This window comes from Chenopodium album, chromosome 10 (genome assembly GCF_948465745.1).
Source record: "Chenopodium album chromosome 10, dcCheAlbu1.1, whole genome shotgun sequence".
Lineage (NCBI taxonomy): Eukaryota > Viridiplantae > Streptophyta > Magnoliopsida > Caryophyllales > Amaranthaceae > Chenopodium > Chenopodium album.
In genome coordinates, this window is record NC_137843.1 from 47379673 (window position 1) to 47441849 (window position 62177).

The 62177-nt window shown below is 37.1% G+C and overlaps 3 protein-coding genes across 6 annotated transcripts; all 3 read left to right on the plus strand.

The window, feature by feature from the left end:
- Window positions 1–16245: 16245 nt before the first annotated feature.
- Window positions 16246–28769, plus strand: LOC145564000 (protein STRICTOSIDINE SYNTHASE-LIKE 7-like). The gene is made up of 5 exons (XM_081624367.1): window positions 16246–16728; window positions 26938–26994; window positions 27039–27289; window positions 27579–27711; window positions 28486–28769. The coding sequence occupies exons 1-5, from the start codon at window positions 16291–16293 to the stop codon at window positions 28753–28755; spliced, it is 1149 nt and encodes a 382-aa protein (XP_081480493.1). The 5' UTR covers window positions 16246–16290; the 3' UTR covers window positions 28756–28769.
- Window positions 28770–31002: 2233 nt separating this feature from the next.
- LOC145562480 (uncharacterized) lies at window positions 31003–42840 on the plus strand. 4 transcript variants are annotated; one of them, XM_081622777.1, is made up of 8 exons: window positions 31003–33580; window positions 33646–33716; window positions 33809–33859; window positions 40665–40913; window positions 41049–41172; window positions 41257–41556; window positions 41651–41767; window positions 42261–42840. In XM_081622777.1, exons 6-8 carry the CDS (start codon window positions 41464–41466, stop codon window positions 42438–42440), a joined length of 390 nt encoding a protein of 129 aa, XP_081478903.1. In that variant the 5' UTR covers window positions 31003–33580; window positions 33646–33716; window positions 33809–33859; window positions 40665–40913; window positions 41049–41172; window positions 41257–41463; the 3' UTR covers window positions 42441–42840. The 4 variants fall into 4 exon arrangements, with proteins under 4 accessions (XP_081478903.1, XP_081478904.1, XP_081478902.1 ...); XM_081622778.1 differs by having other exon boundaries at window positions 31003–33447; XM_081622776.1 differs by having other exon boundaries at window positions 31003–33716.
- Window positions 42841–52063: 9223 nt separating this feature from the next.
- LOC145565286 (uncharacterized) lies at window positions 52064–53433 on the plus strand. Its single transcript, XM_081625338.1, has 2 exons — window positions 52064–52417; window positions 52555–53433. The coding sequence occupies exons 1-2, from the start codon at window positions 52064–52066 to the stop codon at window positions 53431–53433; spliced, it is 1233 nt and encodes a 410-aa protein (XP_081481464.1).
- The last annotated feature ends 8744 nt before the right edge of the window (window positions 53434–62177 follow it).

Sequence of the window (62177 nt, forward strand, 5' to 3'; positions counted from 1 at the left end):
TGAGTTTCTTTTCCTATGTCACTGATTATGAGATCAGTTGGATGGGAACTTTTATACTTGAATGTCCTGGGTTGAAATTCCCTTGCTGGAACTCCAATTTGAGGAGCTTCTTGTTCTGTTCCTTCTGCTTCTTCTGCTTCTGATGGTTCCTCATTCACCTGTTCATCTGGTTGAGGAACTTCTTCATTCTCTTGAGGATTTTCTTCTGGAGCAGGCTGCTTTTCCTTGGTTTGCTTCTGCATCTCTTCTTCATCCCTTTCTCTTATCAATCCTATTTGAAAGTCATTATCTTCTTCTTGTTCCTACACACTCACAAACTGGTTAACTTCATCAAAGATTATGTGAATGCTTTCCTCAACACACATTGAACTTTTATTGTAAACTCTATAAGCTTTGCTATCAGAGGCATATCCAAGAAATATGGCCTCTTCACTTCTTTCATCAAATTTCCCTAGGTTTTTCTTACCATTGTTATGTACAAAGCACTTACAACCAAAGGCTCTAAGATGAGATATGTTTGGCTTCCTTCCCCTGAATAGTTCATAGGGAGCCTTGTTGATGATGCTTCTGATTGTTACCCTGTTAAGGATGTAACATGTTGTGTTCACGGCTTTAGCCCAGAAGTTCCTTGGCAATCCACTTGCAATCAGCATCGTTCTAGACATTTCTTCAAGGGTTCGATTCTTCCTTTCTACAACTCCATTCTGTTGGGGAGTCCTTGGAGCTGAGAAGTTATGATTCATGCCATTTTCCCTGCAAAACTCATCGAATCTTGAGTTCTTAAATTTAGTTTCGTGATCTGATCTGAGATGGACTATGGAGTGACCACTAATTTTATGTATTTTCTTGGCAAAAGCAACAAACTCGTTAAAAGTTTCATCTTTACTAGCAAGAAAAATAACCCAAGTGAATCTGGAATAATCATCAACAATAACCAAAACATATTTCTTGCCACTCCTGCTTTGAATTCTCATGGGGCCACATAAATCTATATGGATTAATTCCAGAGGCTTTGTGGTGCTTACCATTTTCTTCAATTTAAAAGATGAGCGAACATACTTGCCTTTCACACATGCATCACAAACTTTGTTCTGTAGGAACTTAATTATAGGAAGTCCCACAACCAATTTCCTTGACCTTAGTTTGTCCAGTAATGAAAATCTAGCATGTCCGAAACATTTATGCCATAGCAGGGGATCATCTTCAACAATACTCAGACATGTAAGGTTGTTCCTTGGGATTAAGTTGAGGTCAACAGTATATGTATTCCCTCTTCTTGTTCCTTCTAGAACAACCTTTTCTGAATTGTTGTTGATGATGTTGCAAGAGTCAGAAGTAAAACTTACAGAATTTCCTTTATCACAAAACTGTGATATACTGAGTAAATTGTGCATTAAGCCCTCGACTAGGAACACATTATCAATGGAATGAGATTTTGATCTTCCAATTTTTCCTTTTCCAATAATCTCGCCCTTCTTATTATCCCTAAAGGTTACCGTTCCTCCAAGAAAGTCTTCTAGTGAGAGGAATTTTGATTTATCACCTGTCATATGCTTTGAACACCCGTTGTCGAGATACCACGAGTTGTTCCCCCTCACTAGGACCTGCATGAAAACTAAGCATTAGGATCAGGAACCTAGGATTCCTTGGGTTCCTTAGACGTGGATGCAATATCAATTTTCTTGACCCACATTTGTTTCACATTTCTTTTATCAGCTTCTTCTCTTATTCTACATTGACCATAGAGGTGTCCAGACTTACCACAAAAGGTGCATACTTTCATGCTAGGAAGCTCGACATATTTCTTTTGCTTACCCTTTTTCTTGGTCATATAACCAAGTCCTTCAGTTCGTTTTCCTTGAACTTCAGTTATCCACTTAGGTATGACTTTTGGGTCTATACTTCTATCCTTCCTAGCTTCAGTTCCGTTTCAAGTTGATCCTTTTGAGTTTTTAAAGTCGAAAGTTCTTTTTTTAGATTTTCAAAATCAACAATGAATTTAAGCAACTGATCGCTTGAGGAACTGCTAGAACTGATATCAGAAATTCATGAGCTTATACTGAGTTAACTCAACATTCAGAAGAATACTTTCATTCTTGATTCTATCAGCTATCTCTGTTATGTGCTTATATTTAAAGTCAAGCTCTCTTAATTTGCTTTGAGACTTGGCATAGGTTGTTTCCAACCAAGCACCATGTTCTTTGCAAACCTTAAGAGCTTTTTCACATTTATTTAGTTTCACACAAGTATCTCTAAAGAATTCTTCTTCTTCTAGACATATATCTATTAGGACATCTTTAGAGAGAGTTTTAAGCTGTTTAGGATCAAGAAATACCTCTTTCTGGAGTTCCTCAAGGTAGGCTTTTCCATCATCTGATTTAGCATCAGACAAAGATTAGCCGTCTCCTCATCTGGTTGATCATCCTCTTCTTCTTCACTGTCTAAATCTCCCCAGGCTGCTATCATAGCTTTCTTCATCTCTGACTTGTTGTAGTTTGCTTTGCTGAACTTTTCTTTTCCTTGCTCCTTAGGCTTTCCTTTTCCTTTATAATTTTCCCAGAGGGGACAGTCTCTGATAAAGTGATCTGGGGATCCACACTTGTGGCAGCTGTAGTCAGGTTTTAGATTTGAGGTCTTTTTCCCGAAGTTCCTTGAGGTGCGACCTTTTTTGAACATCTTCTTGAATTTTCGCACAATTAGGGCAGCCTCATCCTTGTCCACTTCTGAGTCTTCCTCCTCTTCAAATTTAAGAGCCAGCCCCTTGTTCCTCATGGATTCATTGTTGACTCAAAGGTGTAGCTCGTGAGTCATGAGAGAACCTGCTAGTTGTTCGATATTGAACTTGGTGAAGTCCTTAGTTTCCTGAAGGGCTGTCACTTTAGCTCTCCATTTCTCATCCTGTGGAAGACTTCTAAGAACCCTCCTAACCTGCTCATCTGTAGGAATCTGTCTACCAATGGAAACCAGCTCATTTATGATGTTAGTAAAACGAGTTAGCATTTCTTGGATAGTTTCCTTTGGTTGCATCTCAAATCTTTCATACTTAGACATAAGCAGATCGATTTTTCAGTGTTTAACCTCATTAGTTCCTTTATGAGTAATCTGTAGGAAATCCTAGATTTCCTTAGCGTTCTTGCACCCCATAACACGATTGTGTTCATGAGGTCCAAGTCCATAGTGGAGCAATTTCACAGCCATAGCGTTGATTTCCATTTTATCAAAATCTTCTTTCTCAAATTCAGACATAGGCTTAGGGATTAACTCATTTTGAGCGTTTGTTTTGGTAACTTCAAAATCACCAACTTTGATGGCCCTCCAAACTTGGTAGTTCTCTGCCTTGATAAAGATCTCCATTCGGTTCTTCCAGTAAGTATAGAACTTACCATTGAACATAGGAGGCCTCTGAGTTGAGTATCCTACCTCGAGCTTTTCATGCATATTCATCTTTTTCAAGACCTTTCTTCTTCAAGGTTTCCTGATTCTTCGAGAAGTTAGGCTCTGATACCAATTGTTGTTTCAATGAATATTACAAGAAGGGGGCATTGAATTGTAGTATGACACAATAGTCAAACATTTTACGGAATTAAAACTAAGTAAGCTAGAGGAACAGAAAGATAAGCAAAAGGAACTGAAAGTGCAAGAGAGATTTTTACGTGGAAAACTCCTTGGCCCTAATCAAGGAGAAAAACCACGACAACTTGGGATTTTAGGAAAAGAATCTTCACTAGAATAGGGAAAATGGTCCTATTACAAACTAAAGACTCTAACTTCAAGTTCCTCAACGAACTCAAAACCTCGAGGAACAAGTCACTGAACTTGTCACTCTTCTCTTCTTTTTCTCTTCTCTATCTCTCTTCTCTTTGTCTTCTCTTTCTCACTTCCCTTTCTCACTTCTCTTTCTCACAAACAGAAGTTCACTCAAACTTCCCCATTCCCCAAAATACAACTCGAAAGAAATAACTCTAGTATAAGAACATAAGAACACTCTATTTCACTAATGTGGAATTGGACTCTTAACTCAATTAAAGAAAGCAAAAGCTAAAACTTATTTGAGCAAGGGTGAGTTTTTCCAACTGAGAAAAATCTATTTATAGAGCAATAAACGCCACTTCTCCAACCTACTAAGAAGATCATGTTCCTAAATTCAAGGGACATGAACTCCTCAACGTGCTTGACCATGATATGAAAGGAGATCATGGGGAGTAGGCCACAAGTTTAGGAAGACTTAAACTCAGATTTTATTTTTGGAAAAGATATTTCGAAAATCAAAATAAAAATAAAATTCTTTTTAGTTAACAAAAAGATAAACGTTTAAAACCAACTACTTTCCTAAAAACATGCTTGCACTATTTTATCTTCTAAGACTAATTCCACATAGCTAATTTCGAATAAAACTTTACTCTTATACTTACATAAATCCTAAAATATAGAAATATTATATTTAGTCTTCATGTTCTCTGATGAAGCTTCTACTCCGAGGCTTCCGTTCCTCAAGGGGAACTTCTCTTCTCTGGTGAAGCTTCTGCTTTGAAGCTTCTGTTCCCTGAGGGGAACCTTCTCTTCTCAAGTATTCATTTCTGAAGCACCAGTTCCTGCAAAGGAACTCCTTTTTTTAGATAGCTTTGTTTCTGGCTCTTTTGTTCCTCATGGTATCTTCATAAGACACTTAGTTCTCCTGGTCTTTACAACTGATCACACAAGCTCTTATTAGTTTGTAAGTAAGTGAGGTTGTGTCATCATCAAAATCATTAAGTCTAACATTACTCTTCTATCCATTTTAGGAATTGGTACCACATTTGCGACCCATTTGGAGTATTTGGATACCTTGATAAAACCTGCAGTTATTTGTTTTTGAACTTCTTCTTTTATCTTAAGAGCTACGTCGGGTTTCATTCGCCATAACTTTTGTTTTGCGGGTTTCATTCCTGGAATTAGTGGTATTGTGTATTGAGCTATTTCTCTATTTATTCCTGGCATATCTTCATATGACCAAGCAAAAACATCAATGAATTCCTTTAGTAGATTAATTAAATCGGTTCTTTCTTCTTTATTAAGAGTTAAACCAATTTTAACCTCTCTTTTAACAGTGGGATCCTTTGAGATGTCAACCGTCTCGGTGTCTTCAATTATTGGTGTTTTGTTTTCAAGTGTTTCCACTGCTTTAATTATTTCTTTGTCATTTTCATTGTTAGTTAAGCAATGCTCATCATCTTGAGTAAGAGAATGACACGAGGAGTAAGCAAATGAAGACATGTTATTAAACTCGGAAACCATTACATCAAATAAAGAAATGTCTGTTGGGACTTGACTACTAACTATCCTAGGAGTAGATTTTGAACTAGAAGGGAGAGAAGGGGATGATACTATAGGAGGTTTAGAAGACTCGACTACAGAAGGCTTGAACTCAGACTCGGACTCGGACTCAGATTCAAACGATTCAGACTCATCGAACATTGGTCCTTGTCCAGTTGTTATAGAGATCTTTCTTCCACTTGGTGTAATCACCTTCATAGTCTTTCGCCATCCTCGAACTAATCCCTCTTTCGGAGTAATGAGCTTTGTGGGATCAAAGTTTTCACTTTGCAAGACTGTTTGGATAAGCTAGAGTTATCGTCGATACACTTAGGCTGATTCTTCTCGTAGCCAAAGAGGAGTCCCATGACATTAAAGTCAAAGCATGGGGGTGCTTTCTTCTTTTCAATAAGAGTTGGGATCTCATCTAAGAAGTTGCAATCCAATAATATTTCAAACCCTGGTTGTCTCACCACATTTTTGACAAAGGGTTCAGGGTAATGGTCCATTGGGATTGCTTTCTTTTGGGTACGAGCACTCCTCCGTGCATTAATCTTTTCCCGGGCTTGCTTATAGTCTTTCGGAGTAGGTTTGAAACCAAGTCCGAAAGTATATAATTTAGGAAAGCCAGGCAATTCTATTTGTGTTGGTACTCCATTCTTCTTTCCTAAAGTCATTCCAGGAAAGTGCCCTTGTTTTCTAAGAATGCCATTGACTATCATATTTGAATGGAGGTCATAGCGAAGAGGGGTCTTCTCATCTTCTTCGATGAAAGAGACCACTTCAGCATTGAAGCCCCATAAATCTTCATCATTCTCGTCATGCTCCACATTTATGAGAGGCTTATCAATTGCCTTGATCCTCATAGGAGAAACGTCAATCGTGACAGGTTGTCCTCTAACTATTGCTTAACTTGTTGATGAAGGGATAAAGGAACGGCCTTAAGGTCGTGAAGCCAAGGGCGTTCCAACAATAGATTGAATGAGGCTTTGATGTCTACCACTTGACAAGTAGTAGCATGCTCAATAAACCCTGTTGTGACATTCATAGTAATAGTTCCAAGAGCTTGGTGACGAGTATTGTCATAAGCTCTTATGCCTTGTGTTGATGGGGACAAATCTTCATCCCTTATTCCTAGCATCCTCGCAGTTCTAAGTGGGAAAACATTAATTGCCGACCCATTATCCACAAGGGTCATTGGAACATTCATTCGTTTGCACACCACTGTGAGGTTCAAAGCTTTATTATGTTTATCACCTTTATGAGGTAAATCCTTGTCAGAAAAGGTGATTAGGTTGATGAGGCTAAGGAGATCACTTGTGAGAAAGTTAGCCAACCCCTCAGGAGTGGTTTTTGAGTCTATTCCTACCTTAGCTAGAGCATCCATTACTACAGGCCTATGTTCATGGGATGTAGCTAATAGTTTCCATACATTCATCTCGACCTTAGTCTTTTTTAGTTATTTGACAACATTGTTGTCTTCTACGATTGGTATGGGAACTTGTTGAGTGGTAGGAATAGGTTGCGTTGTGATGGGAGGTTGTATCCTCCCCGATCTTGTGAGGACATCGATAGGGGAATCCTCTTCATCCTAAATATCATCAAATGGATAAATCGAGGAGAGTGGAGTGTCTTCTATATCTTTGAGGTAGACATCATCATCATCACTGTCCCACACTCCATTAACCAATTCTGAAAATATCTCTTTGTCCGGCCGAATTTGAGCCAATTTCTTACTGTCAATTAATCTTTGGACTAGGTCCTTGAATTTAAAACAGTGTTCTATGGTATGTCCTCCTGATTGATGATAGGGACAATAAAATCTATCTGTCCTTTTCAGCGATTCAAATGGTCTTGGCTTGAGAGGTTTGATCTTCCAATTCTCAAAGAGCATTTGAAACATGTTTGCATAAGAAGTCTCGATAGGTGTGTATACCTTGTCACTCCTTTTTGGTGTTTCAACTACTTTGAGAGAAAATGGTTTTCTCTCAAAAGTTTTCGTGGGCATCATTTTTTCAGTGGCTCGCTTACTTTGTACCAACTTTATATGGTCGAGGGCCTCGCGACATATGTCTATTGCTTCCCTCATCATGTTTATAAGAAGCCATACCACCATTTTAGTGGCCGGTTGTTCTCCTGTGGGAAAATCACTCATGGCATCGAAAAAGGTTTCCTCCTCTTCTTTGAGAGCATGAGTTTCTTCAATCAATTTAATGAGGAGTGATGGGTCAGCGTGGCCTTCCTAATCAGAAATTGCCAAGGAGTCCGAAAGTGGAGCACGATTCATGCTTGGCTTCTTGATTGAAGGGGGCAATGAGAGTTTATTGCTATCAATTAAGTCTTGAATAGCTTCTTTCAGCTTCTAACAGTTCTCAGTAAGATGGCCCCTACCTTGATGATACTTGCAATTATGGTTGGGGTTCCAACTAGCCGTCCTCTTTTCGACTGGTGGATCACCAAACGGTCCAATAGGAGTTATGAGACCTTTAGCATGAAGGCGATCGAATGCGGTGTCATAACTCATGCCAATATGTGTGAAGTTTCTTCTAAATGGCTTCTTTTGTCCTTGATTGTTCATAGCCAAGACCTCGTTTAAGTTAATAGTGCTAACACTGTTTGAGTGAGTGGTTTTGGAAGAAGAAGGATTATCATTCTTCTTTCCTTTCCAGCCACTATTGGAGTTTCTAGCAGCTTTTTGTTTTGCAAGGTCGTCTTCAATATCAATTCCTATGTCATAGACGGCCTTGAAAGTATTCAAGTTACTTTGGTATTTTAGATGCTTTGAATACTTTTCTTTGAGGTTCTTGATGAACAACCTCACAAATTCTTTTTCAGTGGGAACTTCAACCATTTTAGCGGAAGTTTTCCTCCACTTATTGAAAAAGGAAGTGAACCCTTCATTCTCTTTTTGTTTCAACATTTCAAGTTCCCTATGGTCAGTTTCAACTTGAATGTTGCATTTGTATGAAAGCGTTTGTTAAAGAATCCAAAGAGGAGATTTTCTCCTTGTCAAGGGAGAAAAACCATTGTTGACAAACGGTTTCTAAAGATAAAGAGAACAACAAATGGAAAGCTTTCTTATCAATCCCCTTAATGTTCATTATTCTTTCAAAAGCTCTTAAATAAAAATAAGGGTTGTCAGTTGGATTGAACTTAGGGATGTCGTTGGCATTGAACTTCTGCGGAAGAAGTTCCTTGTCCAAAGATACCCCTTGTGAGCTAATCCCTTGGAACTTGTAGTCAGGAGATTTTGCTCAAGCGTTCTTCCATTCGCTCAAGCTGTTGTTGTTTCGCAGGGTCATTGACTTAAAGAGCGAGAGTTTTGAACATCTCGGTCAAGCTAGACATGTTCTGTCTTAGCTCATTAACTTGTTCCTGGGTTGCCATTTTCTTCTTAGCCTTTCTTCTTTGTCGAAACGGTTTATCAAAAAGTAAGACTTAGGTGAAAGTTTTGTCTTTGATTAGTCGCCCTTCCTTTCTTGACCAAGCGCTGTAAATATTAAACGATTTTGACTTAATGACTTGACTCAAATTGACTTTGAGTTTTTAAGTTTAAAAAGCAAAAGCAAAAATAGGGTGCGTATTTTTGGGAATCATGTATGGGTTCAAACAATAAGGTTATGTTGGGAGGATTAATATCCGACTTACCCCCATAAAAAATATGACGGAAAACATGTGCACACAAGACTCTCTAGACATGGTCATGGTGAACATATATACAAAGTGTGTGCTTAAAAAAAGTGAGTGGAAGTGGCATGCTTTGACACTTGTGTAAGACCATGGGACTATGTGCCTAGACTCAATTAATGGACTAAATAAAGCTTTAGTTATTAATAAACTGATTAATTAGACTCGGCGTGAGGACTTAGGCAGAAAAGCTGGACCATCGCTGAAGCAACGGAACTATCGCGAAACGCTAGGGGCCATCACGGCGCGATGTGGTTATCGCATCGCGATGGACACTTTCGTGTCGTGCCACAAATCAAACCTTCGTGTCATTACTGAAACATCAGTCTGGGCATGTATCCAGTGTTCTACCTTAAAAGGGCAAGCTTATAGTCGTAATAAGTCAAATTTAGTCAATTTATTAGGCTTTAATTAACCATATTAATTAAGAAAAGTCCTATATAGTCATTAATTAGTTTATTTAGACTTATACACAAGTCAAACAAACGGTTAGTGTAAACACATACAGGTTATGCATAAGCAAGAATGCACAAATAGTCAAGTAAGCACAATATGATGCAATGAGTTTGCAACCTAACCGTGGCTCTAGCTCTCTAAAGTTCAAGGATAAGGGTTAGTCAAAGAGGGTCCATGGTTATGAGTCCGGATTCATCGCGTGGAAGCCTTACCTTTGGAAGGGTTGGCGCGTATGGATGGGACCCCACAAGTTAAACTTGTTTCCATGGGGTGAATTCACAAACTCGGATGTACCCTTCGTTGCAATGAGCGTTCGATTAGGTAGATGGAGCGTGAATTCCCAAAGGGTTATGGCCATATGTAGAACACATATGGGTTTAGAAAAGAGGGAAAAACTCAATCAGGAAGTAAAATCAAGCAAACATTACTAGAACCGGTCAAAGCAAGAACGCAGATTTCTGGCTCGGTATTGGAAGAACTTGGTGCGAGACAACAGGGACCATCGCGAGACGATAGCCCTGTCGCGCCGTGATATTGCTATCGCGTCGCGACAGAGCCATCGCACTGCGATGGGAACTATTTTCTCAACGCTAGTTCCTACATACCTCAGCAGCTCTCTTTGGTTCTTAGAATTTTTCTAGTTTTCGCAGCGTTTTTTCGATTCTAGTTGTGAAAGATATTTCCTAAATTTCCTACGTGTAAAAAGCCTATTTTTTTAACGCATTACGGATGGTCTATCCAATGCGGACCTTTTTATGCTTATGCCAATAATGTCAATCAAAATTGCGCACATGAATACTTAGAACTTTTCGAGTCTCATCCACTCATTCTAAATTATTGCCAAAATAAATTTTAGGAATTAAAATAAAAATCCTCCCCAGTGGAGTCGCCAAAAAACTGTAGGGAATATTTCAATCATCCCACACTTGAACTCCACTGTGATCATACACTTAAGCATGGTGGCGTCCAAAGGGAAGGAAGCTAGAGCAAAAGAGTCACCAACAAGTTTTAGGAAATTGTAAACCCTTCACAGGGTGAAGGTTATACCCCTTCACGATCCATTAGATCGCTAACTCCATAGTGGTTCTAAACCATGACTGGATATTCGGCGATGAAGGTACAAATTCAACCTAAAAGAGATTGAACCTGCCCTAAATAGGCCTCTACTTTATTCTTCTCATATTCATGTGCGCTTTCTGACTAACATACAATCAATATATTAATCCTAAACTTGTTTAATCTATGTTGGTTAAATATTAATGCACAAACAAATCTATTATTGGCGATCACTTGAATTAAAATCACATTAGCCTAAATAAAATTACTAATTCTCTTATTAAGCGTGATTTCAAGTACAAATTTCCTTTAATCCTACAAGAGAGGGCATGATCAAGCAATAACAATAATATCAAGCAACATACAAATTATTAATACAACAAATCATCATCACCATAAAAAATCTCAGTAAAACATAATAATATTACTAGTAAGATTCTAGGCATGATACTAACAAGATTAATAACAAATCCTAGAATGTTACTAAACAATAAAGATCAAAGCTTTAACCCTAACATGATACTAGCATGATAGAAGAAATAGGAAGCAACCTAATCATGATACTAGAAAACAATAAATAATGTCCTAACATGATACTGGGAATTAAAATAATCTAAACATGCTTTCTACAAAATAAAGCAATAAAATTACTTATTTTTTTGCCTCGTATCTCTATCTATCAAAACAATACACACGTTGGTAACTTCAAGCAAAATATTAAATCAAACAATTAATTTAAATAATTGAAATAGGGATTTGGGACCAAACCCTTAGAAATTATCAACCTTTCACGTATAGGGCAAAGGCAACTTCGAGCTTGGTTATGTGTGTCTAAGACTCGTGAATGCAGTATTTTATTTTAAAAAGGCTAGGCTTAGGAATCAAGAGAGAGAAGGAAAGAATAAGCTTCTAGCTTTTAGAGAGAAAGAATTAGATGATTGTTGATGATCGAAAACAAGGAAATACGACCCTATTTATAGGAAAAACATCCGGAACGCTTCGAAAAGAGTCATAATGTGACTCAAAGTAAAACAGATCCTATCGCGACGTGATAGAGCTATTGCGATGCGATAGGCCTATCACGACGCGATAGACCCTATCGCGATAGGCTCTCTACATCGCGATGACTAGATCGGGATAAAAATTCCATACGGAGTCCTTTTCCCTATACAATTAGGTAATTAGACTCCGTAACTATCTTAATTAAAATCAAATTTATCTTTTCAAATCACTTGTTTTATTCCAAATTAAATTCCTTATAATATTAAAAAATATAATTATTAATCCTAACTCTATTAGAATTTAAAATAATCTTCTAGATTAATCTAGAAAATTAAAGTAATTCCTAATAACATTCGGAATGATAATTAATGGGTCCTCCACTTGATCATTGGCCATATAAAACCATTTTAGGCCCAATTTAGTATTTTGACCATAACTACCTCACTATTCATTGGAATTGGGCTCATAATATATCGTTGGAAAGCTATTTTCAAGCCCTATCCAACTACACTATTATTGGACCCGTATTATGGACCAAACTAAATTGGACAAGATATTTTCCATAAATAAGGTACAAAAAGAAATATGTTCAAAACAGAAAGAAGTATCTTTATTAAAAACAGACGCATCAAGAGACTCTTTCACATTTCACCTCGTTCGATAATCAAATGACGTGAAAGGCACTCATCAATGGGTTTAGTTTTGGGGAGACACAATCAGGTGTCTACAACTATAGATGCTTGTTTTTTGAGTTAAATGTGCATAATGTTTAGTATTCACTAGATGAGCAACGTATATCTATTTAATGCTATGATTTCGAGATGCAATACAATATCAGAATTCAACTTAGTAATAAAGCCCGAAAATACTTATTTATGGGTTTCCAAGTTATTTAAAACCACAATCACTTTCATCTCTGAATTTAAAAAGTTACAACATCGAATCATCTTTAATGGAAGAGAGAACGACAGATTCGTTGCAATAAAGAGGAAAAATGAATGTGCATAAATTTTTAAGTAAATGTGCATAACATTTGTACTAAATGTGCATTTTGCACAAATAAAATGTAAACCACTAGAATTAATTGTACGATTAAGATTCCTTCTCAATCTTCTCATTATAAGATCCTTCTCATTGGATCTCATTTTGCTTCTTTTTTTTTTCATTTTATACAGGTTCCTTTTTTTTTCATTTTATATATGAATTTACTTTGGTTCTTCTTTTTTTTTTTCATTTTATACAGGTTCTTTTTTATACCATCTTTGCATCCTTATTCTTTTGTTTTAAATCTCTGATTGCCATTTTCATTTTTTTTCTCTCCTCAAGAAATTCCCCAACAACCCTAATTTTCAAGAACTTGGAAAATTTAAGTTTTTGTGGTAATTTGGATGATATTGGTTAGAGAAAAGGAAAATGAAAATGAAATGGAGGAAAATGAATACTCCCTCCGTGTTTTAATAAGTGTTACAATTTGACTTTTTTTACTATTCATATAATGATTTTGACTTGATTAATTTACTATTATATAAAAGACAAATATTATTATATAATACATTGTTGGATTCGTAATAATGTATACTTTCATAAAATCAATTTTCTTAAAATTTAACTAATATATAATTAGATAAATTAATGGTCAAAGTCGTGTCTCGGCATGTATTTTTGATCAAACTGTAACACTTATTAAAACACACAGGGAGTATGAAGATGAAATGGAGGAAAGAGAAAAGAAGTGTGGTAATTAACTATGGTACGCATTTTTTAGAATTTTTGCCCCATTTTTTTAAATTTGTAATTGTAATTGTTTGATTGCGTTGATCATGATGAATTTATTATTGTTTGATTATTTAAATATTTTATGAATTTGTGATAATATCATAATAGCGGATTTTGTAATGAATATCAATTAATAATAGTCATTTTCTCTCTCCTCTTTTTTTTTTTTTTTTTTTTTACTCTTTTGGTTTTTTTTTTTTTTTTTTTTTTAAACGCCCACAAAGGGTGACAAATTGCATTGCTAAGAAATAGCTACATCGAGGATGCGAGTTCGGATAGCATTACACCACACTCTATACCCAGCTTACCATGGTTGAAAATGAGCAGCCACATATGCTACTCTATTCCCCCCTCTCTTAACAAAGGACCAAGACACATTATTAAAACTAGAACAAAGGCTAAGACTTTGTCGGACTCTAGATAATTCAAAATGGATTTGTACTATAAAATAAATGAACATGTAGTATATATATATATACTTAACAAATAATAATAAAAAAACAAATACATAAATTTGAATTTTCATGTTCATTCTTGTATACAATTGTATTTTTGTATAATCAAGTTTATTTTTAATATACTATATGTTTATTTTTATACGTGTTCATTTTTTATTACTAAATGTTCAATTTATTTTGTTTATGTGTTCATATTTAACTAAATTTTTACAAGGTTCTAAAGGGCGTGGTCCAGCTATACTATGATTGTATGAGTCATTTTCATTTTTAATATGGTACATGTTCATTTTTTTTTGATGTGTTTTCTTTTTATTACTAAATGCTCATATTTGTTAGTGTGTATATTTTTTTTTTTTTATTAATGTTCATATATTTGTTTATATATTTTTTTTTTTTTGGAAATTTTGTAAAAACCCAATTCTAAATACACCACTTTCCTAAATAACCACTTTTTTTTTCTTTTCTTTTTTTTACGAAATTAAAAAAAAAAAAATGTAAACACACAAAACTAGTAAAAATCACCACCCCCTCCCTTATCCCGACTAGTTTTTCGGCAAATTTTTCGATTTTGGGTTTTATAATCAAAATTAAATTAAAAGAAACCCAACCCACCCCTGCCACCTCCCGTAGGCGACAGCCCTACCACCTCTAGCACCCCTCCCTTCTCCGTCTCCTTTATCGGCGCCCCCTCCCTTTCTCATCTCTTTTTCCGGCCCCCTTTCCTTCCCCTCCTTGGTTTAGGGTATATAGTTTCGGGGTGGGGGGGTTATGTGATGCCGCGGCAACGACAACTCGTCTCCACCTTAAACACCACACACGATAACGCCAACAACCAATCACTACCCAAAACCCCTCTACGATTTCCTTGCAAACGAGAACAATCTCATTATTGGGGTCGAGATTCGATCTAATGTTAAGCAGCTTCTGATTGATTACAAATTGTCGTGAAGAACACCCTCAATCTGGGTCATCTAGTAGTGGAGAAGGTAACAAGTCTTAGAAAAGGAATGTGTTTGAAAGAACTTGCGAAGACTTTAATGGAGGGGGAGGGGGTTTTGCGGCAGTGATGGGGGACCGGCTGGGATTTTGCGAGCAGGGTAGGGCCTTGGTGAGGTTCGCGAGCAGGGATAGGGGCTTGGTTGGGTTTGTCGGCAAGGGTAGTGGTTGGTTGGGGTGGGAGTGGGAGTGGGAGTGGTCTAGAAGGTGGTTGGTTTTTTTTTTTATTTCTAAAAAAAAATTGTTTAATTTACTATAATATTTTTTTACAATTTTATTATTTCTGACCAATATGGTGATGACACGTGGACCTTAAGTCGGATAATTGGCCAGAATAAGCAATGAGGTGGTGAATCCTGCTGGTTTTGTGTTTTGAAGGTTTTTTTTTTTTTTTTTAATTTCGTAAAAAAAACAGTGTAGTTATTTAGAAAAATGACATATTTGGAGGTGGTTTTTTTTTTTTACAAAATTTCCTATATTTTTTTTATTAAATGTTTATTTTATTTTATATGATATGATGAAACCCTATTTGGCTCATATGCATCTCATTTTATAGGATTCAACCAAACACTAAGGCGTGGAAATAGGGATGACAACTTGGCAAGATTGGGAGTGGGTTGAATTTGGAGCGAATTATGCTAAATTCGACTCCGACCCTACTCTGAATCCGATCCGACTTTATTATACATCCTTAGACTCCGACTCGACTCTGAATTTCTTTGTTTTTTTCAATTTCTTAAAAAATATTTATAATGAATTGACAATTTTACAAATTCCACTAAAAATAACAATAATAATAATAAAAATCCAAATAAAACAAAGCAAACATTAGACTTTACTTGTTAAATTGTCTACATTATTACAAAAATATCATAAAACTCATAGTAAATTACTAGTACAATAGCGACAACCAACTAAACTCGAAGTCGGTTATTTTCTCGGATTTTTTTGTAGGATCTAACCCCGATCCTTGAATCGGATTAGTTTAACGAAGTCCAACACGGAGCAAATTTTTTCCTTGGATGAGGGCAGAGTAGGGTTGGAACTTGACTGGATTGCCAAGCCTACGTTGAGATATTTTGAGTATATCCAAGTAGAGAAAGGGCGAAATGTCGGGCTCTATCGGAATTACCTCACTAAATAGGAAGTGGATTGTTTGCTATCATGCTTGGAGCAAAAACACTTGGATTAACACAGCACTAGGAGGGTCCTTTGGAGGGTAGGTACTGCTTAACTTGATTTGGCCGGGCCGAGCATATATGGGGCTATGGGCTTAGCCCTTTTGTGAAATGGCTTCTCAAGTACATTGTTTCATATTCAGCAAATTTCTCACAATAACAATCGGGTATTGTTTAATACTAACAAAGTCATGTCCTCCTCGGAATGGGCTTGTCCTTGTCCTTTGTGTAGTAGGTGTCTACGTTCCACTTGGCCCATGCCCTTTGTGTTGCTCATAACCGCCTTTTCAAGTAGTCGAGATAAGCATAAACTCTTAAATCAAAATAACTGACACTGAGTTTTTATCTGTCTTTTACTCTAAATTCATCACAGTCGACCAAAAAAAAATATGGAAGAAGAGACGACGTCGTTCAACAACTCAACCCAACCATCTCCTCGAAACTCCACCATGTTAGGCTCATACTACACCTTCATCCTCATATTCTTATCCCCGGTATTCATCGCAATTTTTATGTATCACTTAGACCCACTCGAACCGGCTGAGTTACCTCTACACGAGCTAAGTAAGCCGGAGATGGTGGCGGCCCGAGTCAATAACAACCTGCTAGAAGGTGCTGAGTTCATCGGTGTTGGAAAATTGGTTGGACCCGAGGATATCGCTTTTGATCCGATTTCAAAGATTATATACACAGGTTGTTCTAATGGGTGGATTAAGCGAGTCAGGGTGAATGATTCGGTGGTTGATGATTGGGTTTTTATTGGTGGTCGACCTCTGGGACTTGCTGTTGGGTTGAATAACGAGCTTATTGTTGCGGATCCTTTTCAGGTACGTTACTCTTAAACTCATGAGTTATGATAGAGTTCTTATTTGAAATGATTAGATATTTTCTAATCCCTCCGTTTTTAAAACTTTCACTCTTTTGGGTTGATTTTGCGGTTATTAAGAAAATTAAATAAAAGAAAATAAAAACATATTGAAAACATAAATTTACATGAGGTTTGTAAAAAAAGTAGAGAGATAAAGTATTAAAAATACATGAAAAAACAAAATTATATATGAAAAAACTACTTTTGCACAAATATTATTGTAAATTGGTGGGTATTTTAATACAAATGAGTCGATCATTTTGGGACTTAAATTAGACTAAAAGGATTAAAGCTTTGGACACAAGAGAGTACTTTTATTGCAAATAATTTGAAATATGATAATATTTAATTTGATTTCTCTGAAAATGAGCTGAAAAATGTTTTAAAAATTATTCTCCTCCTCTCCTTGATGTTTGCACCGTTTTTATTTTTACGGTATCTAAAAATCATAACTTAATATCTTTACTAGTGTATTACGGTGTAGTATATAAAGATGTTTATTTTGGAACTAGAACTACTTTGGGAATATATATATATATATATATATATATGAAGTAAATGTTATGAATATTGTATTTTACAAGTATTACTTAAAAAGTAAGAGTTGAATTAAAAGTTAAATAATGAATTTGGACACTTTGAACTGAATTGAAGTGAACTAAGTTGAGCTGAAATAAATATTTTATGAGAGAGAAAAATTAGGAGCTGAACTGAACTTGACTGATTGAAGCTGAAGCTGAACTCAACTCAAGTGAAATTAAGTAAATGTAAACAGACCCTAAATACACGGAATTTCCTAAATAATGTACGTAGTATATAATTCCACTAGATTAGTATGTCTAACATCTATTATGAAATTTTCAAAACCTCATATGAAATATCTACCAAAATCTAATATCCATTTCCTTCGAGCTTAAATGGTATCTTCTCAAAATAAAAAATAAAATAAAATAATAATAATAATATTTTTAAAGTAGCATAAATATTACTCTGTATTGCGTACGGTCGTACGAAGTAGCTAGTTCTCTGCATTACAAATACAACCTCTCGTTTTTTACACGTGCTTTGAAAAATGAAAACATAAACATCACTAAATTTACAAAATTTATTGTTTTCTAATGGATTTTTTGACTTTTACCATTAAAAAAATTAAAAAATTGTTTTTTACTATCAAAATTGTTAAAAGTTTTATTTTACCACAAAAAAAAAATTAAAAATTATTTTTTATCATCTGTCGTCAAAATTCTAACGAAAAACTCGTGCCAAACACATGATGTTTAGTGGTTTTAGAGGCCTTTTGGATTCAAATTGAGGTCAGAATTGACAAAAAATGATTGAAAATACTTCCTTTAATGTGTTTAAAAATACCTCGATCTGCGTAAAACACGTAAAACGAGGCATTTTCGATAACTATTTATCAATTCTGACCTCAAATTGGACCCAAAGAACCAAAATACCCCCCCTAAACCTTTGAAAACATGTTTTGCGCACGAAAATCGAAGAATTTTTTTTAAAATTCCGTTAGATTTAACGGTTTTCTTGACGGTATGTGGTAAAAAATAATTTTTAGAAATTTTTTTAGTGGTAAATTTTTTTATTTTTTATTTTTTATTTTTTTATGGTAAAATGTAAAAGTCAAAAAATCGTTTTCTAATCATAATGATATGTCATGTCCTTTTAGATGATTAACGTTGTAGGCTTGTGCAACTATGTGTCTTGTGTCAACTTTTCATTAGTTATAAATATTTATGACTTGTGAAGTTATAAGTATGCACATGTGTATATATTCTATATATAGTTTCTATAACCAGTGGTGGATGCAAGATTTTCGAGCCTGTAAGTCACATTGAATTATTGATTCAACACCACCGATGCGTATTTCATTGCTTAAGAACCTCCGTAACATGATAAGGTGATTCCTACCCAACAACGTTTTTCAATTCTCCTAATGATAGGCCCGTCCACAAGTGACGGGAAAGTACCAGACCCTAAATTAAGTCCAAATTCATCAAATCTTCCGCTTGATTAGCCATCAAATAAACACTAATTGGGGAAAATTATAAACCCTACTCTAACTCCCTAATAGTACCCAAAATTCAATAAAAAATCTCAATTAATTTCAACAATATAGCATATGTCAAATCTCCTACCAATTCAGGTGAAAACCAAAATTCGATACAAACCTGAACTTTTTTCCATCAGTCAAGAATGATCCAAAAAGACCAAATTAAGAAAACCCCAGATTGATAAAGACACATCTAAACAAAAACCCAAAAAAAAAAAAGGAAAAAAAAACCACTATATTGAGTTTTAAAACAACAAAACTCAAGAAAAAATTTCGACAACCAATTGTAAGTTCCACTACGTAATTCAACAAATTAAAAATGAAATTCATGGAATCATAAAATAACAGATAGAATGAAACATAAAAAGTGATAAATTGATTTCAACGGAGCTTGGTATGAGGATTAAATTTTTTTGCATTAGTTTGAAGTTGGGGTTAATGTGAAGTGAGAAAATCCTCACTGGCTAGCCAATATAATTCAGCATGATAATTAATAAAAGAGTTAATATAATTGAGCATGATAATTAATAAAAGAGCCAATATAATTAATAAAAGAGCCAATATAATTGAGCATGATAATTAATAAAAGAGCCAGTATAATTGAGCATGATAATTAATAAAAGAGTCAAAAGAAAATCATATATTCTAGCAAAACATAAGAGAGAGAAAGAGAGAGAAAGAGAGAGTAAGGAGGAGAGAGAAAGAGAGAGTAAGGAGAAAAGGTGGAGAGAGAAAAGAGAATCAAAAAGGAGGGGAGGGGAGAGGAGAGTCAGTCACACACTCAGACATTTTCCTTCCTTTCTTTATTTTTCTTTTGTATTTTTTTAAAAAAATTAAACTTAATTTTTTTCCCTCACTGGTGAGTCACATGACTCAGGAGACACCAATGTGGGTCCGCCACTGTCTGTTACGAAGTATAATGGATACTTTCATAATTTTGATTTTATTATATTTGCAAGTTAGTTGTACCACTACTATTTATAGTAACCATGCATGATTGATAAACTCAATCAAGCATCTCTAAACCTAATAACAAAATAACCTAAGTTATAGAATCTTTAACATATCATATATCACAAACTAACTAACATGTGCAAATGAGAGTTTGGTTAATAGTGTGTTATAACAGATGGAAAAAAGAACAAATATTGAATGTAAAATTAACAAGAAAAATACACAAACTTACGTGGTTCACCAACAATGCACTGATTACGTCCACGGGCAGGCGAGAGTAATAGCTGTATTGATCTTGGGGAAAACAGAATGCAGAGTTAGAACAGATTTGAGACCAATCACAAAAAAATAGATTGATTGTCTCTCAGATATCTAATGTTATCTATGTCATGATTCACAAATGAGAAATACAGTACAAAAGACTCTCAGATTTCTTAATAATCACTCAACTAATGATTATGACGGCTAGGCAATAACCTAAGGATATGTATAATAACCCCTAGGTTAGGAAAGAAAGGTCTTACTTAAGGACATAAGGCTACGAACAAACTGCTCAAAATCGGCCAAAAATATACTCCGTATATATAATTTAATAATTTAAGGTAAAAAAATAAGAAGGTTTCAAAAAATAAAAATAAAAATATGATGTCAGCAATTGATTTAGGCGGGAAATTTTTTCACCACAACTTGACATCTGTACAATTTAAATAGGGGATGATGTCAGCGGTTGTTACTTTAGTTATATTTATAGATAGATGGATGAAGAATGAGGATGATGAAAACATCGACAATCCGTGATGTATATTAGCTATAGAAGTATATTTAGCAAATTTATCTGATAGAATCATGTTACTACACTTCTAGAGTCCTAGCTATGATCCTATATTCCTATATCCCAATGACATGGACACCATTAGTTATTGTATACCTTTCCTTTTTATACTCATTAAGTGTTTACAGTTGTACATCCAATTCTCGTGTTCTTATATGACTCTTCCTTGCCTTTATAATGAAAGCTTTTGACTACATAAGGCTTCTAGTACTAAATACTAATACAAATCCTTCACCTAAGAAAAGTAAACTTCTCGACAGAATGAGTAATTCAACACATAATTTTCAATAGTAAGTCAACAGTCAAAGAAAAAGACGCCGCATAATAAAGGGGAAAAGGTGAGATAATGAAGAGCACTTGCTAAACTACGATACAAAGTAGGATTTTGAAAAAGTGATCCGACATCTGCACTAAGTTTGGACTTAGTGTCAACTGGAATAGCTGCAGGTTTGCAAGAGCCCATACCTGCACGCTCTAAAATCTTCTATTCAATATATATATATATATATATATATATATATATATATATATATATATATATATATAATAAAGTTTTATAATACTCGTAACCTAGTACAATAAAGATACAGAATATATACAAATATTATCCTAATATGCTACAAATATTATCATGACTATAATATGTATCGGAAAGATATAGTGATGAAGTGGGAAAAATTTGTGCAATTAGCTAAGTATGGTTGGTAAAAAAGGGTACTTAGTAATATATTACGGATTATTACCTCCCTTATGCCCTTATCCATTATCTTGCATACGTCAATGCTAACTCCATTATCTTACAAGACTTACATTATTACATACGTCAATACTAAAGACAAACGATTTACTTTGATTTTACATAGAACATATTTTGTTGTTAAAACTCTTAGAAGTGTATTCCAATATATTACATGTGTCATATCTCCATTAGTTTAAATTTTAAAAGTAAAAAAAAATAGTGTGATTTACACAATTAGAGACTAAGGGTTTCTTTATATTTCCTGAACTGAGCTTAACAGAATTGAATTGAACTAATTGGAGCTGAACTAAATATAACTGATTTGAGCTAAATTGAAGTGAACTGAACTAAACCGAGTTGAAATAAATATTTTATGAGAGAAGGAAATTAGGAGCTGAACTGAAGTGATTGGAGCTAAGCTGAACTGAAATTAAGTTGAAGTGAACAGGCCCTAAGTTATTTCTCAACAAATGTAATCCATTAATTTAAATTTAAAAAGTATAAAAAAAATAGTGTGATTTACACGTCTAGAGACTAAGTTATTTATCAACAAATGTGAGTAGAGGTGTTAAAAACCGGCCCGATTAATCTGGCCCGAAATCAATTCAATAAAATTAAATTTAAAATTCAAATTAGATAATTATATGATACAGTCATTTAGCATGACTTAAATCCGATTTAACCAAATCAAATTCAACTTAAACACTTAAATTTAAAGAGGAAGTAGAAGTACTATTGTTTACGCATTAATTCGAACTACATCATTTAAGGCAAGTAAGATGGGTTGTCATACCAAATTAGAACCAACTATGTGGCAACCTCTTTTGAATTAATGAGATAAGCACTTTGACATTTTGATTTGGCTAGCAAAAGTACATGAAGATTTGAATAATTGGTCTGTATACAATCCAATAATTTAGAATACACGATTTGATATTAATTTCTGATCGGTCTCCGGTCATAAAATTTCGGTTATTGGATACATATTTGGATATTAGTTTTTGAATATCTAGATGTTCGATATCCGAACAATATTCAAAATAAATTGGATATTTGAAGTGGATTGCTAAATACCGCTAACGTTTTTTTATCAAACCGTCAACAAAAGTGATTAAGGGACAAAATTATCCTTACTCATCTCCACTTTGCTTTCTCTCTCCTAAGTGCATCAAGTCTCAAATCAACCGTCAACCACCACAAAGCAACCACTATTGCCACCACCACTCACGCCACCACAGCCACCACGACCACCACCCACGCCAACACGACCATGACCACCACCACCCACCATCACTGCCTACAACAACCCACCATCACTGCCCACAACCACCAATTATATAAGAGGTACCAGAATTTGTGTTGCTGAAAACTCGAAAGAACCAGCAACATACAATTAAAAATCAACGGGAAAACGACCGACCACTTTCCCTCACCGGCGGGAAGGTGGTGATTTTCTTTTAAATCCGCCAACCATCACAACCGGCGCGCAAAACCGATCACCTGGGATGGTAATCGTTTCCTAGCTTTGGTTGACCATACCGGCGTCCAAAACCGGTTACCATCTCGGGTGACCGGTGTTGCATGTCGATTGACAATGGTTGACCGGCGTCCAAAATCAGTTACCATGACGTTCAATTGGTTTTTCATGCTATGGTGAGTGCCAAAAAAAAATGGAGCTAGTTGATGGCGATTTGGTTTTTCCGACCACCGTGATGTAAGTTCATCACCTCCAATCCTCACCGCCGTTGTCTTTCCACCTCGTACGTTCGGTCGCCGCTTCTCTTCACCTCCGATGTACAGCCGCTGTTTGTAGTTGATGGTGGTTGGGAAGTGGTGGTCGTTTTGGCCCTTATGGGTGATGAGAGAGAAAAAAAATAAAAGAGAAAGAGGAAGATAAGGCGAGGGATATAGTAAGGGTATTGATGTCCATTCACCTTAAATATTGGCGGTTTTGATAAAAATTGTTGGCGGTAATTAACACCCCCTTTTTGAAAAAATATATCTGATCCAATTATTTAAAATATTGAGAGTTATTTACATCATCTTAAAAAAAATTTAAATCAAAATTAAAATAAATCAAAATTAAAATTAATTCTATAGTATTTCGGAAATTGCACGATTATTAGTGTATCCGATTTGTAATTCGCAACTTTTCGAATTAAGAGCTTATATTTTAACCCTCAAAGTATAACCTCTTAATTCTATTTGTCCATTTTAGTTGACACACTAGCTTTAGTTATTGTTGTAATTTCAATTTATCAATGTTTTGTGTTAATGCCAAATTGCCAGTTGTTTTTCCCTTGAATTGGCTATTAGCCAATAGCCATTGTAATTGAGAACAGTTGTGTAAGTTGTAGTGTAAAGGCTAACCAAAATCTAATACTTGTTATTAGAGATAAAGATAGCCTAGTTTGTTATTAGTCTAATTATAAACATTGCCTACCCTGTCCAAAAAAAAAAAAAAAAAATGACACACCATTTTTAGCACAAAGTTCTAGAAGAATTATACCCGTAAATAGGTCAATATAGGGTTGTTGATATAATTAAGAATCAAGGTTGAACAACTAGCTGAAGGCCCTTTTTCCATTTCTATAAGAAGCGTTCCATTTTATACCAAGCAAGTGAGATCCCAATTTCACTGTAAATTAAATTTTGTGAGAAGTTGGGAAAATTAAATTTCATGAGAAGGAAATATAAGTACAATTTTGTGAGAAAGTGGAAAATTATATTTCAGTAGAAGTTTTTGTAAAAAGTATATAAAGGATGTGAGCAAATAAATAATGAAAAAAGTTAAAATTAAAGTGGGAACCCATTTTATAGAGATATAAATTATTTAAAAGGAATAGTTAATATAAGTACAATTTACATGCTAAGACATTACAGATTAATGATTTATATATTTCATAGTCTCGAATAAGATACATTTTAATTTTTTAAAAATTTATAAAAATAACCCCAAATAATTTTGCCTGGCTGTTTGAATTAAATAATCTCAATCATCGATTAAATTTAAATAATTTAAACTTTGGGGGTTGTTTGCTTTAATGGCTCCTAACCGGTAACTTAACCTGGTATAACAGATAGGAGACACGTGTCTCTACGTAATTGGTTGAAAATAAATTTAATAAACTGAAAAAAAATAGCCAACCCCTCACGACCACCTTCCCCACCCCCTCCGACATCAGCCCTCTCACCCTCCAGCAACCCTCCTCCTCACCCCAACAAACCACCGGAATCTTCCCCATCACCACGACCCACCCACCAAAACCGCCCCCTCCCCGGAATCCACCCCGATTCTCACTGCCACCCCTTAAACCCACCCTCTTCCTTTCCCCTTAACCCCAAAAACCACTCGTCTCCTTTACCCAGGTGTCGAACCATTGTTTTTGAGGTTGTGCGACATTAGGGAAGGGGTGAGGGGTGGTTTTCGGGGTTAGGGGAAAAGGAAGGGGTGGTTTAAGGGGATAGGGTGGGAATCGTGGGTGGATTTTAGGGTGGGGGAGCGGTTTTGATGGGTGGGCCGTGATGACGGGGGAGATTCCGATAGTTTGCATTGGGGGGTGAAGACGGGGTTGTCGGCAGGGTGGGGAGGGTGGTCGTGGGGGATAGCTGTTTTTTTTTTTTTTATTAATTTCAATCAACCACGTGGTAACACATGTTCCTTAAACAAGAAAAAAATTACCACTTTTATAGGTTACTGGTCACTTAAAAGCGAATAACCCTAAAATTTAAATTATTAAATAGGAAAAATTGCCCAGAAATATCCGACCTTTGTCACATCCGTCCTAAAGAATCCCAGCTTTCGATTATTTTTTAATAATCCGACTTTTATACCCATTCTTCTCAATATGGTCCCAACCAGTCATGTAACTTGTACTCCTTCTGTCCTAGTTTACTTGCAATATTTTGACTGGACACACTTATCAATGCACAAGATTGACCGTCAAAATATTTTATTATATACTTACAAGCTATAAAAAGTTTATATTAGGAAATTATACATTAAAATAGACCCAATAACATCTTTACATGGTTACATTGGCTTCCATATAATAGCTAAAAAAGAAGGTCAAAGCGCACGTGTGAAGAGTGCAAAAAAGTGAAAACGTTGCGTATAATTTAAGATGGAGGGATTATAACAATTTACCAGACATGAGGCGGCCTGTGATTGGTAAAAAAAAAAAAATTCAAAAAAGAGTTTTTAATTTTTTTAAAGAAAAAATAAAAAATAATATTTAAACAACCACCCACTAGCTGCTCAGGCCACCGTGCCCGCCTCCTGAGTCCCCGGCCCTGCGGTTTCGACCACCAAGAACCCCATTCCCAGCACTGGTGCCGCGCCTGACCACCCTCCCCTGAACCACCAATCCCGTCCCTTCCCCAAGAACCTAGACAATGTTTCGAAACACCAGCAGCCATAAAACTATCCTCCAACTCTCGAAAATCCCTTTTTCCGTCCTAATCCTAGCCCCCCCCTTCCCTTCTCCCTTTTCCGGCCACATTCCCTTCCCCACGCCTCGATTTCGGCCACCCCTTCCCTTCCCCTCCCCATTTCCAGTCACCCCTCCCTTTTCCTCCTCGATTTCAACAACCACTGACCTAAGCACCAGCCTGCAACACCACCGAAATTGTAGCGCTACTGCTGCTGCTCCTCCTTCAATTTGCAAACGCACCACCCATATACCTATTGCTGCTAGTTTCGATGGGTTCTTGGGTAGAGAAGGTGGTTTCGGTTGGTGGCTGGGTAGGAAAGGTGATTTGGTGGTAGGTCTGCCGGAGAACATAGCGTGGTTTTTTTTTTTTTTTTTTTTCAATGATTTTTTGGATTAGTTTTTCTTGTTTGTTTTATTTTTTTTTTTTATTTTTTACCAATCACGTAGTGATACGTGTGCAACACAATTTCAAGTCACAAACCTGCTTATTAGCCGGTTTCAAGTCACTTTGGATCATTGGGAGCGGATTGAGTATAAGGTCGGATTATTAGAAATAATCAAAAGGTGAGATTATTTTAGGCAGATGAAGTAAATGTCGGATTATTTCGGACAATATTTCCTATTTAATAATAATCAGTAGTTGGGATTATAGTGAGTGAACGGGCAAAATTTGAGATTATTTTTACCAAATTTTTTCTGTAATTTTTTACATTATCTACAAATTTTACTTTGACTAATTAACTTTTGGTTGGAAAATAGTGATAGAGAGAAAAGTAGTGGGATTGATGCGATGGTTGTGAGAGTAAAGTATGAGGCAAAAGTCCAAAATTATAATAGGACAAAATTAAAGGAACAGACTAAAAAGAAAATTGGAGTACAAAATAAGAGACCTACAGAGTAGATAAGAAAAATTGAAAGATCCAACCGTGTATATTATTTTATAGTTTAGTGATACTTTGTGATCAAAAGTTGGTAAAATATGACTAAAAAAATGCAATGGAACAACAAATAAAGACCACGAAAGTAGGCATTCACAATACGAGTACCTTCTATGCCCTCAAATAAATTCTTCATGTCTTCCAACAATTTTCTCCCTATATAAGATTACGACAATTAATTATAATGTGCTTAATGTTGTGTGGTAGGGACTATTGAATGTGAGTGCAGAAGGCAAGGTGGAGCTCTTAACAGATGGAGTTGATGTTGATTATAAGATTAGGGACTATAAGATTACGACAAAGTAGAGGGCAGAAAATTAAAATTTACTGATGGAGTTGATGTTGCTAAAGATGGGATGATTTATTTTACAGAAGCTTCCTATAAATATGGCCTGCCCGATTTTATATTCGACGTTTTCGAAGGCAAGCCTCATGGAAGCTTGTTGAGCTTTGATCCCATCACCAAAGAAACAAAAGTTCTAGTTCGAGATCTTTACTTTGCTAATGGAGTTCAAATCTCTGCTGATCAGAAGTCGGTCATCTTTTGTGAGACTGTCATGTAAGTCTTGTGGTTCATTAAAAGTTTATTTGTTCGTCTCACTAAAATTGTCCCATTTATTTGAAAGATTTTCGAAGGCAAGCCTCATGTTCAATTTAATAGTATGATATTAATTGTCACATGTGTAACTTTAACATGTAACGTGAAACTAAGGTAAAATATATGGAGTTATAGATTTACTGACTTGATAAATGTAGATTGTAGATATCTTGTGTGTGAGGAAAATTGTACATAAAAATTGTGTTTGAAGTTCGAGTCGCTTAATTGCACATTGCATTTGTAATTACAGGAAAAGATGTAAGAAGTACATCCGGGAAGTGGAAAAGCAAGGAACATTGGAACATTTTGCTGATAATTTGCCTGGTATGCCTGACAATATTCGATATGATGACAAAGGCCACTACTGGGTTGCATTTTCTACGGTATTGATCTTTCTCCTTACGATATAAGACGTGTTAGTTGTTTACAATTGAATTTATGTATTGAAAAACATGATAAAAGGCACGCGTCAATTAAATTTACCCCCTCCGTGTTTTAATAAGTGTTGCACTTATCAAATTCGACCGTGTTTTAATAAGTGTTACACTTCCTTTTTTTTAGCAAAAAGTTGTATTAAAATATTATATCTATCTCCTCTCATGATCCCCACCCAGACCCAATACTACTTTTTTTATTATATCTTTCCTCACATTCATTACGTTTCAATAAACTATTAAACCCACTATCTTTCTTTTATAATTTTTTAATACTCCAACTACTCCAACTATCCCACTTACCTCTTATTTTATTTAAGACAATTAAATTGCCTAAAACTATGTGCCGGTCAAATTGTAACACTTAAAAAAACACGGAGGGAGTATTCAAATGAGCAAAGCAGTTGGAAGAGAGCTCACCTTGTGACCTCAAAGTCACAAATTCAAGCCCCATCAACTACATTTGCTTGGGAATATAATAGGGGGATTCCTTGACCTTAATCCTTAGCCTCCCCCTCTACTTTCAAGTTTAACCTGCGAAGTTGGGCCGACTTAACCTGTGAGAGGTATCAGTTCAGTAAGATCCTTCGTCTTACATTAAAAAAAAAAAAGATTTATTCAAATAAGGAGTACTTATTGTTTTTATTTTCTTTGTTTTCCCATTTTATATACTTTATTTTGTACTATATATACTAAATTTTGTTTGTTAAAATGTTGTAACAGTCACCAAAGCCATATTGGGATATAGCGTTGAGGTACCCTTTTATTAGAAAAGGATTGGCAATTATAACAAGATATATTGGTCGACCACACATGGAGAAAAATGGAGGATTGGGTGTAGTTGATTTGGAAGGAAATCTTGTGGCTCACTATTATGATCCAAAATTAACAATGATCACAGGTGGAAATAAAATTGGAAACTATTTGTATGTTGGTTCACTTCATGCTCCTCATACCTTACGTCTTAATTTAGCTATACATGTTGCTAAATAAGCTGTTAAAACTATATAGCCGTGTGAGATTTTGTTAGTTTTATTACAATGTGCATCTTGAAAATGTTTTCATTATAATAATAATAATTGCTTTTTAATATATATATTTTTTTTAGAAAGAGCATTTTGATTTCAGCAGGTTTTGTGTGTACCCACACGGTGCGGCCAGTTAACACACAAGTAACCCCTGACTTACCTAATATCCCCTGACCAAGTAACCCCTCCGAGCTAGTAACCCCTGACTAACCTAGTAACCTCTGATCAAGTAATCCTTGACCGACCTAGTAACCCCTGAACTAAGCTAGTATCCCCTGATCGACCTAGTAACCCCTGAACTAAGCTAGTATCCCCTGATCGACCTAGTAACCTTTGACCTAGTATCCCCTGATCGACTTAGTAACCTTTGACCTAGTAACCCCCTAGCCTAACCACGAATTCCACCCCTAAAGCAGCCACCAAACCACCAATTCCAACTACCACAACAATCAACCATCTCCCCAAGATTAGCCGTGCGCCTTCAACCACTATCACGACTAGTCGCCCGCCTCCAGCCATCAACACGACAAACCACCAACACGACCACCGCAGTTCTCCAATCGCCACCAATCACATCGCAATTCACCAGCCGTGACACAACAACTTCATCTTCTTCTTCCTTTTCTTCGGCGACAATGGCTACGACGGCGGCCGTGGCTTTCTCTCAGCAGCGACTGAATCATCAACGCCATTTTTCCAACTCCTCAATTCTCGACCAACAATAGTAGCAGCAGCAGCAGCATCATCATCATTCTTATAGGAGATGGAACCCTAAATTTTGACTCCTCAATTCTCCACTCCGTAATTAGGTACTTTCCCAAAAATTAAATTTGATTGAGATTGAAGATGGATCCCTAAAAAGAAGAAAATCTAGAAATTGGGGAATTAATTGAAAAAGATGAATTGAAGAACAGAAGAAAAAAGAAGAGAGAAAGAGGAGGGAGAGAGAGAACGTGGTGTTGAATTAAAAAACAAATTGTGGCTGGCCACATGGTATGGCCAGCCACGTATGAAAATTTGTATTTTGATATATTTAGAAATATCTACGATTAAATCTTTACTCTAAAAAACGTGATAAAAGACATGTGTCAACTAGTTTGAAATGAAAAATGTATATGGTTATGTTGTAAAATATATGGTATGGATAAGTAATCTTAGAACTATAATTTCATCTTTGGGTAATATTTTGGATTTCAAATTTTGTAGATCAGGTAATGAATATTGATTCAAATATCCAAAAAAATGAGAAGTTTTAAAATTTTGAAATAATAATATAATATTTCGAAAATTCGATTTTGAAAAGTATCGGATATGGCATCGAAATGCCATTTTTGAAATTTTTTGAATCGGAATAATATATTCGCTACTTTTTCTGTCCCCAAATGTTCTTCTCACTTTGACTGTATACATCTACCAATGCAAAATTTTGGTCATAAATATCGTTAGTTGCTTACAGTGAAAAATATAACAATTAAATATTAATAAACTATTCATCAAGACGAATCAAATAACACTCGATATGACTATGTTTTGTCTTACTCGTACATATTAAGAGTAATAAAGAAGATTCTCTTACCCTTTAAAAGTTGTGTCATGATAACAAATGAAAAGAACAAAACGAGACATAGGGTGTATCTAATAGCAAATCAATTTCCAATCCGTGCTTCCTAGACGGATATATATATATATATATATATATATATATATATATATATATATATATATATATATATATATATATATATATATATATATATATATATATATATCAAATCAAATTATTAAAAAGCTATTAAAACCCCTCTTGTGCTTTGAGTAACTTTTGTATACATCCGATGTACGGTATTTTACTGTACATCGGGGGTCACTTTAATTTTATCAAATTTAAGGTCACTTTTACAATTTTTTGGGTAACTTTTATAAATAAAGCATAAATACTTCGTAACTTTTATTTATGTCAGGGTAATTTTTATTTATTATTAGGATAACTTTTGATTATTTTAGAATAACTTTATAATATATGTTCGATTTATTTAAAAGTTTGTGCTTTTTCAATTCCAGTCCGTGCTCAAAAGACGGATATATCTCAAATCAAATTACTATTAAAAAGTGGTTAAATCCGCTCTTGAAGAATCAACCTAACCCAGTTATTCACATACTAGACAAATGAATCCAAATTTGTGGACCACAAATAGCACGAATTTTGTTGGTGCGTCTTTGTAATCTCTTTTTTTTTTTTTTTTTTTTTTTGGGCAAGAAATCAAACAAGTTATATCTTAGTTTCTACAGTAGTAAGGACATGAGCTTGTGCCACATGTTGTCTAGGCACTTTAGAACAAAGGAGAAATGAGCAGAGGGAGGAAAGTTGAAGGATCGATTCTATTATCGGTTTGATAGTTGCTGGAGCTTGATCCGGCTATTGTAAAAGCTTTATCACTTGTAGGTTGTCTGATCTGTTTTTATTAAGATTTGTTGGTGTTGTCCTATTACTTCTGCTAGACCAATCTGCACTGCTAGGCATTCTGCTTGCAAAACTGAAGTGGCTAGAATCCTTTTCGACCCAGAACTGCTAGTGGCCTCCCCAAGTCTTCCAACCCATCCCACCGCTGCAATCGGATGGGCGAAGTCCTTCTTCCTCCATGACGCGTCTACCTGTAACTGCAATAGAGAATGGTCAGTTAAGTACCCTTTTCTCCACACCCAAGACTTTCCGATGCTGCTTCCTCCTTCTACTCTCGATTGAGGTGAAGCGTGTGAAGCGATCCATCGTTGCACAAGCATTTTCGAGTGTTGCAGCACTGCATGAGGGTCTAACTTTCCAGATTGTAGTCTTACATGGTTCTTGTGTAGCCATATAGCCCACAGGGTAGCTACAAACTACACTATCCCCAACCTATCTTTAACCTCTCTTGCTGTAGTGCTAAGATGATAGCCTTGACCCTCACTTTCAAACTATTGCCACTGAAAGTTGTGGAAAGCAGCCCCAATGGAGTTGCTGCCCATATTCTGGGTGTGATTGTAGAATCGCGGAAGAGGTGTTCCTGTGATTCCTCCTGTTGCTCACACAAAGCACAGTGTCCTTCCACTTGAATCCTCCTTTTCTTCAAATTCTTGGTTGTTGCTGTTGCGTTATGAATCAGCTGCCACACAAAGATTTTCCATTTAGGATACAGTTTTCTCTGCCAGACGCCTTTCCAGAACTTCGAATCATCCTGAGAAGGGGATGAATGCCTCTCCTAGCTCTAATATCCACTTTTAACTGAGTAGTTGCCAGAGGAAGTGGGATTCCATTCGAATCCGTCCTCTTCTTGCTCCCTGGAGATTGGCATAGCTAAAATTCTCTGAGCTACATCAAAGTTGAACATCCGTCTGACCAGCTGGCAGTTCCAGGAGTAGTCCTCTGTTAACAAACCCTCCACTTTATCCAGCCCAGCTATCTCTTGAGGTAGGGAATGCTTTTTTGAGATGTGTCCATCTCCCACCCATATATCATATGTAATACTTATGCATGACCCATCCCCTATTGTGCGTCTAATAGCTGGCTTTAGTGTAGCTATACTGCTCACTAGAATCCTAGCAGCCCATGAAGCACCTGCTCTTAGTTTACCCTTCGAGTAACCTATTGCTACAGGGGAATTGCCATATTTTGCTGCAAAGATCCTGCTTGCCAATAAATAAGGTGCGTGGTGGAACCTCCAAGCTTTCTTAGCTAGCAGAGCTTTATTCAAAGATCCTACATTTTCATACCCAACCCACCTGCTAGCTTGTGTGTACACAGAAGTTCCTTTTTCCTCCAATAAATCGATTTTTTGTCCCCACTTGATCTCCACCAAAACTTAAGAAGTGCTGCAAACAACTTCTTTATAGTTAAAGAAGGACACAAATAAATAGACAGAATGTGTGAGGCTAGGCAAACTAATACACAGTTGATTAGTATTAGCTTGCCAGCCTTATTTTAGTTTGCTAAACTTCCAAACTTCAATTTTTTGACAAGTTTTTTGGTAGGGATCATCAAACTTCCTTCCTGTTCTTTCATCTACCTCCATAGGGCAGCCTAGATAAGAGCCTAAACCCTGCTTTACCTGCACCCACAAGTTTTTCTTCATGATTCTTTTGAAAAGAGAGGGGGTATTTTTTGAGAAAACTATGTAGGACTTGTCAAAATTGACCATTTCCCCTGAAAACAGGCAGAATTCATTGATGCATGCCTTGAGAATGCTGCATGTAGATTAGAAGCTTTAAAGCAAACACTACTAGAAATAGGGTGATTTCTGACGGATATCTTCTGACGGACGTAAATTTCCGTCGGAAATTTTGAAATTTACGACGAACTATTGTGCATCGGAAAAATCCATCGGAAAACGGTGTTTCCAACGGAAAATCCCTTGAAAAATTTCCGACGGAATTAAAATCCCTCGGAAATTATTAGTAATTCTGTCGAAACTAATAATTTACGAGGAAATTTAATTCCGTCGGAAACAATTTAATAACAAAACAACTACCCCTTCTCTTCTGACTTCACGAAACAGCAAACACAACCAAAGGGAAGAGAGAGAAAGAAAGAAAGAAAGACAAAGAGGAAGAGGAAGAGATCAGCAAACCCACCGCTGATTCCCCGCCGTTCCCCTGCCGTTCTCCCGTCCATCCCCCGCCAACGGTAAGTGAATTTGGGTTTAATTTTTTTTTGGGTTTTTCGGTAAACCCTAACCAACATGTCACCAGCCACCACCATTGCCTTGTCTCTCCCGTTGCCGTTCTCTCGTCCATCCACCGCCATTCGCCGGCCGATTGTAAGTATTTTGGTTTTTTTTTTTTTTTTTTTTGATTAAACCCTAACCTGTTTTGGATTGACAAGGCCACCACCACCTTCGCGTCGGCGACAAGAACCACCACCATCTCCAACCTCCCGCCGTTGTGTAGCTAGTGGTAAGTCTTGCCCTTCTTAATTTTTTTTAAACAGTATAATTAAAACTCACATCATAAACCCTAAATTATTTTTCAATTTTATTTATTTGTAGGATTTGTGGATTTTCTTGGTCTAATTTTCAATAAAAACTGCAGATCTAGAGGTTAGTGACATTATAAACCCTAAAATTCTTATTTTAAATGATACATGACATGTTAGAAAGTAATTGTATATAGAAATATGTTAGTTTATTTTTGTTTTTAGTGTAGGGTAACTATGTATGTTAGTTTATTTAGTTAAAAATATTTGTTAGTTTAGTTTATTTTGATAAAAATAATATGTTAGTTTAGTTTATTTTAGTTTAATTATGTATGTTAGTTTATTTGGTTAAAAATATTTGTTAATTTAGTTTATTTTGATAAAAATAATATGTTATTTTAGTTTATTTCAGTTTAATTATGTATGTTAGTTTATTTAGTTAAAAATATTTGTTAGTTTAGTTTATTTTGATAAAAATAATATGTTAGTTTAGTTTATTTTAGTTTAATTATGTATGTTAGTTTATCTAGTTAAAAATATTTGTTAGTTTAGTTTATGTTGATAAAAATAATATGCTATTTTAGTTTATTTTAGTTTAATTATGAACACTAATTGTTTATATATTTGTGTATATCAATTTAATTATGATTATGATATATTTGTTTAATATAATGGATGTGTTCTTTACTTTATATATTTTTAAATGAATCATTTGCATAATCATTTGCCTAGTATCGGTTCAAGGCATACACATTAGGAATATGTCTTGAATAGTCCCCGGTTGGGACTGTCCTTGTACATTTATTCTCACTTAGGTGGTGAATGTATGCCTTGTTATTGATTCTAGGAAATATCCTGGCTTGTAATTTCTCTACAATGTTCTTTAGGTACATATGACGGGCTATCTAATAGCCTACATCGTGTACTTGGAGAACTCAAGGGAAATGCTGCCGGATTTTCCATAGAATTGAAAACCTGGCATACATTCAATAGTGAGATTAAACGTCCAAGGATGGATTAGGTTGGAGTGATAAGGACCTTTGGAAATCATTTACAATCTCATTTTCATTTCCATAACACTTTGATGGATAATGAATATTCAATACACTTTGTGACTAATGTGATTATACATATGCATGAGTTATGTACAAGTTGTAACCATGAACGAAGAGAACATAGCTGGATGTATGAAAGGAAAGTTGGCCATTATATGAATCCGGACTTTGTGAAAGGGGTAGATGAATTCCTTAAATACGTGGAAGATCATCCCGAGAGTAGCAACCCGAATGAAGTTAGGTGTCCATGTTTTAAATGTAAGCACAAACGGCTTTGGGATGTGGAAACGATTAAAATTCATTTGTATCGCAAGGGTTTTGTACCTAAATACTATGAGTGGATGTGTCATGGGGAAGGGTTTTCAAGAGTTCTTGAACGACAGTCAAATGAATATCGTGAAATGGTTTTCGATGATTTGGTCATAATGAAGATCAAGGGCTTTCCGAAGAGGCTGGGGGTTCCTTAGAGGAGGAGCCTAATGCACAAGGTAAGCATTTTCTGGATTTGTTGAAGGCTTCCGAACAACCATTTACGAAGGGAGTTCATTGTCTGTGTTAGAGATGGCTGCAGGAATTACTAGTCTTAAGTGCGAGTATAATTTGCCCCACAGATGTGCTAATGGGTTTGCTTTTTTGGTCAATGAGGCGATTCCTAACAACAACCATATGGCCGACACATTCTATGAGGTGAAGAAGATTGTGAAGGGGTTGGAGTTGCCTCATGAAAAGATGCATGCATGCGCGAAAGGATGTATGTTGTTTTGGAAGGATGATGCTCAGCTATCTACATGTAAGGTGTGTGGTAGCGACCGATACAAGAAGACTTCTAAAGGTAGCTTAGTGCCTTTGAATGTTTTATTTTATTTCCCGATCACACCCAGGTTGCAAAGGCTCTATGCAACCAAGAACATTTCAAAGGAAATGACATGTCATTCGAAAAATCCTCGAGTTCAAGGCACAGTGGCGCACCCTAGTGATAGTGAAGCATGGAAACACCTCGATAGTTGCTTTCCAAATTTTTCCAATAAGCCTGGTAATGTTCGACTTGGCTTGTGCACATATGGTTTTTCTCCTCATGGTAAGTTTGGGGGACAATATTCTTGTTGGCCTGTCATTTTGACCCCTTATAACTTGCCTCCCTCAATGTGTATGAAAAGACAATTCATGTTCCTTTCGTTGCTCGTTCCTGGTCTAAGAACCCTAAGGGCAACTTGGATGTGTATATGCAACCGTTGGTTAAAAGAGTTGAAACAATTATGGGAAGTTGGCGCAAATATTTATGACATTTCGAGGAAACAAAATTTCAATCTTCGAGCAGCCATCCTTTGGACCATTAGTGACTTCCCGGCTTACGGTATGTTGTCTGGTTGGACCACAGCTGGTGTAGGGAATAATTTCAAGCAACCCACACTTGAGCCCCACTGTGATCATACACTTAAGTATGGTGGCGTCCAAAAGGAAGGAAGCTAGAGCAAAAGAGTCGCCAACAAGTTTTAGGAACTTGTAAACCGTTCACAGGGTGAAGGTTACACCCCTTCACGATCCATGAGATCCCTCACTCCATAGTGGTCCTGAACCATGACTGGATATTCGGGGATGAAGGTACAAATCCAACCTAAAAGAGATTGAACCTGCCCTAAAAATAGGCTTCTAGTTTATTCTTCTCATATTCATGTGTGCTTTCTGACTAACATACAATCATTAGGTTAACCCTAAACCTGTTTAATATATGTTGGTTGAATATTAATGCACAAACAAATCTATTATTGGCGATCACTTGAATTATAATCATATTAGCCTAAATAAGATTATTAATTATCTTATTAAACGTGATTACAAGTACAAATTCCCTTTAAACCTGCAAGAGAGGGCGTGATCAAGCAATAACAATAATATATCAAGCAACATAATATATTGATACAACAAATCATCATCATCATAATCTCAAAGCATAATAATATTAGCAAGATCCTAGGCATGATACTAACAAGATTAATAACAAATCCTAGCATGTCACTAAACATTAAAGATCAAAGCTTTATCCCTAACATGATACTACCATGATAGAAGAACATAGGAAGCAACCTAAGCATGATACTAGAAAGTAATAAATAGCATCCTAACATGATACTAGGAATTAACATAAAGACATCCTAACATAATACTAGGAATTAAAATAATCTAAGCATGCTTTCTATAGAAGTAGAGCAATTAAAACAACTTACTTTGTTGTCTCGTATCTCTTTCTATCAAAACAATACACACATTAGTAACTTCAAGGAAAATATTAAATCAAATAATTAATTTAAATAATTGAAATAGGGATTTGGTACCAAACCCTCATAAATTATCAACCTTCCACGTCTAGGGCAAAGGCAACTTCGAGCTTGGCTAGGTGTGTCTAGAACTCATGAATGCGGTATTGTATTTGAAAAGGGAAAGCTTAGAAAAGGGAGAAAGAATAAGCTATTGCTTGAGAGAAGAGAAAGATGATTGTCGATGATTGTTGATTCTTGTGAATAAAAACGGGGAAATACGACCTTATTTATAGAGAAAATAACCCGAAAACGATCAGAAAAAGACCAAATCCTATTAGGAGTAAAACTGCCTCTGTCGCAGGACGACAGGGTCCAGCGCGACGCGACAGCCCTGTCGCTGTGCGACAGGCTTGTCGTTGCGCGACAGGCTTGTCGTTGCGCGCTGACTTTGTCGTTTTACGCTGATTCATGCGTTTTCTAAAAACCTGTACGGAATCCTTAATCTAATTAAATGCGATTAATAACGTCCGTACTTATCTTTGAAAATCAGATTTAATCCTTTAAAACACTTGTTTTAATCCAAATAGAATTCTTTATTTTCATAAAAGATATAATTATCATTTCTAATCCTATTAGAACACAAAACAACCTTCTAGATTATTCTGGAAGATTAAAATCAATCCTAATATCTTTAGGAATATTTATTAATGGGCCCTCCACTAGATCATCGGTCCATAAAACCATTTCAGGCCCAATTTAGTATTTTGGCCATAATTTCCTCATTATTCATCGGAATTGGGCTTATAATATATCATTGGAAAGCTATTTTCGAGCTCAATCCAACTACACTATTATTGGACCCCTATCATGGAAAAACTAAATTGGACTGGACATTTTCAATAAATAGAGTATACTTTCAAAAACAGAAAGAAGAGTTATTTATTAAAACAACCGCATCACAAGACTTTCCACACTTTCACTTCGTTCGATAATCAAGTGACGTGAAAGGTACTCATCACTGGGTTTGGTTTTGGAGAGACACAATTAGGTGTCTAGAGTTGGTAAGAAGGCTTGTCCATATTGCATGGAGAAATGCAAAGCATTTTGGCTTGAACACGGTGGCAAAGTTTCTTGGTTTGATTGCCATCGCTAATTCCTTCCAACGAATCACCCTTTTCTAAATATTAAAACTGCATTTTGTAAAAACAAAGTCGAAAAAGGTTCATCACCACACATCATGTCAGGAGAGGAACTGTGGGAATGTGTGAGAGACCTTCCAAGGGCAATAGATGGGCTGCAGGCACTGAAACGCCTCAAAGAAGCCAAAAAAGGGTGGTTCAAGCAAAGCTCGCTGTGGGAGCTTCCTTACTGGAAGCATCTGCTCATCCGTCACAACTTGGATGTCATACACATTGAAAAGAACTTCTTTGATCAGTTAATTCACACCATAATGGATGTGAAAAAGCATACATGTGACACGCCATCGGCTTAAAATGACATTGCCAAATATTATAAACGGCCACAACTTCATCTTCAGGAGGACGACAGAGGAAAAGAGTTCATGCCAAAAGCTCCATTCGCTCTTGACAAGGCTCAGAGAAAAGTGTTGTGTGAGTGGGTTAAACAATTGCGTTTTCCTGATGGATACGCCTCCAATTTGAGCAGATGCGTAGATTTGCAAGTCTGTAAGTTTCATGGAATGAAAAGCCACGGCTGTCACGTGTTCATGGAGAGGTTGTTGCCCACTGCTTTGAGGGAATTGCTTCCTGTCCATATTTGGAATGTATTTACATAGATCAGTCAATTCTTCCGCGATTTGTGTTGTTACACAATTACGGTTAGTGACATGGAGCGATTGGAGAAAAACATAGCTGAAATCCTTTGCAAGCTGAGAAGGTTTTCCCTCCTGCATTCTTCAACTCCATGGAGCATTTACCTATTCATTTGCCATACGAGGGCAAGTTATGTGGTCATGTTCAATATAGATGGATGTATCCCTTTGAAAGGTAAATTAAAAACCCTTTCACATCCTCTTTCTTACAAATCATTCATAGTCATGACCTATTTACACATTTATTTATATAAATATAATTGCAGAATCCTCAATCACTTGAAACAAAAAATTGGGAATAAGGCTCGAGTTGAAGGTTCCATATGCAATGCTTATCCCACTGAAGATATAGCAAACTTCTGCTCAAATTAATTTCAGGCGTCAGTTGACACAAAAACACGATATCTCGGTCGAAATGTGAATGTTGACGTGGAATGCACATTGGACAACGCTGACTTACTAGAGTTGTTCTCGGTGGATAGCGGTCGTGTCTCAATTGAGGGTAAAACTCGGTATTTAGATGAAAAGGAACTCGAGTGTGCTCATTTGTTCGTGTTACAAAAGAGCGGCATTCTTGGTGAATACAAAAGGTATTTAGGAATGAATTGAATTGAAAATTCTGAAGAATTAAAATGGTTGAAATACTAATTTATCTTGTGTCATTGACCTAATAGGAAGTTTGAGGACTACGTTCTTAGTACTCGACCTTATCTGCATATAGAAGAAGTTATGGAGAAATGTGAAGCTGAATTCTCTGATTGGTTTCATCACAAGGTGATAGAAACGTTCATGCTGTTCTTTAAATATGAATTTTAGATCTTGCAATTCAGTTTATTTAATTCATGAATTGTGACGTCAATAGGTGGTTGAAGGAAAACCAAATTCGGATGTCCTACAAGCATTGTGCATGCCCCCTTTCAAGCGTATTCGAACTTGGAGGTAGATTTTTGTTGGTGGATTTAATTTCTATACACATTCTCATGGCAAACACAAGTCTATGATGAATTATGGTGTGTGCGTGTCTAGTGAGGACGGTGGAGAGTACTTTGGCATTCTAGACGACATAGTTGAACTTGTTTACACTGGTCCGAAAAAAGAGTACAAGACTATTTTGTTTAAGTGTAGTTGGATGGATTGTGGTAGGGGTATGAACATACATGAACAATACAAGCTTGTCGAAGTAAATCATACTAAGAAATACCCCAAGTATGATCCCTTTGTATTATCTTATCAAGTGACCCAAGTGTAATACACATCCTACCCTAGCCTAAAACGGGATCGAGTCCAATGGTGGGCTGTGTTTAAAACACAAGCAAGGTCAGTGGTTGATGCTCTAGTGGACCTAGAGTTTTCGCAGGCTCCGTCCCCACAAGTACATGCAACGCTTTGTCCACCGAATGGCATTCCTGACTATGACCTAGTTGAGGATGATGAAGAAGAAGATGATTATGGCTTAATTATCTCAAGCGATGAAGATGATGAATCTAGTGTCGACTCTAGTGATAGTGACGAGGATGATGACATCGATGTGTTTTTAGATGATAGTAGTGATGATACTATTAGTGATAGTAGCGATGAAAGTAACGAATAGGAGAATTTGCTTGTTATTGTAAAATCAATAGGAGAATTTGCTTGTTATTGTAAAATCAGCGGTCTGAATTTGGTTGTTATTGTAAAATCAATAGACGAGTTTGTCGTACAATTGTTAATTTTGTTACATCGCATTATATTTCTAATTTTTGTAATTTTAATAATATCATGTCATGTTACTAACAATTATTTCAGGTGGTAATGGCGGGAGGGAAAAAAGGAGAAATGTCGAAGAAAAAAAAAGGAAAGGAGAAAGCTCGTGTTTTGATCTATGACGATGATGAGGAAATGGAGGAAGCGGAGGCCCAAGATTTGGGTGACACTAAGGATCCATCCTTCACCCAAACACAAATGCAGATACAGCATCATGGACAACAGTTTCAGGGGCAACAGGGCTCACAGTCTTCTGAGTTGCTGGTATTAGACCCTGCTACGCAATGATATGTATGTAGATGTGATTACTTGGACTTATATTCCAATTTTCCTAGCACTGACCTATGTATTACTCTAACATACATGTTCTACATATTTACTTTTTGTTGATAATCATGTAACATCATTGATCCACGTTAAATGTAGGTAAAATGATGGTCCGATGATAAAGTGCGTCTCTGGTACCCTAACAGGCTACTATCGAGAGCCTTGGAGGAATTACGGAGAGGTTGATGCATCAACGAAGGAGCATTGGTGGAACTTGTTCAGAGTATAACATTTTCTACTTTATACAGTATTACTAAATGTATTGATGGAGTTGTGGTTGATAACTTTAAATGTTTGTCACTTCCAGAAACAATGTACATGGGCACCTGAATTGAACGACCATGTGAAGAAAACCTTCGAATCCAAGTTCGCATATCGGCTAAAAGACATGTTCCACACAATCAAACACAAGATGAAAAGCGCCAAGCCAGACTGGCTGAATGAGGATGTCCACAAGAAGATGATGGACATTGTTGCCAATGATCCGACATATAAGAAGCGGTCTAAATAAAACATGAAGAATAGAAGAGGCGGATCCATGGAAAATGTGGTTGAACCAACCCACAATCAGGGTTCAATTTCAGCTGTAAAACATGCAAAAAGGATGGTAAGTTTGTTTATTAGGCAAGTGAAATAGAAATCAATTGTGTATTACTGTGAAATGACAAGTTAAATTTGTTTTGGTGCATGTACATTCAAAGGCGGCGATGAATAAAGGCCAGTTACCAACTGCACATGAGCTTTTCGTGAAGACACACTTCAAGGAGGTCCCTGAGAAAGGACCAGTGCCTGTCAATGCCAAAGCCAAGCAGATTGTGGTAACAACTTCAATATAATTTAGTATCTAAACTTATTACTTTAGTGACATGAAGAAAAAGGGCAAACTAGAAGGCATTTTTTACTTACTTGGCTCTAGTTTGATGAAAATGATCCCTATACTTAGTAATAGCTACTTTAATATGATTACAAGTCATAACCACTTATAACTATGTAATAGTGAGATGATTTGAGAAAAAATGAGTTCATTAGTTAAGAAATGAAGAAAATAGGCAAACTAGAAGTCACTAGAGCCATTTTTTGATGTTATTGGAGTGAAATGGTTCCTAAACATAAGTAATTGTTCTGTTTTTGTGTTTTCAAGCCATTGACTCCTTCAAATACTTAAAATATGAATGATTTGAGAGAGAATGAGTTCATTAGTTAAGAAATGAAGAAATTAGGCAAATTAGAAGGCTTCTTTCCTTTACTTGTAACTTATGTTGTTGGTAATTTTTTTAAACAATATATGTTTGTATAATGTATATCTTGTAGGAGACCTACCAGAAGAAGGTTGAAGAAGCAACCAGTCAAGGGATTAAGAAGAGTCTAAACGAGTCGTATTGGGAGATTGTGGGTGGTCGCAATAAGAAGGGACGTGTAAGGGGACTTGGCCAAAGTACAGAGTTGTATTATGGTAACCGGATGGGTCGAGTTTCCAGTTCATCACAGTAGTACACACCGTCCGTTATTTCTCAGATGCAGGATCAGATGGAGCATGGGGTGCAGGCTCTTCGCAGTGAAATCTAGAGTGAACTCCGAAGTGAAATGGAAGCTGAGATGCAAACCCGAATTCAAGCTGAAGTGGCCGAAATAGAGAGGAGAAGCCAGGAGAGGTGGGATGAGTTCGTGATTCAATTCGCCAGCAACGACACATGTTCCACCATTCGACCTCAGCATCGAGACCCCAGGGACGATCCGGGTAGTGGAGGAGCAGGCCAGGGTACCCAGGCAATTGTTTAGCCTAGCTTTGGTTTATGTAGTAGACATGTACTTAATTTGAATTATGTAGTTGTAGACACCCAAATGTGTCTCTCCAAAACCAAACCCAGTGATGAATACCTTTTGCGTCAAATGATTATCGAATGAGGTGAAAGTGTGAAAAGTCAAGTGTTGCGGTTGGTTTTTATTAAAACTCTTTCTTTCTGTTTTCGAAAACAACTCTATTTTATGAAAACAGCCAATCCAGTTTAGTTTGGTCCACGATAAGGGTCCAATAATAGTGTAGTTGGATGGGGCTTGCAAAGAGCTTTCCAACGATATATTATAAGCCCAATTCCGATGAATAATGAGGAAGTTATGGCCAAAATACTAAATTGGGCCCGGTTTGATCTTTACATATGGCCCGATGATCTAGGGGAGGGCCCAATGTTAATTATTATTCCTAAAGTTATTAGAATTGATTATAGTCTTCTAGATTTCTCTAGAAGGTTCTCTTTAATCCTAATAGAATTAGAATTAATAATTATATTTTGATAAAGTTTTATTTGGAATAAAATATTATTTTATGAAAAATACGATTTCAGTTTCATACGGACTTTGCAAATCGATTTTGATTCATATGTGGACTCCGTGTTGAAAGCGCGTAGAAATCCAGGCTTTCGCCAGACGACAGGCCTGTCGCCACGCGACAAGCCTTGTCGCCACGGTCTGTCGCGTGGCGACAAGGTCTGTTTTGCAAAGATATCGTGGAGTTTTATTCCTTATCAAATTCTACCTATTTTCGGACTGTTTTCTTATAAATAGGGTCCTGAACCTCCGTTTTTATTCATCAATTCTCACAATCAATTATCATCAACAATCATCATCTTTCTCTCTCAAAAAGCTAGAAGCTTTTCTTCTCTCTCTATTCTTTTTCTAAACCTTCCCTCTTACAAAATTCCGCATTCACGAGATCTAGAAGCACCTAGCCGAGTCCGAAGTTGCCTTCGCCCTAGACGTGAAAGGTTATAATTTCTGAGGGTTTGGTCCCTAATCTCTATTTCAATTGTTTTGTTTTATATTTTCCTTGAAGTTACTAACACGTGTATTTTGTTATTAGAAAGAGATACGAGGCATCCAAGTAAGTACTTTAATTGTTTGATTGATATTATGATATAGAAATCATGCTTAGATTGTTATTTTGGTTCCTAGTATCATTTTAGGATGTTTTCCTTAGTATGATATTTAGGGTGATTTGCTTATATCAATTATGATTCCTGTGATGCTTCTTATTCTCTTTTTTTAATATCATGTTAGTATCATGCTAGGTCTAAAGCTTTGATCTTTATTGCTTAGTGACATGCTAGGGTTTGTTATTAATCTTGTTAGTATCATGCCTAGGATCTTGCTATTAATATTATGCTTTAACATGATTGTGATGATTATGATAATTATGATGATTATGATTATTATGATGATGATTATTGTTATTATGTTGCTTGATGCTTATTCATTCTTATTGCTTGATCACACCCTCTCTTGCAGGTTTAAAGGGAATTTGTACTTGTAATCATGCTTAATAAGATAATTAATAATCTTGTTTAGGGCTAATATGATTATAATTCAAGTGATCGCCAAAAATAGTTTTGTCTGTGCATTAAATTCAACCAACATAGATAAACAGGTTTAGGGTTAATCCTATTGATTGCATGTTAGTCAGAAAGCGCACATGAATACGAGAAGAATGAAGTAGAGGCCTATTTAGGGCAGGTTCGATCTCTTTTAGGTTGGATTTGTACCTTCATCCCCGAACCCTATTTGGTTCAAGACCTTTTGGAGTTGACGATCTCCTGGATCATTAAAGGGTGTAATCTTCACCTTGTGAACGGTTTACAAGTTCCTAAAACTTGTTGGCGACTCTTTTTCTCTAGCTTCCTGCCCTTTGGACGCCACCATGCTTAAGTGTATGATCACAATGGGGTTCAAGCTTGGGGTTAATGCTTGAAATATTCCCTACAGTAGCTTTTGATTATGTTCTCGCTTTATTGGACATGACTATATTATGTAGCTTTTCATTATGTTCACTTCAGCATAGCTTTTGTGGAAATATATATATAAATATTTCCGTAATTCGATAATTTTACTTTTAACAAGAATTAGGTACAGGATAAGGTTTTGAATGATGCTTATTAAAAAAAAAAAAACTGAATATGTTGAAATCTAAAACTTATTTCCGACGAAATTTCTGCAGCTAAATTAGTCGCAAATAATCTGTTTGCGACGGAATTTTCGGTTGTAAACGGAATATTTCCGACGGATAATTCCGTTGCAAACAGAAGGCTTTGCGACGGAAAACCATTTCGTCGCAAATTTACGACGGAAATAACCGTCGCAAATTTACGACGGAAATGACCGTCGCAAATTTGCGACGAAATGTTTTTCTGTCGCAAGGTCTTTTGTTTGCGACGGAATTATGTCGGAAATATTCCGTTTACGACTGAAAATTCAGTTGAAAAAAAATCAATGACGGAAATTATCTGTCGGAACATAGCGACGGATTTTGAATAAAAGTCAAATTTGACAGTGACAGCACTAAATCCGTCGGAAATTCGGTCGAAAACCACCTTTTCGAAGGAATTTTCCTTGAAAAATCCAAAATTTGCTACGACCTGTTTTCCTACGGACCCTAACGACGGAATTCCGTCGGAAAGATGATTTCTGACGGAATTTCAACCTATAACGACATATTTTTTCGGTCGAAAGATGCCCTAATTCTAGTAGTGAAAAATAAAGCATCGTCGGCAAAGAATAGATGGGACACTGCTAGGGCTCTTCTAGCTACCTTGATACCCTATAGGAGTTTTCTTTGGCATAGGAACTTCAGACATCGTGATAAAACTTCCATGCATAAAATAAAAAGATAAGGAGAAAGGGGGTCTCCTTGTCTTAGGGCCGCTTTCGGTCGGAACATATTAGTAGGTTGCCCATTCGCAAGGATAGAGTGGACCACCGTAGTAACACACTGCATGATTCATCTAGTCCATACTTCTGGGAAGCCTATCTGTCTAATAATTTTCTCCAGGAAATCCCAACTCACTCTATCATAGGCTTTGCTAAGGTCAATCTTCAGGACACTTTTGTAGGAACACCCCGTTTTCCTTTTATGAAGTGAATTCAGGATTTCATAGGCTATGTAGCAACTGTCAGCCATCAACCTTCCTAGAACAAAAGCATGTTGCTCCTCCCCTACCAGCTCTTGCAGAATGGGTTTTAGTCTATTCACCAGGCATTTTTCTATGATTTTATAAATAAAGTTACACAGGCTGATAGGTCTGAACTTGCTGACATGGGCAGGATTGTCTTCTTTAAGTATCACTAGTACAAAACTAACTTCAAGTAACACCCAAAAAGTGCTACATAAAGGGGTAAAAGTGTTATTATAGACAATTGGTACCACTTTATTGGGTGATACTTCCGCCTATGTTACCTAAAGTCTTATGTAATACTTTGGGTAATGTATGGTAACACTTTCAAAAGTATTACTATAAACCCTCTTATGTATCACTTTTTATATTATTAGTATCATTTTTTAAGGGTTACTTTTTATTTCTTATGTAACACTTACTTATCTTTAGTAACATTTTTTAATCATATAGTATCACTTTATTCGACATTATGTATCTCTTTTTCAAACTAATGTAACAATTTGTTGATTATTAGGTAACATTTTTCAATCTTCTTATGACATTTAGTAGCACTTTATTCGACATTATGTATAACTTTTTCAAACTAATGCAACACTTAGTTGATTATTAGGTAACATTTTTCAATCTTCTTCTGACATTTAGTAGCACTTTATTCGACATTGTATACCATTTTTTGCAAAGTAATGTAACACATTATTAATTAATAGATAATTTAACATTTATTATTATTATTATTATTATTATTATTATTATTATTTTATTAGAAATTATTATTATTATTACTTTTAAAATATAAAAATAACATTAACAGTGAAATTAAAATATATAATAGACAATAGTTTGAATTGAAATAATATCATAGTTCTTACAAAAAACATCCATAAACACCAATTTTTTGATTGGCTAAACAATCTATTAATTAAAATAAAAAGAAAGTGAACTTCTGTCTCGTCTAGACCGACAATTTCTGAAAAACTGCCAGCATGGTTGCAGCAAACAATAGTAATGATAACACATAGCAGCAACAGTGGAAATACTTGTGCTAGCTGCAGCCGTAGTTGCAGGTGCAACACTAGTCACAGTGGAAAATTTGTTTTGCTGGGTTGCAACAACTGTATTGGGATTAGAAACCATTTTCGTGTCCACGAACTGGGATTGAACAACTGAACTAGACTCAACACGAACAATTCCTTTTGTGTTTGCAGCTAGCACTTTCTTCCTCTTGATTTCTCCTGATCCTATAGAGTACAGGGGCAAAATATTTGATTAATTCATAGTTTAAAATCATTATCATGGCATATGGCTTCATATTCTAACTACTCATGACAATGCAAGGTTAACCTGCAAAAAATTTACCTTTTACATTCCCAGACAGCAGCATATCAGATGAATTGAAACAAGTTTAAAGCCAATAGCAACCCACTTGATGTGCACAAATCCAGACGATGATGATCATCTCACTATTTCACGTATGAATTCCATGTTCTAGTAGAAACAAATACTAGCGAAATATGAGCTATTCGCCAAAAACAAATTAAAGTAAAAGCAAAAACAAAAACACAAGGGAAACTAAATTAAGCGATCATGGAGCAGAATGAATTAGTAATGGAATGAGATCACCTCGAGTAATCTAAATGGAATCTAACCTATTTCTTGGTGCAAAATATGAGCTATTCACCAAAATCGAGAAAACTGAAGTAAAAGCAAAAACAAGAATGCAAGGGTAACTAAATTAAGCTAGCACAGAGCAGAATGAAATCAGTAAGGGGATGAGAGAATCACCTTGAGTAATCAAAATAGAGTAATCAAAATTGTTTATTAACTTGCATCACATATTATTAAACATCAACTAAAATAAAAATTGAAATTTATTGTGTATATTACAATTACAAAGATACAAGCTCTGCATTTTAACTAACTTTGAAAGAGAAAATAACAAACCTAAAGCAGTGTGTTACAGATTTGTACACAGATCATAGATGGCTATGTCACAGAAGGTTGCAAGTCAATCTAAAATGCAATGCTAGATAGATTTAAACACATGCTAACCTTCTAGGGTTTGATTTCATAAAATCATGTAAATCAACCTAAAATGCAATGCTAACCAAAGCTGTTGAAACACATTTGCTAATGTTGCTACAATAAAACCTCAAACAAAACAAAGAGGTTCAATCACATTGATTTGGCGAAAAAGGTTAAAAAAAGAATATAGTATTTAAGTTTTGCAGTGCTCTTACCTTTCACCAGCTATAAGATTATATATATCTAGATAATCTCTATGGTTCTTTTTTCTGTTTTCACCGATGTTCTGTCTAAGTGTTTATCGATTTCAGTGGATTATTGGTGGAACAGGGACAACCGGTGAAACTTAGTGAACATAAATAGCATTGTCATTAGCCTAATTCTATAATGATATTGCCTAATGTTTGTGTCAAAGACTCGTCATAAAGGAATAGGATTGTTTGATCAAGTTTTGATCCTCAAACAAGCTAGAGAATCATAATACATCCAAATAGAGGTTTGTCCAATGTTCTTGGACAGACAAAATGCTAGAGATTAGTATGAAAACAGTAAGAAAATCAGCTAATTAGAGAGAGAAAATAGCAGCCAAGGGGATATATGTATTTTCAAACAGAGTATTCAGCAATACAATGCCTTCAATTCGAGAAGAAGAAACTCTCCTACACAACAAAACTCACAATTAATTTTCTAATGCCTTTCCCTTAACCCCAATCACCTATTAATGCCCAAATAAGCCAACTAATCAGCAAAGAGAAACAAAATAACAAACTCATAACAAACTTTCTACAAATCAATATTTTACCCTCTTCCTCCAAAACTGATTTTTAACAAACTTCCAACTCAACATTTTGATTAATTCTTGAGCCTTCTAGAATAGTTGAAGCATATATTGGGTTTGGGCTGATTCCTTGCATGAAATAAGGCACTGGAGGAGAGCTAGCAAGGGCCTAGCCACTTGGCGCAAGGATGGAATTTAGAGAAGTTTCATCCTTAGTTTGCTACTTGCAGCTGGACATGAACTCACTCAAGACACATAAACTACCTTGGGTGCAGTGATATCCCTTGAAGGTATGTTATAGAAGATAGTAGCATCTCAATATAAGATAATAGAGAAAAAGACTTGATAATTCATGTGAGGTGAGCAACCTACATGTATTCCTTTTATCCCTCTACCTTTTCGAACGATCAAGAATAAGGTTGCTTTCTTCTTTAAAAAAAAGAATAAGATTGGTTAAAAGTAACAAACTCATGTATATTTCTCTATAATACATTTCATGATTTGAAAATCCTAATATCCTAAGCTAAACAATCTAATTGATCAAAATACCTAAATTAAATAAATAACCCCTAATTTATATCTTAAATTTATACTCAAAATTCAAAACAGAGAATATGAAAAGAAAGCATACCCAGAAACTCAGCTACTTGATTAGCAACAACTCTGCTATTATCATTATCAAACAACACCACATTGTTCATTTTCTCCTCCCACTTTCCCATAATCCACTTATGCAAACTCATGTGATTTAATTATATGCATAATCATGGTATAAGATACTTCAATTCATAAAATAATTTGTTTAAGTAAATATGCCTAGGCCACTTGATCATATCTATAAATTGCCACACCTAGACAAAATACAAGTAAAACCACTCTGAATTCTACTAAATAAGATAAGATATTAAATTAAAGTAAGACTTTACAAAAAAAACAAAATTATTATATTTTAGTATGATCTTAATTAGATATACTATTTTACTCATAAATATACTTTAATTCCTGCCGTAGTTAAAATAAGACTAATAAGTAAGACTTTCATAAGCTTTTGGGACAATATCTAGCGGTTAATGTGAAGGTACTCCACACCATTATGAAATTTAATTAATTAAATGAATAATCACTACGTACCTTTCAAACAGAATTCAATGGTTTTATATATTTGTCATCATTAGAGTTTTGACTAATACTATATATTTAACCAATTTTTCAAGTAGTCTTGATATGCTAACAAGCAGCAGCAAACAAGTAACGAGTAAAATTTAAAATTCAACTACAGAAACACAACTAATATCCAAACAATAACAACAACAAATATATTCAAAAGTAATCCACCTTTTAGCATTTCTGTATGGGGAGATATGGAAAATGGGCTGACAGCGCATAAAAGGCTGACATCTTATCCGGGTACGGATCCACAACAACTACCGAACATATCGGCATCCACACATAAGGCAGATATATCGGCTTATCAGTGATCGACACGTGGCAACATCACTTTGACACATGGCACAAGGTACTTTGCATGACATGCAGCCACCTGTCATCTAGAAAGGTTATAAATAGTCAAGCTTAATCCCATAATCAAGAGAGCATTTATTACTCTCTCTCTCTCTTATTGTCTCTCTCTTCTTATCTTCTTAAACACTTTCTGACTTTGTCATCGGAGTGGTTATCCCCGGATCCACCCCGGGGTTAGCTGATCTCTGTTCCTTGTGTAGGTTCTCATCTAAACGATAGGAGCTCAACGGGTTTCAGGCTCGGGCTTTGGATCTCGAAATCAGGTTGTTGGATCCTTGCAGGAACAATTTGGCGCTAGAAGGAGGGGGGCTGAGTAGTTGCTTCTATCGCCTAAGAACCTCACATTCTCTAAAAAAAAATGGCTGAAAATCAAAACACTCCAGTAACCGGTAAAGTTGTTAATTGTGATGGAGGATGACGGTAGGGTCTGGGGTACCGGATCTGAAAATTTTGATTGAGGATGAGACCCATACCCTAGAGGGTGACCAGTTTAACATGCCATTAACCCTAGAAAGGCAGACAGGGGCGGTCCCTGACTCTATGGCTGAATTCACCCCGGAGGATCTGGAGATGGCAATAAGGGTGATGAATGCAATGAGTAAGAAAAGGAAAGAAGCTGAGGCAGCCCAAGATGGAGGAGGGGTGCCGGTTGCAAATCTTGGCAACCAGTTCAACCAAGCTGCTGGTTCGCAGAGACGCCAGTAGGAGGAATCGCCGGCAAGAATGCAAGCGACTCCGTGGGAGTCTGAGATTCAGTCCTCAAGTCATGACGCCAGTACAAGAGTTCATCGGCAGGGAGGTTTGCAGATTGTAGGGCAGGATATGGTGCGGACAGTGGTCCAGTTAAGGGCATCACCGTTTGCGCAGAGTATCTTGGATCAACCTATGGAGAAGATCAAAATGCCGACATGTTGGTACGATGGAAGGGGAGATCCTAGTAGATACATAACCTCATACGAGGGGCATATGATCCTGTACACCAACTCGGATGCCGTTTGGTGCAAGGTTTTTCCTACCACTCTAATTAGGGCTGTGGCAGATTGGTTTAATAATCTGGGGAATGGAACGGTTGATAGCTTTGAGAAGCTAACCGAGATGTTCGTAGGGCAGTATATCAGCAATAGTGTACGACAGAGAACTTCGGCAGAGCTAATGGCAATAAAGGGAGTACATCAGGAGATTTAACAATGAGGCAAATACAATCTCGAAATTGCAGTAAGAGATAGCGGTTATGGCATTGATGAATAGCCTAAATGACTCAGAGTTTAAGAGGTACTTGACCAGAAAGAATTTTCCAACACTTGCAGCAGCTTTTAACAAAGCTCATGATTACATAAAGAGTGAATAGTTGATGAAAACAAGCAGTCGAGTTGGTTCAGCCGATAGGGCTTAGCCTATATCGGAGGGGGGATCTTCAAGAGGTGGAAGGCCGAGGAATTCGACCCAATGAGGGGCGGAGGAAGTCGGCATGAGGCTAGAAGTGCCAAGGCACTAATGCGGTACAGTTCGTACACCCCGCTGAACACGCCAAGGGCTGCAATATTTTCTGTTAATCAGAACCGAGAAGGATGGGTGAGACCCATACCTATGAGGGCAAAAGGAAGGGATGCTAAGAAGTATTGTATGTTCCACCGAGATTTTGGGCACTATACTAAAGAGTGCACACAACTGAAGGATAATATTGAAGAGTTGGTAAGAAAGGGTCATTTGGCTCAATACCGACTACATGCGGGGGAAAGTCAGCCACCACCGTATCGGCAGCCGGAGCGTCAACAAATAGAAGGAAGGCCAGAAAGGCAAGGGCAGGTAAATCGGCAAGGGGATGGTGGCAGCCACCCTTGTCAATTGGAATGAAAGTTGATGTGATAACTAGTGGACTAATGCACGGAGGGACGATAAGTGGAGCACGAAAGCACCTGTTAGAACACCGACATATAGTGAATGCCCTAGATGTTGATAATCGCCCCTGGTCGGCTGAAATACCTGATGTGGTGTTCACAAAGGAAGATGCGAGGGGAATAGTTTTCCCGCATGATGACCCCTTGGTGCTGATAACAACAATCAATGGGGCTGATGTTAAAGGAGTCCTGGTGGATGGGGGCAGCTCAGCTAATGTCTTGTTTATGCAAGCGTTTAACGAACTGATGATAGAAAGGCAGTATTTAACGCCGGTATCTTATCCTGTGATTGGGTTCAACAGTGAGGTCGGAGGGAAGTATAGTTCTCCCGGTTAGATTTGGAGATGGAGTGGCCGTAAGAGATGTCATGGCCGAATTTCTAGTGGTGGATGTGCCATCAGCGTAATGGTATCATTGGAAGACCAATAATTCATGACATACAGGCAGTGGTATCAACCTACCATTTGACCATTGCCTATGTGTCAAATTTGGGAAAAGTAGAAAAGGTGCATGGTGGGCACGTGATGGCAAAGTCATGTTATGTGACGGCTTTGAAAAATCGAGTACAGAAGGGCCAGATACCAAGCAATCCAAAAAGGGAAAGAGAACCTACGGTGCGGGACTTGTCTATGGAGAATTTTGATGCAAGGCCGGAAACTGCCGCAAGGCCGTCACCAGGAGGAGAAACAGTGCAGGTCGAACTCCAACCAGGTGATCCGAGTCGGACAATAAAGGTTAGGGCTGACATGGTTGTCGGCATGAGATGTCACCTAATCAGCCTGTTGCAAGAAAATGCAGACGTGTTTGCTTTCTCGGCACTTGAGATGCCTAGAATACATCCCAAGGTGATGGAACATAAGCTAAATGTAGATCGGAAGTTCAGACCGATAAGGCAAAAGAAGCGCAATTTCTCAACAGAGAAAATTGAGGCAATACAAGCAGAAGTTAATAAGCTCTTAACGGTGGGGTTCATAGAGCCGTGTACTTACCCGGAATGGTTGGCTAATGTAGTTATGGTGAGAAAGCTGACTGAAAAGTGGCGAATGTGTGTGGATTTCATGGATCTTAACAAGGCCTGCCTAAAGGATTGTTACCCGTTGCCACGGATAGACAGATCGGTGAATTCTACCTCCGGCCACGAAATGCTTAGTTTCTTGGATGCGTTTTCGGGATATCATCAGGTCAGCCTTCATGAATCTGACAGGCCCAAAACAGCGTTTATAACAGATGCTGGAGTATATTGCTACAAGGCTATGCCATTTGGGCTGAAGAACGCTGGGGCAACTTATCAGAAACTGGTTGATAAGATCTTTGAAAAGTAGAAGGGGCGCAATGTAGAAGTATATGTAGATGATACCATAGTGAAGAGTAAGCTGAAAAAGGATCACATAACTGACTAGAAGGAAACCTTTGCCACTTTGCGGCAGTATCAGATGAAGTTGAATCCCGAAAAGTGTGTTTTTGGGGTCAGATCGGGGAAGTTTTGGGCTTTATGGTGAGTGAACGAGGTATCGATGCAAATCCTGATAAGGTGAATGCCATCCTTGAAATGAAACAGTCGAAAAAAATTCGAGATATACAGAGGCTTACGGGCAGGATGACAGGGTTGACTCGCTTCATTAGTAAATCAGCTGATAAAGCACTTTCGTTCTTTGTGGTTTTACGGCAAAATAAAACTTTCGAATGAGGAAAGGATCAAGCGGATGCTTTGGAGGTTGTGAGGAATCATTTGAGATCTCTTCCGACAGTGGCCAGGCCAGAACAAGGAGAACAGTTGCAACTGTACATCTCGGCGTCGCCAAAGACTGTCGCTGTAGTGTTGCTGGTTGAGAGGAAAAAGCAACAAATGCCGATTTAATTTGTCAGCCATGTGCTGAACGCCACTGAGCGACGGTATCCTGTGATAGAAAAGATGGCGCTAGCTATAGTAATTGCTGCCAAAAAGCTACGACCCTATTTTGACGCTCATCCGATAGAAATATTGACGAATCATCCCCTTGAAAAATCACTGCAAAAGATGGATACATCAGGCAGGTTGAGCTGCATTATAAGCCTAGGGTATCGATTAAGGCACATGCCTTGTCAGATTTCATTATGGAAACTTTGTATAATGATAAGGAAGAGGTATTGGGGACATGGCAGGTGTCAGTGGACGGGTCGACAACGTCAACTGGATCTGGGGCAGGCATTGTGATAACAGCCCCAGTTGGCGGAACTTTTGAGTATGCCCTGAAGTTTAAATTCAAAGCTACCAATAATGAAGCCGAATATGAAGCGGCGATAGCTAGAATCCAGTTGTCAATAGCGGCGGACGCTAAACGGTTGGTCCTCAAAACAGATTCACAGTTGGTATCTAGTCAATTCAGTGGAGAGTATGAGGCACGAGAATCAACAATGATAAAATATTTAGAAAAAATAAACCAGTTAACGGCCCAGTTGCAACATTTTGAAGTTCAATTAGTGTCGAGAGCACAAAATGCGCAGGTTGACACTTTGGCAAGGTTAGCCAACTCGAGCTTTAATAATCTAGAGAGGAATGTCATGGTGGAGGTTTTGAAGCACAAAAGTATAGATGAGGGCTCGGAGCAGGTTCTCTGTGTTGATACCAGCAGTTAGTGGTACGACAAGATTCTGGCATATCTCCTAACGGGGGCGTTACCGGTTGATAAGGGGGAATCCCAGAAGCTAAGGAAAGACAGTGTCTGGTTTATCATGTATCAGGGGCAGTTATATAAAAGAGGGTTTTCGTTATCGTTGCAGAGATGTATAACTAACCACGAATCCGCAAGACTTATCGAAGAAATACATGAGGGAACTTGTGGGAATCATCTTGGCGCACGAGCTCTATCAAGAGAAGCAATGAGAAGAGGATATTATTGGCCGACAATGAATGAAGATGCTTCTCGGTATGTAAAGAAGTGTGAGGTATGTCAAAAGTTTGCGCCCGAGCTGAACCGGCCGCCGAATGACTTGATGCCGATACTTAATCTAGTTCATTTTTCACAATGGGGAATGGATATAGTAGGGCCATTTCCGTTAGCAACAGGAGGAAGGAAATTTCTCCTAGTTGGTATAGATTACTTTACCAAATGGATAGAAGTTGAGCCAGTAGCGAAGATATCAGCGTCGGAAGTGAAAAAGTTCATTTGGAAAAATATCTTCATGAGGTTTGGATTGCCAATGGCAATGGTTTTCGACCATGGATCTCAATTCGACTGTAAGCCGGTTAAGGATCTCTTAGCTTTATACAAGGTTAAATTTGCATATGCTGCGGTTTGTCATCCGCAATCCAATGGCCAGACAGAAGCGGCAAATAAGCAAGTGATAACGGCGATAAAGAAGAAGATAGAAGACGCAAAAGGCTTGTGGGCCGAATTGATACCAGAAATATTATGGGAAAACAGAACAACAGTCAGAGAAGCCATAGGCGAATCACCCTTCAACTTGGTCTTTGGGACAGAAGTAGTGGTACCAGCAGAGGTGGGATTGCCGACATTCAGGATTCAGCATTACTGTGAAGAGCAAAATGACTTATTACTGAGACAACAGGTAGATTTTCTACCAGAATTACGGGAAAAAGTGGCAATTAGATCGGCTGCCTACAAAGACAGAATGTCAAGGGCATATAACAAAAGGGTAAACCATTGGCCTTTGAATACGGGGGATTTGGTGCTATGCAGAACGGCGGCAACCGAAAAAGGAAATGAAGATGGAAAGTTGACAGCAAACTGGGAAGGACCATACCGGATTAGAGATATGGTAATGCATGGGTCATTCTACTTGGAAACAATAGACGGAAAACCGTTAAAGAATGTCTGGAACACGGCAGTGCTTAAAAAGTATTATGATTAAAAAAGTAATGTAATATCTTTTTGTAAAGTATATAAATGATATTGATATACAAGTGATATCAGTCATAAATAAGAGGAAAGTTATCCAACATTGTGTATGGCACAGGCATCCTCCACTTAACAAATCATCGTTAAGTGGGATGGACAGCTTAAAACTGCTTCCGTGAAGATAATGTAAATATAACCTGATCAGTTATATTCATTAACTCACGAGGTTGCTGGTTCAAAATATAATACCGGCCAAATAAATTCATAGTATACGCCGGCATGAGGCATAGCTTTGTTTATGATCGCCGAGAAGGGTACTTAACTGACTATGAAAATAGTGCAGTAAGTGACCTACGTAATACTCTTAAATAGCAACTACATGAGTAGTAGAATACATAACGGAAAAAGAGAAAGGGGAAATCGAGTGCACGTATCTGTATCGTAGATACTTGCACTACGGGGGCAACAGATAGCAGTGCTTAAAAATACATGTTGCTCGCCTAATAATAAAACCAATACGTGTTGGTTATTCATGATTGCTAATAACAAAGACGATAACATGACTGCTAAATAGTTGTTAGCTATTGATAGTGGTTATATACATAACCGGGATAGTAGCATTCTAATAGATAGCAAATCCAAACAATGAATCTGATGTAGTAAATTTTCAGTGATTGTTTGTCAAAGACGTTGTCAAATGGCAAATTAATATACGGAAATAGTTGTATAGCATTGTCTACAACAATCATCTTTCTCTCTCTAAAGCTAGAAGCTTTCCTTCTCTCTCTATTCTTTTTCTAAACCTTCCCTCTAACAAAATTCCGCATTCACGAGATCTAGACACACCTAGCCAAGTTCGAAGTTGCCTTCGCCCTAGACGTGAAAGGTTATAATTTATGAGGGTTTGGTCCCTAATCTCTCTTTCAATTATTTAATTTAATTCTTTGATTTTATATTTTCCTTGAAATTACTAACGCGTGTGTTTTGTTATTAGAAAGAGATACGAGGCATCAAAGTATGTAATCTTATTGCTCTATTCTTGTAGAAAGCATGTTTAAATTTGTTTAATTCCTAGTATCATTTTAGGATGTTATTATTGCTTTCTAGTATCATGTTTAGGGTGCCTTTTACTATTTTCTAATATCATGTTAGGTTTAAAGCTTTGATCTTTAATGCTTAGTGACATGCTAGGGTTTGTTATTAATCTTGTTAGTATCATGCCTAGGATCTTGCTATTATTATGCTGTTACTATGATTATTATCATGATTATAATTGATGATGATGGTTATGATTGTTATTATGTTGCTTGATGATTATTATTGTTATTGCTTGATCACGCCTTTTATGCATGTTTCAAGGGAATTTGTACTTGTAATCACGCTTAATAAGATAATTAATAATCTTGTTTAGGGCTAATATGATTATAATTCAAGTGATCGCCAATAATAGTTATATTTGTGCATTAAGTTCAACCAACATAGATAAACAGGTTTAGGGTTAACCTATTGTTTGCATGTTAGTCAGAAAGCGCACATGAATACGAGAAGAATGAAGTAGAGGCCTATTTAGGGCAGGTTCAATTTCTTTTAGGTTGGATTTGTACCCTATCCCCGAACCCTATTTGGTTCAAGACCTTTTGGAGTTGACGATCTCATGGATCGTTAAGGGGTGTAATCTTCACCTTGTGAACGGTTTACAAGTTCCTAAAACTTGTTGGCGACTCTTTTGCTCTAGCTTCCTTCCCTTTGGACGCCACCATGCTTAAGTGTATGATCACAGTGGGGTTCAAGTTTGGGGTAATGCTTGAAATATTCCCTACAACATGATGTCGGTGATGACTGCCCGCCCCTTTAAGCTTGTGGATTTTCAGGCTCAGGAGAGTTTAGAATACTGGGGTTTTAGGGGCCGCCATCAGCAGCTGGTACAAGGTTGAGAAGATCTTCCTCGGTAAATTCCTGCTGTTCAAAACCGGAAGGAATCTTGTGAGCTCCCTCGTTAAAGGCTTTCTCAACTTTAGCCCAATCGTCCTTCTTCCAATCGGCAACTTGAGCAATGCACCTCTGGGTAGCAGTCCACCCTCCATCAAAGCGGTCTTGGAGCTTGGTGGCAAATTCCTCAGAGGTCAGGTAACGGCCTACAGCTCTTTGTCGAATGCCAGGCTTATCGGCTTCCATTTTCTTGACCTTGTCCTCCAAGCTTTGGATGAAAACCTTGGCATCAGAAAGTTCCTTCTCCAAAGAAGGAATGCGTTCTGCATCCTTACTCTTTTCGGCGAGCTGGTTCTTTAGAAGCTAGACCAACTTCTCAAACCCTTCGAGCTTGGTAACCTTGTCTTTGAGGGCTGCCATCTCCAAATCAACCTTCTGTTTTGCCTCTTTAATTTGAGAGATGACCTTACCAGCATTGTCCAAAGCTGTCTGTAAGGCACTCTGGGCAGTAGAGGACTAATGATGTTGCTCTTGATAGTACCGGTACATCTCCACAAGCTCGGTACCAGACATGATGGCCTAAAAATGATCATAGTTAGAGCAAGGGAAATAATGAGAAAAATAAGTAGGTAGCAAAGATATATATACATATTTATAATAAGTTTAATAAAGGCGAAAGAGATACCTTCATTAGGTCATGCATATGCTGGGCAGCAAGGGGACTGATAGCGCCAGCAGGCTTATCCATTGGAGGCGCAAGATTGCGCATAACCCGATAACCAAGGTTCCCTCCTCGCATAGGGTCATCGGTAAACAAGGATTTGTTCTGGCATACGTCATGTTCAGGCTGCCATCGATCCCCTAAATGGCCGTCAGGGACAGAAAACCTTTTAACAACTTCATCAAGAAGTCTGCCCTTAGGGCGTTCGATCCATTGGTTAGACCGATATATGAGGCCAGGAGCACTCACATCAGAACCGTCGGCAGCACCAACCCTAACTTGGGCCTCAGGCATGTTGGATGTGTTATGGTGAGTTGGAGAAGGAGATTCAGATATATGAGTGATATCTTGAATAATCACTCCTTCAGCTATGTTTTTGTGGTTGACACCGTAGAAGGAACCACCGTTTTGTCTTGGGTGTCGGCTCGTTTAGGGGATGGAGGTTTCTCTTGATTCTCTGTCTCCCGAGATTTCCTCTGAGCTCGGCAACCGGGTTACCTTGTGTTGCTGGTGCCGATATTTCCACCATGCCGGTTACCGAGCGCCGTTAATTTCCTCTTCCTGGTTTGCTCATCAGCCATCGCCTCGGATTTTCTCTTAGGATTGACGGGGGAAGCGTGGCTGCAATAAGAAGCGAGAGTATCGTAACTGGGTTTGGGGGCCTTAGGACACCGCCTAATAACTCTCTTCCCGTTTGCTGACAACCCAAGTTGTTTGTTGTCCAATTTGTCAACACCTGAAATAGAGGAAACAAGAAGGCACATAAGTATAGCTAAAACTGAACCTAGCATTTGTGTCGATATAAAAGATGTGTATGCAAGCATGATAACGAGAAACAATACGTAAAAATGATGAGTTAGTACCATAACAGTCAGTCCAGCACAGACCGACATGAGATAAAGGAGCATTGCCGAGAATGTATCCCATGTTTGGCACCCACACCTTAGGGGTAAGATGGGACCTACCCTTATCATCCTCGGACTCCACTATGTCATTGACAGCCCTAAGTTCATGCCTGCCGAGTTCTCTCTCAGCGATAGTGTTGAATCGGGGATGAGGACGATAAAAAGTTCTCCAAATCGGAAAGTCATCGGGAACAGACAAAAAGAAGAACTTATCTTGCCAGCCTTTACAACTGGATAGTTTAGGGTGAACTGTGTATTTACGAGAGGCAGTATACAAAGACCACCACCCCCCTAACTGTCCATCTCTTTTCAAAGTCAATAGCCTCCGAAATGCATTAAGTGTTAGTGGGAAATTCCTGTATAACATAACCCACATGAGAGCAATAACGACGCGAATGGTAGGAGGAGTTAACTAAACCAAACATACATTCTAGGCCCTTAAAATTTTCACCACAAACGAGTGAAGAGGAAATCGTAACCCAAAATCGAAATGTTTAGCGTATATAGCGATATGACCAGCAGGGCAATCCAATACTGATGACCCGGAAGCAGGAAGGAACAAATCATACCCATCGGGCAAGTTGTAAAACCGCTTGGCGCGACGACAATAATCCTTCTCCAGCGCAGTCTTTATAAATTTGTCACATATTTTAGCCTTAGAGACTTTGCTGCTGGCCGGCAAATTAAGGGGTTGCCGATATTCTGCATCATCTGTTTCGAAGTTGTACCCCTTTTCCAAGCATTCTTCTTCAATGACCTCTGTCGTTAGGTCGATAATATCGTCCCTACTCTCGGCATGGACACTATCTTCTTGCTTAGCGTTCTCATCCCCAAGAACTGAGTTTACTGCAGACTCGTGAACGGGGGATGCTTGTTATTCCTGCCGATTTAAGGGAGTCTCCATACCATCAGATTCGGAAGAGCTAGAGCTCAGAACTTGAGTTTGCCTTGGTTTTTTACTTGATTCAGCAGCATCCCTAGCTGCAGCCTCAGGTTGATAACTAGTTTGTTTCAGTCTCAACATAGAGGTAGTATTTATACCTATGTTACCAACGTTAGAACCGTACTGGTCAAAATGGGTGTTGGCAAAACTTCGCAAATGATACCGGACGCTGACCGGTTCAACGTCAAGAATTTCGACGTCCTTTGGTATACTAGGGTTTGTGGGACGAACTACCCTCTCGCAGTTGGCTAATATTTTATGACGGTAAAAAGCTGCCCTTTGTTCTTCTGCAGATAATGGCTGAAATGGATCATCAATGTTGTCAGAAATAGAAGAGGCAGTTCCTTTGTTTCGGTCGAGATCTTTCCCTAAATATTGTCTTATAAGGCAGCGCCTAACAGTGCTAAGGGTAGGTTGTTCTTCCTCAATACTACTAGTGGACATTTAATATTTTAACCTAAAAACTTAGAAAATAAAAAGGAAACGAAGTACAAAACATGCAAATTGAAAATCAAAGTTCGTAAATACCTTAAACTATTCGCCCACAGTGCAGAACTTCGACATTAGCACTCGCAAGACGGGTAACTGCTTCCAAACAGAGGTGATTGATACGCAGATGCTACAGCTTTTCTTAAAAATTTTCTCAGCGATCAGTTTTTTCTTTTACAAATGGAAATAAAAACGAAAAAAGGGAATAAAAAGAGGTTTTTAAGGGGTGACGTTTAATGTGACAATTGTGTCAGAAATCTAACGGCTGGGGTAATTTTGAAATTTCAAAATAGAAGCGTTAGATTAACGACACGTGTCCTGATAAACAATAAATTTCCCGTTCGCACAAGGTCACTTGACCAATAAACGATTCGCTTTCTAATTAACGGCCGTGTCTGCTGTCGGCACAAAAGGTCACTTGGGGGGGGGAAACAGAGTTTTTCGCTCCCAACTCTTTATTTTAAGTAGACCTTGTCTGTTGTCAGCACACAAGGTCACTTGGGGGGGCAAATGGAGTTTTTCGCTCCCAACTCTTTATTTTAAGTAGACCTTGTCTGCTGTCGGCACGCAAGGTCACTTGGCGGGGAAAACGGAGTTTTTCGCTCCCAACTCTTTATTTTAAGTAGACCTTGTCTGCTGTCGGCACACAAGGTCACTTGGGGGGGAAAATGGAGTTTTTCGCTCCTAACTCTTTATTTTAAGTAGACTTTGTCTGCTGCCAGCACACAAGGTCACTTGGGGGGAAAACAGAGTTTTTCGCTCCCAACTCTTTATTTTAAGTAGACCTTGTATGCTGCCAGTACACAAGGTCATTTGGGGGGGGGGGGGGGAACGGAGTTTTTCACTCCCAACTCTTTATTTTAAGTAGACCTTGTGTGATGTCAGCACACAAGGTCACTTGGGGGGGAAAAAACTCCAATTTACAAAGCAGGAAAACACACAACCAAAAGAATTACAATAAATAAATTAAAAAGCTTTCACAAGAAGTCATCCTAAATATAACAGTTCACAAAAGTAGGAAAAGTGCTCAACAGAGTGCAAGAAAAGAACATCCAATTTACAAAGTTTCACACTAAAGTGAGAACGTCACATAATTCAATTTAACGTCCTCACTTGGGGGGCTAGTTGTATGGGGAGATATGGAAAATGGGCTGACAGCGCATAAAAGGCCGACATCTTATCCGGGTACGGATCCACAACAACTACCGAACATATCAGCATCCACACATAAGGCAGATAT

Coding starts and splice junctions, on each gene's coding strand:
- LOC145564000 (XM_081624367.1), top strand. CDS start 16,291: ATGGAAGAAGAGACGACGTCGTTCAACAACTCAACCCAACCATCTCCT. Junction 16,729..26,937: donor TTGTTGCGGATCCTTTTCAG/GTACGTTACTCT, acceptor GTTGTGTGGTAG/GGACTATTGAATGTGAGTGC. Junction 26,995..27,038: donor TCTTAACAGATGGAGTTGAT/GTTGATTATAAG, acceptor GACAAAGTAGAG/GGCAGAAAATTAAAATTTAC.
- LOC145562480 (XM_081622776.1), top strand. CDS start 41,464: ATGAAGAATAGAAGAGGCGGATCCATGGAAAATGTGGTTGAACCAACC. Junction 41,557..41,650: donor TAAAACATGCAAAAAGGATG/GTAAGTTTGTTT, acceptor GTACATTCAAAG/GCGGCGATGAATAAAGGCCA. Junction 41,768..42,260: donor CCAAAGCCAAGCAGATTGTG/GTAACAACTTCA, acceptor TATATCTTGTAG/GAGACCTACCAGAAGAAGGT.
- LOC145565286 (XM_081625338.1), top strand. CDS start 52,064: ATGAAAGTTGATGTGATAACTAGTGGACTAATGCACGGAGGGACGATA. Junction 52,418..52,554: donor TGATTGGGTTCAACAGTGAG/GTCGGAGGGAAG, acceptor CATGACATACAG/GCAGTGGTATCAACCTACCA.